This window comes from Hermetia illucens, chromosome 1 (genome assembly GCF_905115235.1).
Source record: "Hermetia illucens chromosome 1, iHerIll2.2.curated.20191125, whole genome shotgun sequence".
NCBI classification, from domain to species: Eukaryota; Metazoa; Arthropoda; class Insecta; order Diptera; family Stratiomyidae; genus Hermetia; species Hermetia illucens.
Genome location: NC_051849.1, coordinates 204996857 through 205051051, shown reverse-complemented (window position 1 = coordinate 205051051; position 54195 = coordinate 204996857). Strand labels below are relative to the sequence as shown.

At 42.1% G+C, this 54195-nt stretch overlaps 1 protein-coding gene across 1 annotated transcript; it reads left to right on the top strand.

The window, feature by feature from the left end:
• The first annotated feature begins 6179 nt into the window (after positions 1-6179).
• On the top strand, positions 6180-52549 carry LOC119647045 (neither inactivation nor afterpotential protein C). The gene is made up of 18 exons (XM_038047801.1): positions 6180-6437; positions 6509-6709; positions 13741-14044; positions 14356-14639; positions 14905-15180; positions 22703-23091; positions 28644-29195; positions 29250-29400; positions 29483-29624; positions 29685-29959; positions 30022-30311; positions 35556-35705; positions 35763-35854; positions 37084-37146; positions 44488-44675; positions 44739-45136; positions 51643-52006; positions 52179-52549. The coding sequence occupies exons 1-18, from the start codon at positions 6351-6353 to the stop codon at positions 52506-52508; spliced, it is 4536 nt and encodes a 1511-aa protein (XP_037903729.1). The 5' UTR covers positions 6180-6350; the 3' UTR covers positions 52509-52549.
• The last annotated feature ends 1646 nt before the right edge of the window (positions 52550-54195 follow it).

Genomic DNA, 54195 nt, shown 5'->3' with positions numbered 1-54195 from the left:
CAGCTGGGGACTAGAATGAAAGTGCTACTTGAGAGGTCATTAATGAAGATGAGAAGAGGGTGGGTGACAGAACAGTACCTTGGGGTACAACGGCATTTTGGACATGAAGTTCTAATTCAACACCGCCCAATACAACTCGAGTGGAACGGCCATTAAAAAAGCTTTCAATCCATTTGACGAGCTCGTCATCAAGACCAAATGCGCGAAGTTGGGCTAGGAAGGCAGGGTACCATACTCTGTTAAAAGCCTTCGAAATATCAAGGGCAACAACTTTGGCCTCGCCTTCATTATAAAGACAATGATTCCATTTTTCAGTGAGAAGTGTCATCAAGTCTCCGGTCGAGCGCATAGAACGAAATCCGTATTGCTTATCATGAATAAGATGGTTTGAGTGAAGATAGTTCATTAATTTAGAGTTGATAAGTTTTTCAAAAACTTTTGACAGAATTGAAGTTAATGCTACTGGTCGATAGTTAGAGGGATCACAAGTCTCTCCTATTTTAGGTATGGGCTCGACATGAGCAATATTTCAAGCCGATGGAAAGATACCCGGAGAGTAAGACTGACGAAATGTCTAGCCAGAGAAGAGGCGCAGCTTTTTAGGACTATCGGCGAGATACCAGCAGATTTGGACACATCGAGCTTAGCTAGTAATTTAAGAACTTTCATTGTGCAAAAATGCAAGGATCCTTGATGAGAATGGCAACTTTGTATATTGGGATAGCTCTGCGAAGAAGGTGGAAGGTTAGAGTTCGTAGAAATAAATTGCCCTTGGAGCAGAGGACCTTGCAAAATTATTTTTCACTGTCTTAACAGGGGACCAAAAACGTCTGCTACCCTTTTGAATAGTGAAAATGATCTGTCTTATACGTTGATCTAACTGTAATTTGGCTTTTTCAACAGTGGACTTGCAGATGTTAGATTTGGATATATAGGTTTGCCTGATTTCTTCCGATTGGCAATTTTTATATGCGCAGTATGCTGCTTCTTTCCCATCAACAGCTATTTTGCAATCCCTTATAAACCAAGTCGAGGTGAAAGATTTCGGGCTTTTAAAACGATGTAGAATGAAAGAACGAATACCATTTTGAATTATATTATTCATGGAGCCGCATCTTGCCAGTCCTCATGTATTTCTCGGACACTTGGGTTCTTAGCAAGAAAAATTGCGAACTCTTGGCCGCGTTCGAGAGAAGAATCCTCCGAAGAATTTTTGGCCCCCTACATGAGGATGGACGATTCCGTAGCCTACACGATGACGAAATCTATGAGCGATACCATGACCGTCCGGTTGTCGATAAAATCCGGATCAATAGGTTACGGTGGGCGGGTCACTTAATCCGTATGGATGAGGATGATCCCACCCGGAAAGTCTATAAGGGCAATATCTATGGTAGAAAAAGAAGACGAGGCAGACCCTGCCCAAGATGGAGCGATGGCGTAGGTCAGACCCGCCAGGCAGCTTTTAGGGATATCGAAACCAAACCTCGGGGCAAAACCGGGATGCCTGGAGTTCCTTATTAAGGCAGGCCTAGACCGGATACCGGTTGTTGCGCCGTTGATGATGATGATGATGGAGTCGCATAAGAAGTCCACATTCTTCATAGCGAACACCACAAACCAGTCTACAACTCTTATGTATTTATTAAACGCGACTCAAGCCGCTCTGGCGTAATGCCACACTAAACGCTTGGTGCAATATGGACGCTTTTTATGTTGAGAGGTGGTACCAAATTTTGTGGCAATAATTCAGTGGTCCAAACTTCCTAAGGGCGCTGCTACCGAGACTGTGTACTGATCAGGGTGTGACGACATGAAAGCATCCAGGAGATGGGTATTTTCACCTGGTTTATCAGGGATTCTTGTTGGACAATCCACTAGTTGTCGTAAGTTGTGAGACTCACACAGAAGCTCGACATGTCCTCCCATCAGGCTTCTGATAGCTAAAAATCTGAGCCACTATACATTATGTACGTTGAAATCGCCATAACGACGATTTCAGGCAAGGGGAATTGTTGAGTCAAATTATTAATGTTAGAAGAGAGTGCGTCAAAGGTACGTACAGCAACGGCATCAGATGAATTAGGGCTGCGATATAAGAAACAGAGGAATGTGATGTGCTTCGAGAGATTAATTCTAATCCAGACGTAGGTGAACTCCGGGATAGCGGAATTTAGATTAGGGACATTAGGGACAATGAAGAAGGGCAACTATGCTTCTGACTTTTCCAAAACTACCGATACCGATCGGATGATAAGGAATACTACATGATCATTTGACGACTAACCTTCCTTTTCGGTATCCCCTTGCTAAGATGCTTGCTCGGGATGCGTAATGGACGGATCATCGCATGATCCCGCCTTTCCACTCGATCCATTTTGAGCCTCGTTAATTGCTTGAATGATAGGTAGATTTAGGATAGCCTCGAACAGATGGGATTTGTGTTAGCAGCTTTTTATAATGACCACATCTTAGATACGGTCGCCAACAGACAAGTTCATCTTCTATTTCGGATGGAATTCTGGAATGGTGGGCATAACTGGTTCACTTTTCTTAACGTGCATCGTGAGTGCATTTTGGATCACTTGTAAAATTGTAATCATTATGTGTTCAAGCTTGCTGATAGATTCAATAGCTTTTGTTATGTGACTTTTTAGCTGGCAGCCCATTGAGTGCTCCTCCATAGATTTGCCTTCCTCGATAAATTGGCACTCGGCCTGCAGTGAAAAAGCTACTTAGAAATAAAATCTCATTGGTAACATTGATGTCAATTTTTTGATTAACATTCTCACAAACAATTCCCTTCCCCTCTCCCTCAGCCTCAAAGGGAACCATTTTCCAAGCCTGTGGAAGGAGGCTCTCGTTATCCCCCTTCACAAAAGTGGCACTACTGTTTACAATTGCTACCTTATTCCGCTCTTCATTTTCTGGTCGAAAATCTTAGAAAGGTATGTCAGCGACTAGCCTCTCCACTTTGGCTTCTTCACTGCCTCCAATTTTCTCTACTTCTTGGAAAGAATTGCATACTGTCAACACTGATTTTCCTAAAGTTTTCGATACTGTAAATTGTAAGATATTTTTGTCTAAACTCACCTCTCACAGCGTTCTCATATCACTTGTAACACTTGTAACTTGCTTCTTATCTTTCCAGGCGATCCAGCCGGGCTTCTTTTGATGGTTGCACAACCCGCTACTTTTTTCCTCCTCTGGCCTCACAAAAGGCTCTGTTTTGTATTTCTTGTTACTCGTATTCTTTTTCTAAACGGTCTTCCTCCCCTCCTTATTTGTGCCTCCTTGCTTTATGCCGATGGCCTTAAATTGTTTTTCGCTATACCGTCCTTTAAGGATTGCGCACCCCTTCAATTAAACCTAGACACTCTGGTTCGTCGGTGCTTCACTAATAGATTACGGCTAAACCCCCGCAAGTATCATCCGATTTGCTACTTACTTCCTTTTCTTCTTCTCTTAACAGGATTCCCACTTAAGACTTCAGAGTAATTTTCGATAATAAGCTCCTCTATGACGCCTTCTACGTCGAAGTCACCAATTAACCTTGTGAACCAGCAAATACTGCTCCGTAATCTAGTTATCCTCCCGTAACTCTGATTCTCTTGCCTTAGAAAGTCCGCAAAATAAATTTAAATTCGCCTCGGATTCGATACGCCTCACAAGGATAGTAACTTTGGCACCTAGTGCAAATTCTAGCTCATTTTCTTTGCTATTTGGGAGCTACAATACAAGCTACAATACACAGAAAGTCGGTAAATTATACACTAGGGAGTTTAAAGCAAGACTTAAAACCCTGCAGAGATATGGTTCTCACAGTCAGAACCACCTTTTCTTTAAGTACACCGCACAGCTCACCAACTTTAGCCTGATGGATCAGTTTCGTCATGCTAAACACTTTCATTAATTTTTAAAACTTTGGCTACAAATCCTGTTCTAGGCCTTGCCACCAGCCTCTCCTGGGTTTATTAGGAGACGTGGCCACACTGCTTCATCCTTGACCACAAATGTTTGTCCCAAGGTAGTTTGCCCAAAGGCCTTATTTTGTCTGGTGGCATATTCTGTGCACTGACTGATTGGCACTGGGACTGGTTTTCGATCATCATCATCATCATCAACGGCGCAACAACCAGTATCCCGTCTAGGCCTACCTTAATGAAGAACTCCAGCCATCCCGGTTTTGCGCCGAGGTTCACCAATTCGATATCCATAAAGGTTGTCTGGCCTCCTGACCTACGCCATCGCTCCATCGTAGGCAGGATTTGTCTCATCTTTTTTTCGTACCATAGAGATTGCCACCATAGACTTTCCGGGCTGGATTATACTCATCAGGATAAGCGTTCGCAATTTTTCTTGCTAAGAACCCAGGTTTCCGAGGAGTACATAAGGACTGGCAAGATCATTGTATTGTACGGTAAGAGATTTGACCCTATGTTGAGACATTTCGAGCGGAACAGTTTTTGTAAGCTGAAATAGGCTCTGTTGGCTGCCAACAACCGTACGCGGATTTCATCGTCATAGCTGTTTCAACTGTTTAAACTGTTTCAAAATTGTAATCTCCTATCTTTCGTTTGACCAGTGTTGTTCGATCTTTTGGCGCTGACGTTGTCACTAAGTACTTCGTCTTGCCTTCATTTATGTGCAGTCCAAGATCTCGCACCGCTTACTCAATCTGGATGAAGGTAAACTGTACACCTCAGGTTGTTCTTTCCATTATATCGTCAGGGTTGGCCAGTAGTTGGGTGGACTTGAAGGGGATGGTGCCTCTTACATTTACGTCTACATCGCGAATCACTTTTTCGATCGATTGCACCGAAACTCTGAATGTGGATTCAGGTTTCCCGTCGATGGACTCAAGCCTCCCCCGGCTCAAGTCTTGATCACCAAGTTTATTTTTTGAAGGTTTTCACTAATGGTTGCCACACCCACCAACTAACTTGAAAATAAGGGCACTCGGTACCGTGAGTTCACTGTTCTCGACGTATGGTAATTAAAACTTGGCTTAGGTTTTGATGGTTGCTTAAGTTGAGAATCATCTCTAGTTTCCCAGGTAAACAGACCTTCTAAGATTTCTCCCAAGGCAAGGTAAATAATTCACAGAGGAAGTGAACCTCAGTTGTGGAAAATCACTTTCCTTAATCCGTATCTCTGAAGTAGCATGCAATAGGCACAATTTCGCCCCCAAAGGCGTCGCTAAAAAGTACCCTGGATATTCGATCATAATAGAACTACCCTTCCTAAACTCAGGACGCTTAATGAACGAAATTTTGAAACACTAACCATTTTCATCCACTTTAGGGTGCAAACCTTACCTGCTATCTTTAGCACCTAACATGCATAATAGCCATAGATTTGTATCTATTTAATCACATTCGGTGGTACTCCATGTGGCGGAAATGAAGGTGCGATCCGAAATAACTCTAGGTTCCAATATTCGGCATTTGCTGAATCGGTTCCTCTGAGATTTTGAGGCAGTGGTTTGGCTTATCAACTTTAACAACCCCTCTGTTCTGGTTGTTCTAGAAAGTGCTTAGAGGTTCAAAAAGAAAGGCAAGATTTGGCATGAATACGCAATAAGGGTAGCGTGCAAAGACCCTCGACTTGAGGAATGAAGCGATTCGTAATTATAGTGCTTATATATGGTAGTGTGGTTATAAAGCAAACATAATAATTGTCCATGCCAAATAACCGCAGAAACAGCAAGCAATTCGTAATTGATCCATTTATCTACTAAAACAAAATTACCTTATAGTCAAACGATTACTGCTAGATTAGCCAAAAGTATCTCCCAATTAAACCCGCCATAGTGAGCAACTAGTCCTACCTGAAATTCTTCCAAGTTTACCTCCCCAAAGGGATAAAAACCTACATTTTTATCGTATTATCTTATTGGAGACATTCACTGGGTGAGCACAGAACGCAAGCGTTGGTTTCCCTAACTTTTACTCTTCCGACCTTCAATCAATTTCAAATAGTTTCGTTCGGAGCTTAAATCGGATATTTCACTTTAACTAACCCACTTTATTGCCACCTTTTTCGTCTCTCGCCCCAGAGGCATTTAAAACGAGGAACTTAGTGCACCTTGTACGGCTTCGTCCTCGTCGCGTTAATGCCACTAACGAGATTTCCTTTATTAAATTACCGACTATCGTCCGACCTGTTCAGCTTTTCCTGGCTCATTGTCGGTCAGTCGGTGTTCAAATTTTGAGGGAAATCGTCTAGTTTTCGCACTGAACACTGTGTCGGCCGTGCTGCAGATTGTCTGTCGGGCGCTTGTTTAAATCAATCTAAAATCGGGAAAGTTTAAGATTGGCTCTGAAGGTGTTTAGAAAAAGGACCTGAAAATGAATCATCTAAATTTCGAGTCGTTGCCCGACCCGTCGGCTAAATACCAGCTGGAAGATGTGATTGCAAGTGGTTCCACTGCGAAGGTTGTTTCGTCCTTTCCAACTGACAGTGTTAGCCTGTTTGTGGTTGATAATGTGATTTCTGTTGTGTGTAGGTTTATAAAGCGAAGGATTTAGAAAGCGGGAGGTATGTTGCCATCAAAGTGCAGCCGTTTGATGAGGAGCATCGGCTGCAAATTGATGAAGAGTATCGCGTTCTAAGGGATTACGCAAATTATCCAAACATCGTGGATTTCTACGGAGTTTACAGGAACAAAAAATCAGGAGGGTTTGATGAAGTTTGGTTCATTTTGGAGGTAAGTGTATTTCGTAAAAAGCTTGAAATCACTAAGAAGGATATGCTGATTTGATGTCTGCTCACAATTTTTTTCTGGTTTGTATGTGCGTAGCAGATAATTAATGATATAATTTGGAATATTGAAAATCTTTATTGATTTCTTCGAACCTAGTTCTACTAATTGAATTAAAAAAACTGTGTCTACGGCACTAAATGAAGGGGAAACGGTTGGCTTGCTGCCACACTTCTACGCGAATCAACTTTTTAGCATTGATCGTTTCTCTAAACTTAATCTTGTATCTCACCCTGCGCAGTGTGAATGGCGAACTGCAATAAAAAAAAGTTGAACCATCTTTACTTTAATCCAGGAGATGTTGGCGTGATTACATTGACTAGTATTATAAAGAACCAAAACGAAAGAACGACTTGGTATTTCGGTCATGGCAGACAGTGTTCTGGGAGCAACGTGACCAAAATGCGAAAACCGCCTTGTTTGCTTTAAGCTTGGCCGGACCAGAACTTTCTTTACTTATTACTTTGTAAATGAATTTAAACTAGCAACTAACATCTGGGGTCCCCTTTAGAACGGCTCAATTCAACAATTTGCCGTGACATCCTCCCTGTCCTTCTCAACGGTTTTGAGTATTAACCGATTATCAATGATAATGAATGGCGCCTCGCGGTAATGAAAACAGAGATGTTACGTTGGATCAATAGCATAACATGAAATCAAGATGGCCAAAACGGTGACCGAAATAATAATCCCTTGATACGTTAGATGGTGATTTGAGTACCTCTCGACTCCATGCAAATCGAAACCACCAAACTCGCTACTGTTAGCTTAAGGGTGATGAATCTTAATCACAATCTCATTGAAAGTAAAATGGGGGAAAAATGACGAAAATGACGAACTTTCTGTGGGGATGCCGTATACTCTACAAAAGAGTGAACAGCAGGTTTCTAGTTACTGGCCAGCAGCGACTCAAAAGTTGCAAGTTCTATTAGTTCTATATTTCTGTCTAGCGTTCATATTAAATTTTAATTTATTTAGGAATGAAAGAAGTCGCCGTCAGTTACTTCTAAAAAATATAAATAATTCAAGCAACAAATAAAAAGATGACCCCCAACTGTACAGTAAACATAGATGCATAATTTTTAAGGACTCGTCCTGCGTATTTTGATCAAATATGATATATCTTGGAGTGGTTTCGTCGGATTAGAATGTCTCCCTCTCTTCCCCTCTCAAGATCGCACCGAATAAAGATTATCGAGAGCATCGCTGTCTTCATTTCCAAGCGGTGGGAGCGGTCAAGAAAGAAAATCGGTATTGAAATTTCTTTTATGAATTGTGAATCTTTCTCACTTGGAAATTCACTGAATTAGAGGTTATAGTTTAACTACCTATCCCCAGATGCCCTCTCCTCGCCTTTTGGAATAACTAGTTGTTTTTCGTCCAGAATTAAACCATAACGATTCTAGCCTACAGGAGCTAAAGGTTCGGAAGATTGGAAATCGGACTCCCTATTTATGGCAACCAAATCTATTGAAAAAGATAAAAATCAACCTAGAAAGAAATGTTAGGAGTATCCGAAGACCCAAGGGTACAAGGTCTCCTCAACTAAGTGCAAAGCTCAGCTGGTGAGATACCGCACTCTGTACAGTGCAAGAACTTAGGTGAAATTTGCACCACATTGATGGAATAATCCAAACTGAAGAAACTTGAATAGGAATCCATTCTGAGTGTCGGAAAGGTATGCAGTTACATTAAAATGGCGACAATAAGGCGTACAACGTAGGTAGCCAAGAGGTTATTCCTCGCTGAAAAAAAGTATGGTTGGTGGATTATCACTGATAGAAAGGGGCGGGTGAAAGGGGTTGTCCACTAAGAGAATAGGAGAAGGATGTTGGCGAGGTTTTAAACGGATAGCATATTCAGTGTCAACTTATTGATCGAACACCAGCACACCAAATTATCAAGATTGGACTGCAAGAGAGTACAGTCCAGCGGAGACGAAACAGAGGCAAATGCTTTAAGGTCGTCTGCGTAAAGCAAAACGGGCAGGTGAGGATGGAGGCGAGGTCATTGATAAAAAATAGGAAGAGTTTGGGGCCAAGTATAGAGCCTGGGGGAATGCCAGAAGAAGGAGAGAAGGAACGAGATGAGTAACCAGCCGTTGACGTATCTTTCGAGGATTTTGGAGCAAAAGGATAGAACACAGATGGGATGGTAGTTCACGGCAAGAGAAGGGTCTCCGCTTTTGAAGATAGGAATGATAACGTCCTCTTTCCAGCAAAGGAGAAAGTAGCATTCTTCTAGACTTTTGTTCTTGACAAAAAGAGAGAGATATTGAGTGTGATTACCAGAATTGCGAGTGTGAGACCAAAAGGGTTTCAAGTTACCGCGGGCAAGGGTACCTTCGACGTCCAATAAGTACCTTTGATGCCCTTTTTTAATCATTGACTTCACAGCGGAACGCATAGGCTTAAAGTGAGCAAGGTCGGCGTCATCCTTAGAAGACCGAAACTTCTTCCGCAGCGCATATTTCAGGCGAACGTTATTAAGAATCTCCGTTGTGAACCAACTTGGGTACGAACGTAGGCAAGCAGGGGAAGAAAGGATATAAAAGGAGAGGGGATCGGACAGGATATTGTAAAAAGTGCTTAGAGCATGATCACACGTTGAGTTGCTTAATATATATACCCAGTTGAAAGACGCTAAACCTGAGTTCAGACCATCAAAGTTAGCTTTGCGAAAGTTGAAGTTGGAGATTAGAAAGGAAGATATCGAGAGTGCGGCCCAAGGAGTTTTTGGTGGTATTGAAATTTAGAGCAGAGCAAGTGTTTATAAAGGAAGAAAGTGGAAAGGTAAAATTGGAGAGGTTGTTTCGTAAACCCCTAACATTCTGATAAAACTAACGTTAGTAAACATGGATTCATTTATATTGCTCGGCGAGGCAGGCCCGTTGTCCTGAAATTTACTCCCGAATCGGGGTGCTTGTATGGCTTGATGAATATACGTTCTGGCCAGAAAGAGGACGTCCAATTCATAAGGATAAGTGGCCTTGAAATACGCAATCACCCGGTTGGTGTTGTGTTATTTTGCCAGTTTAACGCAGGCCAAAGGAGAAAGTAAACCACTTTTGCTCTTTAAGTACTCCAGTACATCGTCCGCAGAAGTTACGAACGCTAGCCCGGAGATAAAGAGCTCTTTAGGTGGAGATGCCACCTTTGACCCGGGGCCACTGAATCAGAGGGGTAGAGCCAGTTGAAGTAACCTTGATGTAGGAAGGCATTGTAGATGAAACCAACTCAGATTAAGAGGTCTGGTGCACAGACTCTGAGGCTAAACTGTTAGCCACAGTAGGAAGCCCCTTTTCAGAAGTCAAAATCTCATCGAGCGAATTCCTAAGCCGCCGGGAACACGTAGGTAGCGACGACTTAGTGAATCGTTGTATTTTTGGCACTGCATCAGTGTTGCTATTTACGTGTCGGGGGAATTCAGTGGTTGTGCTGAATTGCTAGGCTTTACATATTTAGAAACGTTCTTCTTCTTTTTCTTCCGCCTTTATGCCATTCAAAAGCGGAGTAGGCACGTCGTGATTAGTTTTGCCATTCGGTTTTATCAAAAACTTGATCTGGATGCAATCGTGAGATTTTCAAATCCCCATTCAATTTATCAGGCTACCGTTGTTTCGACCAGTCTTTTGGTTGTTTACCATCGCTTTTACGATCGCGGATCAAAACGTGTCATGCCACTAGTCCTCGTATATAGGTATAAAGGCTAGGCTAGGCTAGAAAAATGACAACCTTTGAGGGTTATGTTTAACATTAATAGAAGGAAGGGAAAGTTCAAATTGATTTCCAGTAAAAAGTGGTTAGGACGGTTATAGCAACCAAGTCCAACGACATTAAAGTTGCCAATGAGGTTTTCGAAGGAAGGAATGGTAAGGAGAAAATGCGAAGATGTTGGAGATCGAAAGAAGAAGGACGAGAGGAGTTATACACCGAAGAAAAGTAATTACAGACTAAGTTCCTAGATAATTGAAAAGCCTGCGACTTAATGAAAGTAGAAGAGGATTGATCAGTGGTTTGAAGTTTCCGCATACGACCTCAATACTGGCCAGATACTGCTTCCTGAACTTAATTTTCAATGACTTTATTGAAGCTCCTTCAACTTTCAAGTGAGCAAAATCAGCGTGGTTTCCGCAAGACTTTAGTTTTTCCTTGCTGTGAGCTTGATTGACTTTTTTATGGATCTCATTGGTGAAATAGAATGGGTTAGACTGCAGAAATCTGCGAGATGAAGAAACATAACAAGGAGGCAGGTTGTATAAAGTGCAATGACAAAAGTCGAGGTGGTGAGATTCTGGTTGACAATTGTCCAGACTGAATTCGGACTTTCAAAATTGATTTCCAGAAATTTGAACTTAATAGTATTGCACTTAGCATGGGAATTACGACGAGTGATTTGCACATAGAACCCAAGCACAGAATGATAGGCATCCAAAGCGACGTAAGAAAAAACACCTGGAGGTTAGGAAAAGCAACGCAGAGGCAGGTGGGAGAAGGAAAGATCATGACTGCGATTTAAATGAATTTTGAATAGGTTGAGCTGAAAAGATGAGGCGGGTGAAAGGAGTTATTAGAAAGAAGTTTTGCGGAAGGTTAAAGTCAACACCATATGATCTTTGCCATGTTGCCCGCAAAAGGCTTAGAATCCAAAATTTTAGCTTGTATTATGATAAGCTGGGGAGGATTGATTAAAGAGCAACAGCTTGGTCCTTAAATGTGAAGCTAAATTATGGTCGATATTCTACCCAATTCTTCTCATTTTATCGATAGTACCATAGATTGGTGAAGTAGCATATTCTGCGGAAGAAATCAAATGGGCTCCTGGGTTTAGAGCTGATATTCAGCCTTGTAAGTGCTTTGCTAGGCAACATCTGATAAGGCTGAAGTGTGACTCAAGCAAGCTCCAAATTCCTACCCCCAACAATTGGTGATGTAGAAACGTCTATGTCCTCATTCCCAAGAAACTTTACCTTCTTTCGCAGTGTTTTCTGTTGTCGTCGGCTAGAAGCCTTCCCAGATTCACGGAGTCCGGGCTGCATGGATCTGCATACCGGCGTTAGATCAGTTGCGTCCACATTACTAGCTTCCCTTTCTTCGGTTTTTCCAGTTTTTACAGGCGGAGGAACAGGTTCCGACAGGCAAGCCTGTAGTCCCTTCTCCTTTGCGGCTAAAGTTTCCTTCTATCGAGCCCCCCTCCCCCGTATTTTAGAAGAGTTAGGTGATAGTGTCACCGACCGGCCGACCGCAGTCAGATTTCCAGTTCCTCTCATTAAGGGAGTTACTGTACTATCCTTTTTGGCTGACTGCGCCGTAGACACCAAGTGTAGGTTTTCCACTGAAGTGGAGAGCCTGCCTTCCACAGATTTCTCCATGGCAGAACATGAATCAGTTGAAGCCTCCAAAATCCGGCCACGACCTGATTTCTCAGAGTCGCAGGCGGATTCGAAGTCTGTGACTTCCACTTGGAGAGTTACAATCCTTTGATTCCATCTTCATGTGTTTTTGGACACTCTTAGTGTAGTAGTGAACTACCAGGTAGTGGTAGTGTCCGAGTGGGACTAATAGTATAAATTGTGAATATCAGGTGAAGTGGAAATGAAAATAGGCGTAACACTGAAAATGAATAATGAAAAAAACCGACTCGGCCGCGTGCTTGGAACCTGCGAACTCTAGACCTAAATGGCGTGATCCACGACAGATCACTTGTTCAGTCGACGCTTCTCCTGGCTCAGATTTTAAGCAAGTCCGGATTTTGGGCAAATGAAAAAAAAAATTATTTGCAAAGTTGGTCGCCGTGACCGATGATAATAAAATTGTTGGTCATTTTAACTTGCTAAATTCAAATTAATGTCCTACGAATATTAGCTTTCCTGTATCATTTTACATTAAACTGCTAATTGATGTATCACGGCACCCATGTGTGGAAAACTTGTGGAAGACCCGATTGAAGAGGTCGACAAGACCTTACCACTGTTATCCAAGGGTTTACCTTTTCTCCGTCTCGATGGCAGATGTATGTTATTGCAATGCTTTGCACGCTTCTTCTATACCGCTAAACTGTCTCAGGTCAAATTCTGAAATTACCCCATGCATCGCAAAATATTTAATTTCACTCGCCTATAAAATGCTATTGTCACAATCTATGCCGCAATCACCGCTAAATGATAAAATTTTTACCAGTTTTTGGGTATCATCCGAGCTGGAGCAACCCGTAACGCTTCGGAAAACGAAGCAGACTTCTGAAATATTTCACATATAAAGCAGAATAATCAATAGGCTGTTATAGTTTTTCTGCGGGCTACATTCCTTGATCCTTATTTCACTTATTTGATGTTCCGCTTTCCCCAAAACCCCTTCCCGTCAATTAATCATTTGGTTGATTTTCACGGAAAGAAAGGAAGAAAAAAGGATAAATAATCTTAAAAGAAAGTTAAAAAATGACGGATCTATCTTGTAACTTACCCAAAAATATCTCTAATGCTTGTATCGATCCGTCAGCAAAAATGCATTTCATGATATGCCTCTAAGGAAAAAATATAAGATCATTGATAATTTTCCTTTTCAATTTAATGAGATAATTACCAAATATGATTTTAAGGTTGTCGGGAAAAGAATTATAGGATAAAAAAGTTAAATCACATTAATTGTTTAGAATTGAAAGTGTAGTCAGGATGGGTTAGGGTGGGTAATGAAATGAGGAAAGTGTGTTATAGGGGAAAGGAGAAAATGTTGTATGCAATTCAATAAATATTACCGGACTAGCGGCCCGAAACGAAATAATAAAGAAACCGATTGTTGGCATGACACCCAGCCGCGAATACATTGTCCTAGAATATTTTGTGCAGTTTGCCTGACTGTAATTTTCACTGCACGGCTCACCATTTTTAACTTTTAAACAGAATCTTTTTGTAGTATCAATAATCTTTTACAATTGAGGTGTACACCTTATAAATCACTAATAGTATATTTCAATTTCAGTATTGCGAAAACGGCACCGCAGTCGATTTGGTCAACCGGATGATGAAAATGGACCGCAAAATGAAGGAGGAACATATCGCGTTTATGCTCCGTGAAGCCGCGAAAGCGGTTATGGAATTGAATCGAAATCATTTTATTCATCGCGATGTCCGTGGGAGTAATATTTTGATTACGAAAAATGGCGAAATCAAACTATGTGACTTTGGTCTTACACGAGAAGTGGATTCGACTTTTGGTAAACGTGGGACATGCATTGGTTCACCGAGTTGGATGGCACCGGAACTTGTAACTGCGCAAGATGCTCGTAAGTAAATGTATCAATCCTTATCGTCATCATCAGATACATATCAACTTTTCTTATAATTGGTTGGTCATGTCTTCTTTTAACTAAAAAAATAACGCAGATTGTAGTTAGGTAATCAGTAACATAGTATTGCCTGCCCAAATGGCAGAATAAAGTCGACTCCGGAGTATCTTTTGATCATCCCATTAACTTTTCATTCATTATAGGCCCACGCTGGTGTATGATATTCATATTTAACAACAACAAAAATAATATATCAATCTATAACGAATCTAAACAAATTTCGACTAACTTTTCTTCAATTCCAACAGGTACCCACGAAGTGTATGACAGTCGCACTGACGTCTGGGCGCTCGGTATCACTGCTATAGAACTGGGTGATGGAAAGCCTCCATTCCATGACATGCATCCTACACGAGCTATGTTTCAAATTGTGCGTAATCCACCACCGACTTTAACCGTTATATCTAATTGGACCCAAAACTACAATGACTTTATATCTGAATGTCTGGAGAAGAATCCCGAAAATCGCCCGTTCCTAATGGAGATAATTGAGCATCCATTTTTATCTGAATTACCGGAAAACGATTTTGCTGTAAGTTTACTTTGTGAAACCTCTGTGATGGCATTTTATCAAAAGAAATAATAATTTTGGTTGGTAGTTAGTAACCTCCCTTTTTTTCGAAAACATCTTGGGTGGAAAAACCAAATCAGATACGACAATTCTAACTAAATAAGTCCAGCTAGACATCGGCAGTCACTAACTTTCCAACCCAAAAATTTAGTTAAACCACCTCATACACCCAAAAGATACATTTTTACTGAATTATCTAATGAAAAGACAATTTTATCTATTTCAGATGCAAACGGAGATTAAAGCCATATGTGAAATGTCTATGTCACAACAGATAGAAAGGAAGGAGGAGATAGCCGTCGAAGAAGGCTACATAAAATGCTTTGACAAGCAGCCCGAGAAAATGTTTACTGAAGATTTGGCCGCAATTGAGAATCCTTCAGATGAGAAAGTCGTTGATCTTTTGGGAAATCGTTTGAAGCGTGGAAATTTCTACACTTTTATTGGGGACATTCTTTTATCGTTGAATTCCAATGATATGGCGGAACAATACGATGATCAGGTAATTTTATAGAATGTGAACATTTGATATGAAGGAGTAGAAGAAGTTTTTAATTTTAACTGAAATTATTTCTATTTCACTATTGCCATATTTCATTGACCAGTTTTCCCTCGATAAGTTTTAGAGAAGAACTCATATATATGAAAAAAAACATTAAAATTTCTTTTCTGCAATGAAGAGGGAACAATATAACCGTCAATTCGTGCTGCTGGGAGTCTAAGGGGAAACTGCGATGAAACGACCTGCTAAAACTGCTGAACCAAATTTTGTTAAAGCCTCTATTCCGGAACCACTAAGAAAACTCCTAATATTACAAAAATCCCCTTTTCCTCCCTTCCGCATTGCACTGAACGTGGAAAAACGGCGATGGTATGGTCACGTAATTCGCGGTAACGAGAATTCACTTACCAAGATTGGCCTAAACATCAAAGTTGATGATAAACGACCAAAAGGCAAGCCGAAACAACGGTTGCTTGATACGATGGATGGGGATCTAAAAGCCTATCCAGATCGGGCATTTGATAGCATGGCGAAACCGATCAAGACTGAAACAAGAAGAAACCCCCATTTCCCTCCCTTCTCAATGGACAAGCTGGCTATTACCAACAGTGCGAGCAGAGCCGCTGCACTGTTTGGTTCAGATAAGTGGGAAAGGACCTTGACACTAAATTCTTGTGTCACATATATATCGGTGCTCGCAACGAAATCAGATCTGAAAATGGATTGAAGGAAAAGAAAGGGGCTTGCCCACGTGTGTGGATCTGAACAACACCGACAGACTCCGTTTCTCATTCTCTTTAGGTAACATTCTATATAATATGACTATCTAGTTCCATTCACGACAGAGCAGAGACTAGAGTATTTTTAGCATTGGAGGTAGACCAAAATTTAAAATTTTCCGGTTTCGTTGTCACTTCAGAGCACTCTAAGAATAGAAAGAATCCCTCAATAACAAAGCCCTAATAGCTGTTTATTGAAATGACCTCTTTCCGACCAAAGCGATCCGGTTTCGCCAATTTAAACAAGCCTTTCTGACCGCTTAAAGGATTCTGTGCCTATCCTAGATGGTGACTAATGAGGATAGAAGTTTGTGAACCAGAAACTTACAAAGATACGGATTGTCTCCTGAGTTACAACCTTTTATCATCAATGGCGCGATAACTAAAGTCGAGCATTGGCTCCAGAATACCTTGCTCCCGCAAATTTCAAGCCATTGACCGCGTCCCCCAATTGTCAAATCCTAATATCGATCTGCTCCCATTTTCTCTTGATTTTCTGTGTTAAGCTTCACCCTTAAGTAAGCGCTTCGGATTCGTCATCCACATGCCTCACACGGAGTGCAAACAGCAGTTTGCGAAGTTTGACTAGAATGGATGAAGCTAGATCGTCAAAGATTTCGCACATTTCCGTCTTATAACTGATTCTTTAGGTCGCAGAATGGGGAAGACTGTGCCAGAACTATTATTTGAAAGACTTACCCAACCTCGAGTTTCATTACCATCCGTGTATGCTACTAGTGGGGTTAATTTTGCAAATAACCTCGCTTTTGATTAGGTAGAAATTCCTTCGATGACATACACCATAGTTTTATTGAAGAGAGCGGGGGGAAGATCTTCTCCTTCCATCGAATCCGAGACTACACTGTAGCTCTATGTCAGCTTGGATCTTCACTTTGGATTCTATGTTTGATCAGAGCTACCAAATTTGCCCATCCAAAATGATGTTTCATTGATTTCCTTGCTTGCTTATATGGTACCAAAAGCCTCCAGAATGCTCATCATCATCAACGGCGCAACAACCGGTATCCGGTCTAGCCCTGCCTTAATAAGGAACTCCAGGCATCCCGGTTTTGCGCCGAGGTCCACCAATTCGATATCCCTAAAAGCTGTCTGGCGTCCTGACCTACGCCATCGCTCCATCAGGCAGGGTCTGCCTCGTCTTCTTTTTCTACCATAGATATTGCCCTTATAGACTTTCCGGGTGGGATCATCCTCATCCATACGGATTAAGTGACCCGCCCACCGTAACCTATTGAACCGGATTTTATCCACAACCGGACGGTCATGGTATCTCTCATAGATTTCGTCATTGTGTAGGTTACGGAATCGTCCATCCCCATGTAGGGGGCCAAAAATTCTTCGGACGATTCTTCTCTCGAACGCGGCCAAGAGTTCGCAATTTTTCTTGCTAAGAACCCAATGTTCCGAGGAATACATGAGGACTGGCAAGATCATAGTCTTGTGCAGTAAGAGCTTTGACCCTATGGTGAGACGTTTCGAGCGGAACAGTCCTTGTAAGCTGAAATAGGTTCTGTTGGCGGACAACAACCGTGCGCGGATTTCATCATCGTAGTTGCTATCGGTTGTGATTTTGGACCCTAGATAGGAAAAATTGTCAACGGTCTTAAAGTTGTATTCTCCTATCCTTATTCTTCTTCGTGTTTGTGTTTGACCAGTGCGACCAGAATGTTCGCTTTCCGTAAATTGGGGGAAATTCCGCCTATATAAGCCGAAACTTCTAGGCCTCAGCGAAGTGATATAATAGGACTCTGGATTATACTCGCTTCTCACTTGTGCGTTTTACACTGGGTACTCTGGGAAGCCGTCTGTGCGTCCGGATGGCTCAAGTGGTTACAGCGCTGATCTGTCGTAGCGGAAATTCGCGGTTCAAATCACATTGGGTTCAGAGGGATTTGTTATCGTGACTGCATGTCGGATACCAGTCGATTCAGCTGCGAATGAGCACCTGAGTCAAATCAGGGTAATAATCTCGGGCAAGTCCAATGCTGGCCACATTGCCTCCCACAGTGTACTGTAGTGTACGGTTACGCTCTTGAATGAAGCGTTCAAACACACTTCAAGGCCCTAATCCAACATGGATTGTTATGCCAACTCTGGGTAATGTCCTAATGGTAGCAGATGCGAAACCGGTGTCGGTCTATTGCTGACGACTACCGCAAGGTGTGCTGTTATGAGGTGGAAACCAGTCTCCGATACGATCTTGACAAGAATGTGGTCCAGATTAAAGATCATGCCAATTGCGCACTGGTACGAACGAACAGAAATTCAGTGGGTGGAATGCATGAGACATATCGGAAAATTGAGGGGATCGCTTGGGGGTTGTCTACAGGATTCGAAATATAGTCAGTGCCTTGGTAGGTCACCATTTCGCTTACTTACTCACCATGTTTTGAAAAATAGTTAAAAAAATGTTGGTCAATACCCAAGTTTTCGTAAAAATGTTATGCCCTCAGCGTTCGCGTGCTCAGATTGTCTCCATTTGAGACATTCGGTCCGAAATCCAGAAACAGCTAAGCGGAATTGGAATCGCCTACTACGGACTGAAGTGTAATATTTCGAATCAAGTAGGCTTTGAAATACCAAGATAGGGTGGGGTCCTAAAAGGCCATGCGTGGAAGTCAACCGAGGATAGGTAAGGGTTTTCAGCGAAGATGTGGTCCGTCGTGGATCTTCAAACTCTCGTTCGCCGCTAAGTCTAAGTCTCCTGGCTCCACACAAGTTGGAACTGTTATTTATGTTTTTGTTTGTCCGAGTTCTAAATTACAACGATTAAGTAATCGCTGGCGGCGTTAGGTGTCAAATTCGGGTTTCGCCTGTGACTAAAATACTCCATTTTGTTTTTTGTCATTGCGTAAGAGAAGCTGGAATATATCAACGGATCTGGCCATATTCCCGACTAGTAGGGAGGTGTCTTTTGTCGGTACGTTTCAATTGAACTGCACCTATATGGTCAATATTCGCCAATTATTGTGGTTAATTTTGATGTGCCCTTTTGGCTCTTTGGTAGCACTTAGACTTAGCTAGCAAATCATCCAGTGAAAAAAAAAATCGGAGAACTTTTCCAGTAACACTACTTCGAAAGATGATATCAAGATCTTGATTGGTGATCTGACTGCCAAGGAGGCTACTCCAAATTTTTACTCAGGGATATGATGGAGAGGTATGGTCTTGGCGACCATAATAACAACAATAATAGATGTTTCCGCAACTTGCACCGTCTACCGCGAGGTCAGTTGGCTTTCGATTCGCTGCCAGCAAATATTTCATCAAATCAGTTGTATCGCGACCAGCAGTAGATTTGCCAGTTCTGAATTTGCGTAACAAAAGGAATGCGTTTCGCTTCTTCATTTCCTTCTAGACATCAACACTAATACGGGCCGCTTTCATGCTCCGGCATTCGTTCGGCAATGGGAGAAAAATGATACAAGCTCTAATTAACCTGCCTGTGAATATTGCTTATATTTCTGTCGACAAGTCAACAAGTTGTTGGTCATGCCTCAAAGGGATGTCACCAGACTGAAAGCCCTATAAGTTGCCGCAAGCAAGGGTGGCGCGCTGGAGCTCTATTACTGTGACAAAATATGTGAAAAAATCCACCATTGTTTTGGTAAGAGAAGCAACAGCTGCCGTGAATAGTAACGATTTCGCTGCTTTATACTGCATCAAAATGATGAGCAGCTGAAGAGGTGAAAGTAGCGCTCCACCACCAATTTTCAATCATATAATATCCGCCGCTGAAGTAAATGCGAAGGGCATGATTCTCTTCAAGCCAACTTAAGGGGCTCATCCCGTGTGAAGGCCGTTTTTAAGGTTTTGTGTGAAAACCTTATTAGAATCGATTCGATGTCTGTCTGTCCGTCTGTCTGTCTGTCCGTCTGTCTGTCTGTCTGTCCGTCTGTCTGTCTGTCTGTCTGTCTGTCACACCCGATTTATTCGTAAACGGCTGGACCGATTGTCACGAAAATTGGTAAGAGTATGTGATCTGCCGTTCCCTTTACATGCAGCAACTGGCGCCATTTTGTGTTTTGTTTAAGGGGGGCTCCCCATACAGGTGAAAGGAGGCTGCAAATTTTTTTTTCACAGAATGTAGCCATGTGGGGTATCAAATGAAAGGTCTCAATTAGTACTTTTCGAAACTGGTTCAATATTTAACATTGGATGAAACATAGAGGAGTGAGGGTTCAAAATATGAACCACAAAAAGTGTAACAGGTCTCGTTCTCAGAACCCATCTAACCGAAAAATCCGAAAAAAATCATAGTAGTGCATCTCTATGAAATCTAGGCCTCAAAATATATTCGGTTCCGATATCTACACAAATAAAGTTAATAATAGTATATTTCCATATTTTAGAAAATTACCCGGCGCCCCCCTTATGTTCATCGCAGAAGTACAAAATTTAGCATAGGTGTAATGAAGAACATGGTGCACAATTTTGTCAAGAAAATCCGACTATTATTAACAAAGTTATAGGGGGTGAAACTTTACAATTTTTTGTGAATTTCGTGCACTCTACAACCTGCATGACGTCATCATCACATGTCAATTCGTCAATACCACAACGAAATGAGTTCTTATGGATGGAGGCGGAAAGAATTATTTTGTTTTAGTTTTTAGTCTTTCTTAGATAAGATGAACACAAAACCTTTATACCGGAAGCGCGAGCTTCCGGTATTTCGACTTGTTTTGCCTTTCTTTGAAAAAGTGAAGTCGTGAAAATTTCAACGAATTTGGTGGGATAGATTTTGAGCTATGGTGGCAGCTGATTTTCAAGATGCAGTTTCGAGAAAAACGCATTTGAAAATTTAAATGTGATTATCAACAGTAAAATTTTAACTCGCCATTAATCTGCTATACCTGGTCCATAGAGAGCACCCTCCGTTTCTTCAAAAAAGTCTTGTAAGGCTGATTGTTGCTCTCTGGTTTCAATTCTGGCTCTTTTAGCGAGGTCAGTCGATCGTCGTTCGACCGCCAAATTCGCGCTTCATTACGGCGGAATGAAGGTGTTTAGGAGCGAAAGTCCAGATCAATGCATTTAACGACTCATTGTTATTCTGGGTCTCTGCTCCTAAACATCTGTTCAAGAGATCATCTCGTGACAAATCTTCGTAGATTGGTTTGATGACTGTTTGAACTTCTTCAATCAAAGGTGCCTTCTCGTGGTGGAAACTATCCAGTTCTCCTTTAGCTTCCGCTTTGCGTCATTTGCACCAACTGTCCTCGCCTGCTGGACAATTTTGATGCTGAGGATTTTCATCTGTAGAACATTTATGGAAGAAAGTTGCCCAAATTTCTTGCTGCATTCCTTCTATCGAATTTGCGTGTCCACGAATAGCTAACACAAAAAATGTAGTGAGGTCATTAATAGTCTTATCAGTAAGTTTTCCAGCCCCTTTTCCACCAATGCCTTTGTAATTCTTCTTTGCATTTCTAAGCCGCGTTCCGATTCTTTTCTCGACATGTCCTACGCATTCCTTTTTTACTACTACGTATATTTTATTATTTGCAGAAATTTGCAGAAATACCGGAGAAAACTCCAGCAAAATCCAATATATCATACAATATACAAAACTTGTCGCAATTGGAACATCCATGTTCATGCTTGCTAAAAGTTTCTTTGCTGATGTTAATGCGAAGTCCTTTTTCTTCTTTGATAAGTATCGATTCCCATTAAATACTCGTTTTTTAGTGCGAGCATGACATTGCACGTTAAAACGATCTCCCTTCGTACGATCCATTTAAAAAAATCACTAAACACACAAACAGCACAATACTTACAACAAAATATAACTGAGTATAGCTTGAAAGCCTTTCAGTGCTCACTCTACACTGGATTATCCTTTTTATTCCAAACAGCAAATAAGTTTTGACAATTGATTGGTTTTCCACCTTTTTATATTTATACCTGTATGCGAATTTATAAGGCTCAGGTAAAAAACTAACAGGTAAAAAAAGATTCGACGCTTTTTCTCATCGAGTACTCTAGCCGCGGCTGCAAACTCCATACCTGTTTAACACTGTAATTTCTGAACAACTCGGAATATCGGAAAATCCCTTTGCCCACATATTCTCCACTACATATAGATACAATTCATGCAAAAAAAAATCGATTTCTCCAACCCGACACACGGGATGACCCCCTTAAGCAAATTAAGCAAGGCGAAAGGGTAGATACGAGGAAAGAGCTATTGGCGAGAAGTAGCTGACAATATCGGACCGGATCTCCGAAGGTTCAAAATGCGCAGGAAGTGACATATAAGTGCATAACGAAAAATGAGGATGATGTCCTACGATTGCAAAAAAACTTTAATCAATAATGGAGTGAATGGGCGGGACCAAGGTAGCTTATGAAAACTCACCATTCAAAAGGGACGCTGCCTCACTTCTGCCCAGGTCATAGGACAAACAAAAGAAATTGTCTCTACTTTCGTCCTAGATAATACCTCAAACTGATCACGGAATCAACTGACTTTGAAAAGTCAATCTTTTCTACATTCAATAAGATTCCTTAATTGCGAAAATGCTTTTGGACCCAGAGCCTATCTATGTTTAAATGTCACATTTTTACTCTTATCAGTTCCGGAATACCACTTCCATCCATGCCATCCATATTCAAAGGAAACTTCTTCTATTTTCCCTATCGATTCTTCGCTATACTCTTGAAATGTATCTATTATACATTTAGCGATTATCCTTAATTAATTTACTTTTCATCCCCTTTAGGTTCATGAAAAATACAAATTCAAATCACGTTCAGAAAATGCTCCGCACATTTTCGGTGCAGCCGATGTTGCCTACCAGGATATGATGCACCACAAGGAGCCACAGCACATTCTATTCTCCGGTGAATCTTATTCAGGAAAAACAACAAATATTCGTCTTTTCGCTGAACATTTATTCTTCTTGGGATCCGGAAACAAAGGCGCAACTGAACGCGTACGTAAAGCAATGAGAGTCATTTCGATGCTGGTCAGCGCGGGAACACCTCTCAATCCAAATTCAACTCGGTGCACTATGCAACACATACTCACGTTTGGAACCACTGGAAAGTTGAGCGGAGCTATATTTACGGTCAATCTGCTAGAAAAGATGCGTGTCTCGAGTACAGATATGTAAGTCAATCTAGTTTATCATAGGCTCGAACTATTTTTAATACAAGATGACGCTAAGCGAATATTTGAACCACGAGCAATGATCTAAACCATGAGGAATAACATAAACCAGTCCTTATCTAAGACAATTGGGGAATACTGGGATTTTTGAAAAGATTCTATGGAGGAATGAATAACAGTAAAGATTCAAACTATATCCTTGAGCGTCTTGACTAAATGTCCGGTAACATTTAAAAGATGTCGCTTCAGCAGTTGTTTGGCATATTTACCAGTATTTGCCTGCCGTTTGAATCTGGGCGCGTCGCAATATTAAAACGTGTGAAGAAATACTTTTGATTATATTTCCTTGGGCTTGTTTGCATTTTATTTATTTTTTCGATATGCACAGATAATCTTGACAATCTTTAGTTACCAAACTTCAACTTTATTTTAATAGAGCGCATATACTAAAAGCGCTATAAAACTATTAGGTTGTTGCAAATGAGATGGCCGTTTTGGTACTAAAATTTGTAACGACTGTAAAGCTTACAAAAATTTATTTATTTTATCAAAATAGGTGCCAGTCGATTCAACACACTTCTCCCAGCGAGATTCAAAAGCATCTATGCCAGTATCGTAGAAGTCCAACTGTCGGGTGTTGATAAATTCGTCGAAGGAAATTTTGACAGCCTCTTCGTTCCTAAATTGTTTTTCCGCCAAAAAATGATCCAAATGCTTAAAAAAGTGGTAGTCGGTTGGCGAAAGGTCCGGTGAATATGGTGGATGAGGCAGAGTCTCATACTGTAATTCGTTCAACTTTTGAACCGTTGTTCTGGATACATATGGTCGTGCATTGTCGTGAAGGAGTATCACATCATTTCTCTTGACTAATGTCGGCCGTTGAATACTCAATTTTTTGTGCATTTCCTCGATTTAGGCACAGTACTTCTGCGCATTTGTCGTTTCTCCAGGTGCCAAAAAAGAATAGTGGATGACTCCAGCTGTAGACCACCAAACAGTCACCATTACGTTCTTCGGATGGAGGCTCGGTTTTGTCATATGCTTCAGTGGCTCATCAGAATCTAGCCATTGTGCTGATCGGCGAAGATTGTCGTATAATATCCACTTTTCATCTCATGTCACTATTCTGTGCAAAAAGGATCGCTTCTGTTGCGGGAGAGTAAAGAACTGAAAATTTCCATTCGAAGCGCCATGTTTTGCTCCGTAAGGGCAAGCGGAACACATTTGTAGAGCTTTTCACCTTTCCAAGTTGTTGCAAGTGCCGGGAAACTGTCGAATAGTGTACGCCCAGTTTCTCTGCAATGTCTCTCACAGACTAACGTATGTCGGATTCGACTAGTAAACGCAGCTCGTCGTTGTCAATCGATGGTCCTGGATGTCCACGTGGCTCACTTTGAAGGTTTACGCCGCCTGACCGGAATTTTTCGAACCACCGCCGTATGGTTCGTTCGCTTACCGTATCAGCCCCAAATGCGCTGTTAATGTTGATGGTCGCCTCCGCTGCTTCATGACCGAGTTTGATCTCATACAGAAAGAGTATACGTTCTTGGCTCTTTTCCATCCTATTTTTTCCTTTTTATTCACTGTTATCATAACGATGGTCAAAACTGAAATGACTATTTGATTAGATGCAGGAGTATTTATACTTCATTATCCGACACCAACACCGCCAACTGGTGGTTTGATACAACAAAATCGCAACTAACTTCGCTTGATCGCTAAATTGGCCATTTCATGTGCAACAACCTAATATTATTTTACTTCTTAAAAAACTATTATTTACATACTTAATCCTAACTCAAGATACTTGAAACTATTTTATATAAATTAAACATTACAGTTACTTGAGTCAAAGAGAGAAATGATTGCAATGCTTTAGGTTATTACTCATAATTTGGCAAGGACATATGGCCAAAGGGGATGTGCTACTCTTTTGACTGAGTTGACGAATTATTGGATTTAGGTGATCATCCGTTTTCTCGAAGGATCAACTTTCCGTCAAGTTAAGAACGTATCCTGGAAGTGGCTTAACTTTTGCATTGATCTTCCAGTTATAAGCCCAGGAACTAATGTCCTTCTTCATAGCGGGCCAGAAATATTTTCCGGTAACTAGCCGATTCGTTGTCCTGATGCCTGGGTGCGCCAAATCGTGAACTGCATCGAACACTTCTTTGCGAAAAGTGGCCGGAATGTATGACCGAGGTCCCTTTTCTGAGTCTTCGCAGAAAATAGTGAGGTTTGAGCCGGAGATAGGCAACTCCCGAAATTTGTATTTGGGATTGAACTTGAGGCTCTGAAATATTGTGCCTTGGCGATAGCCAGAAACTCGGCTGAGGCAGCAACTATGTCAGAAGTGTACTGGCTTATGAAGCTCAGGTGTCGAAGTTGATTAGGGGACGCTTTATCGGGCTTTTGTTTTAAAGCATACGTTAGAGGCTTGTGATCCGTGAACACAGTGAACGGCCTGCCTTCTAGGGAGAAACGCAAGTATTTGAGGACGCGGCGAGCAGTTCTCGATCATAAGTGCTGCTGTTCTTTTGAGCGCAGTTCAGCTGCTTAGAGAAGAAACTTAACGGAAACCAGACTTGATTCACGTTTTGGGAAAGAGCAGAACCTACTGCGACGTAAAAGGCATCAACGAATACGGCTAGGGGTTCATCTTGTTGAGGGAATGACAAGAGTGTAGTATCAACCAGTTGCTGTCGGGATTTTTTAAACGCCTGGACAGCCTCTTCAAACCACACAATCACTCATGTGTCCTTGGTTTTGGGGCCGGACAAGTACACGTTCAAAACAGACTGGTGGTGGTCAGCCTTGGGCAGGAAACGATGATAGAAATTTAGCATGCCCAAGAGTTTCCGCAGCTCTTTCACTGTCTTAGGGCACGGGAAACTTGAAATTGCTTGCGTCTTGTCTGGGTCGAGTTGGGGGTAATGGAATGGCCGAGGAATCTCACCTGATTCTGGAGAAACTTGCATTTGTCTAAGTTTAGGACTAGTCCGGCCTCGAGGAGACGTTGGAAAATGCACTCGAGATGGGCCAAATGCTCAGATTCTGAGGAAGAAGCGACCAGAATATTATCAAGATAACGAAGCAGAAATCAAGGTTTCGCAGGACTGAGTGGATAAACCTCTGAAAGGTTTGCGCCGCGTTGCATAGCCCAAAAGTCATCCGCGCGAATTCGAAGGGTTCAAAGGGTGTGCATATTGCTGTCTTTGGTATATCTTCGGGGGCTACAGGGATTTGGTGATAGACCTTGGTTAAGTGCGGGGTCGAAAAGATGCGGCAGTTTCTGAGATGGTGCGCAAAGTCGTCGTATGGGATATCGGTCTGGAATGGTCTGGGCGTTCATAGTCCCCGCAGAGGCCCCATTTGTCGTTTGGCTTAGGGACCAAATGGAGTGGTAATGCCCAAAGGCTGCCTGAAGTTGTTGAATTAGTTTGTGGAATTCCTGTCGTGCTATATCCAACTTTTGGGGTGAAAGAGAACGCACCTTCGGGAAGATAGGGGAACCAACGGTATTGATGTGATCCAGAACATCGTGCTTCACTGGTCTCGAGAGACTACATTCCGTGGTAATCTGGCTGAACTTTTGGAGGTGTCCCCGAACATGAGCGTCGGTATTGTCTTCGAAGAGTACGGAAACGCTGTTACTTTGATGATTCTCCCTGACGAAATGGGGCTGGTTGTGAGGCTCACGTCCACTTGCCTGTACCCGTAGGTATTTATTTGTGAGGAGTTCGCTGCTGCGAGTTTTGTGGTATTAATCCGTGGTGCCGGGGAACGGGACGAACCGAAACCTCCGCGCCGGTATCCACAAAGTATAGCTGCGCCTGCTGAGAGGGTCTTGGATCGTGAGGTGACGTGGTGCTGTGTCCTGGGTGGTCATCGCCAGGACCCCTCGCGGACCTACTTTTTTACAGAGGTCGCGAAGTTATACGGTAGTGCACATCTTGTAGCTTTATCCCCGAATCTACGATGGAACCAACATATGCCTGGGTCCGCAGGTTGTCCAGACGACCGGCTACCCGATCGCCCTTTTCGGGTGGTGGACTGCGAGCGAGCTTGCAACTTCCTACCCGAATGTTTAGCGTTGCACGTCGCTCTCATTTCGGCCCTTTTCCTCCTATTGGTCTGCTCTAAGCAGCAAATACGATAGGAGCAAATTAAATAGGGTTGAAACGGTCAGGTCGCATGTTGCCAAAGTGCTGTCAGCGATATTATCGTTTATCGCAAAGTAGAACCAAGAAGGAGTGGAGAAGAAAGGGAGGAAGCAGAAAGGGAGTAATCCCAGCAGACCGGACTTATTTCCGGGGAATCCGAAATAAGGACCTGAGGCCAATGTGATTAATTTTGTAATTTTAGGGGGGGGGGGGATGTACTACTTTCACCACCAACCCCGATTTTTTTTGCCCTATAGAGAATAATTTTTTATCTAAAAGGACTTGCATTCACCGAAAGCCTTTCAAAGCGGTTGAATCGGGTTTGCTTCCTCTTTCAGAAGATCACTCACAGGAGTTTGCGATTTCGCTATTCCATGCAGAAGTCAATTATCCTTTTTGAGTTATGAGATATTTTGCGACGGTGGTGCGGAGGCGTTCGAATTCTACCTAGCTAAAGATGCTTTTTGTGAGGTTGATGCCAATCCAAATTTATGAGGACCCTTGAAGATGAGTCTCCAGTGGCTTTGGCGTTGTTTTGGTGATTTGGAAGTAATAAGAATTTGGTGTATGTCCTTGCAGGTGACAGTAGTTTCCTGCCACGTTTTGACTTATGACTGAAATTTAGGACCAACATCGTAACGAAATTGGGGGCGATTTGGGATTGCCAACTAACTCCGAGGTTTCGGTATCGTTATGGATAGGCCCTCTATTATCGTCAGACGTTCAGATGACGCAATCAACCATCCTTTTGATGGGTCTAGGATTTGGATCTCGTCAGTGCCTAGGACCCTGTGGATTTATTCTGGCAATTGCTTAATAAAAATTGACTTATTAAAGGTTTTTTGCTTCCGGGACTGCAACTTTAGTTTCCTCTGATGGTATGGAAGGATGCCTGCCGTGACTGCATTCAAAGTTTTCCTTTCGCAAGAAAATTCAATGCCAAGTTGGAAATGAATAGTTATGGAAAGTTAGGTTTCAGGAGGCACTTAAGGTGGTGAACAACAAATGTTGGTTCCATCTATTTGGAAAATCAAAATTTAAAGTATTTTACGTGGAAAACGGACAAGATTCCCTTGCGAACCGAGCGATTTGATGTCCAATGTCTCAGATATGCCTATTTCTCGTTCTAGCCTTCTCGACCTCATTCTTGCCAAGAGGGTCGAGAAGTTTCAAGCTGAATGTCCTTAGACGTCTGCACAGTTGTTACTTCCAAATTCTTCAAGTTGAGGTAAACTTGTCTTTACATGGGTCTTCATAGGAATTAGAACATGCAAAGATTCTGGAATTTCTGCCAAAAATGTAGCTTATGAAAATAGCATGAAACCTAAACTTACTTTTTTTCGTTTATACCAATCTTAATCACCGCAATATAATCATGATTTTTTCCAGGGATCAGCACAACTTCCACATCTTCTACTACTTCTACGATCATATGGAAGCTAACGGACTTTGCGAAAACTATTCCTTGGAGAAGGGGCGAAAATATCGATATCTTCGAATCCCAGGTGAAAAACAGATAACCAAGTTGAAGTACGCTCGCGACAGTCCAGCCGAGAACGCTAACCTCTATAAGGAATTTGAAGAGATCCTTCTTGATCTCGACATTTCCCGAAAGAATCTCGAAACGATCCGCAAGATTTTCGCGGCTATTCTGAATCTTGGAGATGTTCGATTCAAGAAGAATGACAAACGTGCCGCGGAGTTTGAAGAATCTGAGGTAGTTTCCAAAGTGGCGGACCTGCTACGATTAGATGAGAAGAAATTCTTGTGGTCGATGTTGAACTATTGCAAAGTGAAGGGTGGAATTGCAGAGAGGAAGCACTACACACCTGAGGAGGCGAGAGACAGTAGGGATGCATTGGCGGCAACAATGTATAATCGAGTTGTGGATTGGATCGTTATCAAGATAAACATAAATTTGGCTTTTCCGAGGGCTGTTTTGTAAGTAACTCCGGATTAGGGTCGGGACACTGTTTAGTTACTATTTCTTTCCAGTGGCGACAAACATTCCATTCACATTTACGATATGTTCGGGTTCGAATGCTTCAAGAGAAATGGAATTGAGCAGTTGATGGTTAACACGCTGAATGAGCAGATGCAATACCATTACAACCAAATAACTTTTGCAAACGCAGCTTATGAACAGGGAATTATTGACTCCTTATTTTGTGTTTAGATTTGGTTAGATGCGAAATTAATAATTAAATTTGTTTAAAAAAAATTAACAGGAATTTGATGGAGTCCCGCCGGTTACAGTCAACTACTATGACAATAAACAGGTCCTGGATCAGCTTCTAACGAAACCAGAAGGGCTTTTCTCGATAATCGATGATGCTTCCAAGACAGCCCAGGATCATGAGGCTATACTTGGTAGACTCAACAGATAACCTACTTCATTTTCTTTTTTATTAACCAGTCCTTCCTTTACAGAAAAAGTCCAGAACAAGCGCAGTCCATACATAAAAAAATGCGGCAACCATGACATCTCCATAACTCATTACACTGGAAAGATAACTTATGACGTGCGTGGATTCCCTGATACAAACCGAGACTTCGTCCCCCCAGAAATGATTGAATCTCTTCGGACTTCCTTGGACGAAATGATTTGCCTCATGTTCACCAACAATTTGACGAAGTCTGGTAACCTAACAATTGCAATGGATGAAGAAGGTAAAGGGAAATCAGGAGAAGGAAGACGTTCGTATGTAAGTTACTATCCTGATATCTTGAATTCACGTTTATATACCTGCACACATCTTGGTTTCAGAATCTAAATACGTTGTCTCAAGGACAATATTCCCAAATCAACCAGATGAGGAGTTTGGCCACCTTGTTCCGCACTTGTTGCTTGCAAATGTTAAAAACCTTGGCTAGTAAGGCAGACAATGCTGGATGTCATTTTATTCGATGTATTCGGGCTGATTTGGAATATCAACCGAGGAATTTCCATCGGGACATGGTTCTTCAACAATTGAAGGCTTTGGCTGTTACAGACACGATTACCATCAGACAGCAAGGATATTCATGTCGAATTACTTTCCAAGAATTTTTAAAGAGGTATGTCAAATGGAAATTTCATAAAATGCGGCAGCTTCCTTAATGGGATGGTTTTTGTCTACATCACGGCTTATTGCAAGCGCATAACATGGACACTAATAGCCAACAGCTTCTATTCTTTTCTCCCACACTTATCAGTTTATATATATGGTCGCTATTCACCCCTTGTGCGATATAGCACGTCAACTACACCCACGCGCGATGACTCACGTTTCGCTGAATTCGCTTCAACTCCCCCAGGACTTCCCAAGAAGCGCGCGCTATTTCTCTACTGTTCTGCGGAAGTGCTTTTGGGGCGACCCGATCGTTGGCCATCTTGTGGGGGTGAATTCCCTGCGTGGTGTAGCCCACAATGCAATTGTCATCTCCCCTTAATGTGTGACCTGTTTACTGCCGCTTGCGTCTTCTTATCACAGTGCGTATGTATGTTCGCGGAGGCTTGGAGCTTTAGAGTAATAGTGGTTGTCACACAGGGACTCATCTGAAGTGGCTCTGCCACGAAGCCTCACCGGAGGTTATCTGGTACCATGGGAACCGGGATGGTCCTCCGAGAGCATGAGGAGAATTCCTAGAGAATTGGCCCCCTAGTGGGAGTTTCATGGTGGTTCTGGTTATGCCCACATTGCGGGCAGAGCTCCTCAGAGCTTAAGCGTGGAGTTGCGCTGTACAACTCGGGTTGCGGCAGAGGTGTTAGATAGGCCTCGCATCCACTGGTATGAATGCTGAGCCTGCACTCAGTATAAATCAGGACCGCTGTGCTTGCATGATGGGGCTCTGATTGTGGTCCCAAAATCAATCCGTGTCCAAAAAGCACCGTGGGATTATGCCTTCACGGCAGGTACTCACATTAACCGCCCCCAGGACTTTCATGTCACCTTCGATGCGCTGCCCATTAACGCACGTAGTTGATGATCCGTCAAACTGAGATCCTTGGATTTGTTGGCGTTTATCTTCAGTCCAACTTACTTGCTCCTCTTTAGGTCTGGATTTAACCTATTTGACCAAAGTCTTTGATCCGGTCCGAGAGCAAATTGACTTCATCAACGTGGTCGAGGTGTTTGGGGAAAGATGCCATAATTCATTGAATTCCCCACGTCTCCCGGATCAGTGGTAAGAAAAAGAAATAATATCGGTGACAGGATTCAACTCTGGCAGACTCTATATCGGGCCTCAAATTCGTCAGACATTTCCCCTCGATGCAACACACACTTTCACAATTTTGTGAAATTAGAGTAGATAAGAGCTATAAGTTTCTCCACAATACCCCTTACGAGTAGAACACGCCAGATACGCGCCATTTTCACGCTGTTGAAAATTGAAATCCGAGAACTTCGAGCACTGTTTCAAGATGATCCATAAGATGTGGATGTGGTTAATACAGGAAAATCGAAAACGGAAATCAGTCTGTTCTCTGTTGAGATGTTATTTAATGCCTTCGAGGGTTATTTTCGTTATTATCTTTGCGACGGTAGGAAGTCTTAACGATCATCCCCTTCTTCCATTCTCTTGGAAGGTCCAAGCGTTTCCGAATGAGCGATAGCATCGTAGCCGCAGGAACTATAAGTGCAGTGATAAATAACGCTGCGGAGAGACCATCAAGCCCAGCGGCTTTATTCCATTGTCCGTGTCGTTCCAAAGCGTTTTTTTTCTGTTAGATAGTTGTTGACAAGAGAAGAGAAGCAACTGGATACACCAGTTGTCGCCAGACACCTCCTTATTTGGTTCCAATTAGGTAATTTGGATGTATTTCCCATGTTAAAGGTCACCCTCACGCAACATTTCTACTATTTCCGTAAATTGCATTATCGAATGAGCCAGTGTACAATTTGATAACGTCAGTGGCTGATCCGCTTGGACGAATTACTTTCGGTCTGAAAACCCGTTTGGACGTGACTACCGATATAAATTACTCATTCTATCATTTTTCCAGAGTATTCAGCAAAAAGTACAGAAAATATAGGGATAAATGGTTTCGTCCAGGGCAGAGGCAACTGATCAGAGGCTGCCTCACCTCTGTCCTGGGAGCAGCGTGACCGTGAGTGGCAACAGATGGAAAACGCTAACGAGTTGCCTCTTCCCTGGACGAAACCGTTTGTCGCTATATCTTTTGAATGCTTGGGTGCCATGCCCCAAACAAGGGATCCGTGGACCAATAAACGTGAAAGTAAGTTGCTCTCCATTTGGTCTGATCCAATATCAAGTAGATGTGGACTTAGGATCCCTCACTTATCCTAAACAAAAAGGACAGGTCTATAGTTCTTCAAGGACGCGGTGCGACTTTCCCTTAACAAAATAATAGAAGGATTGCTCACCCGGAAGTTTACCAATAATAGTACTAGATTTTGACGCTTCCATGATGCTCGAAATATCTCCTCGCTGCGGAGAATTCAACAATTATATTCGAACTTGACTTTATCATGAAACTAGAGGCCTTTTTAAGAATGCCCTCCAAGCGCGAATTTTTTTTGTCCTTTATTCTCCAGCAGCTGTTTGGTGACTCATCCCCGGTGACTCTGGAAGCTATCAATGCTTCTATTTCTTCCCAGCAAGGGAGTATGTACAATTCCATAGGTTCTCCTCCGGCTTTCAATAGAGCTTTCTTTCAAAAATTTGCTGCCGGCTTCTGCGGATATCCTCATAAGCTTTCTATTTTCCCCTCTGATTGTTTTTACGCATCGCCGTTTGAGCTGTGCCCAAGGCATATCTAACAGTGATTAGTCGATTCTCTATTCACCATTGTGTGAGGTAGATATCAAGGGCCGCTTCGTGGGGGTCCAATTAGCGCCATGGTGTGCTATTTTAACGTCACAAACTCCTAAGGCAATGACTGTTGTGGGAAGGGCAAGGAAAGCAGAATAGAGTTGGCAGTTCTCCTACTTTGCAGTTAGAGATCTCTTTGTAGTCTGCAGAGCTTAGTAATCGCAAAGGAACTGCCTGAGAATTTCTCCCTTCTTTTCGAAACTTTAGCGCCAAATCTGACAGTATGGTCCTCTATACACCAGGGTCTCGCGCAAACCGTCGTAACCCAGAACGCATTTGCCCGCGCCTGGCGCGAAGACTCTTGCGATTGCGGTTTGTCATAGAAAAGGAAAAAAATCGTCGGCTTGTGATAGATAGGGAACTTTCGGGTTCTCTCATTCTCCTCTACGTTCCTTTGACCGGCAGCTCAGAGAAAAGTGGCTTTAAGATTGCCGTTCAATCTGGTCGGCGAATTGCCTCAGCAGTCTCGACGATGTTATCAGTATAAAATCATAATGGCCAATTGCCTGCTGGTCAGAATAACTACATTCGGCTTGAGCTTCTAATGATGATTCCACCATCCATAGGCTTTCAGTATTGCGAGTCTCTCCGTTTGGAAGATCATACGACAAGCTATATTATTCTTATCCGAGGAAACTCCGGCATCGACTTCACAAGGCCATATTTGATCCGTCGGTGAACCTTGTCAAAACCTTACAACACGTTGTCGGTCTTCCTTTTTGTCCTTGGTGTATTGTACTTCTTGCCACAGTACCCACGTGAAGATGAAACGAACCACAGTTGTGTATAACCAGAGAACCCTCCTGTGAATTGAATTTAAGCTGAGCCTGCATCTTGCTTCTGACAGGCACACCATTCCCAACGCATGCTCCAGGATTTCGCTCGTAACAGAGGCAAACATCGCTGACACCAATATCACCATTTTGTCGGCATTCGTCACCACTTTCACCGCGTTCCAGCCAAAGAGGTGACGTCACCCTGGAGGGTATCTCTGTTCATAGCTTTGGCCAAAGTCAGATTATCCTGGTTTTTAGCATGCGTTAGAAATTGGGCCAATCCTTGTCTGCTTAGAGCTTCCTTGGTGACCTTAGTACTAACGTTGTTGAATGCTCTTTCTGTATCCTGGAAGGCAGCTGAGATATATGTGGCAACCACCCAATCATGCTAACTTCCTGGTGAACGGCGGTTCGCTTGGATTTACTTTGAGGTGCCCAGATGTGAACAAACGCATCCTCTCCATGTTCATTCTTAAAGTCCAGGACGCGCTCTAGGCTATTAAACATGGAAGAGGCTGATTGGTCGAAAGTCCTTTATGGTACGTGTCTGAACGAAATCTAGCTTCTGTAATCCTCTAAACGCCATGGCCCAATCTATCAAATCAACGTGTAGTCGCAGTGTTTCTTGCGAAAAGGTTTAAGAAATTAAAACATAACACCGGCTGGGGTTACATACCCTCCACATTTTGAATCGTAGGATGCTCTCTAGTTGGGGAGTGCATATGGACTTGAAGCTTTAGGGTTTCACCACAACATTCCATGCAGGAGCCTCCCGACTTCCTAAGAAACACGAAGATTCCTATGTTACTTTCCTTGCAGATTCGCTAGGAACTAGATACGCTTTCAGGCAGTCTTGTATGGTTGGCAGTATTTGCGTCTGTAGCAAATGTTGAAGACTTCCCCGGTCAGCTTCTTAAGACTGGGCAAATCCAATGTTCGGCTGACCTTCCATTCCTGAAGGAATGCTATAACGTCTCGGAGGAATCAAAGCGGGGGATACATCTTCTTACTTTCGTTTACCGTATAGGAGACGCTCTATAAGTAGCATGGTCCATACTTCCGGCGCCAGTCTGTCGCCTGCGGAGCTGCAATCCGCCGGTGGCACCTGTAAGTGAGTTTTAGCTACATCACTGAAGTGTGAAGTCAACGGGCAGTTGTTGCTTTGATGTTGTAAAGGTTGTTTGGCGTCCAAGTCCTTGCAAACTTTACTCCCCTTGCTCCTCTGCTCGGTCTTGAAGGCCTTCTGCTGGTTCTTAAGAATTTGTTATTATCTTCCTCTGAAATCGCTTCGTATTTAGCGAGGTTCTTTTCGGCTCACTCGTTGACAGTATCGGCCCTTTATTCCCCTCTTATTATTCTCTGGCTCAGAATATGGATGGGGTCCACTTCCTTGCTGGCTCTCGGCAACTGGCATACTTGTTTTTCCTCGTTTCTTGAAATAGCCCCGACATGGATGGTTTCATTTCCAAAACAGTGATTTCCATGCTGGTAAGCGCCAGTCCGCCTGCCTGTTTGCTCCTGGAGGTCCCTGTTGTTGGTTCTATGCTATGCCATGCCATCGCTGGTACCAACTGTCATATTTTACTATTTTGTTAAAGCAGGTTTTGATGCTAACTACTGGAGTAGATACTATCTAAATATTTGTGGAAATTGATGTGATCAATTGAAATAGATTATATTATATTAATTGATCTTCTGCTCCTTCCAGATATCAATTTTTAGCTTTTGACTTTGATGAGACTGTAGATGTTACCAAGGATAACTGCAGATTGATGTTAATTCGTCTGAAAATGGAAGGTTGGGCAATCGGCAAATCTAAAGTGTTTTTGCGTTACTACAATGATGAATATCTTGCAAGGTAATAGATATTATTCAGATAAGGGATATGTGTATAATTATACCATTTATTTTCAAGATTATATGAAATACAAGTGAAGAAAATCATCAAGGTCCAAGCAATGATGCGGTCTTATTTGTTGCGGAAACGAAAGGGAAAAGAAGCAAAAGGTATGCGTTGCTCATCTTATTTTATATAAGAAAAAAGTTAGCAGATATTGAGTCCCAACATTCACAAGTAATAGCTTAACAGGATTGACGTCTTTATTAAATTCGAGAATACTTTCAAGAGATTACGGCGGTCTGCACGGGGCACTGGCCCATAGGGTACCATGCCGCTAGGCTCCGCATACTCTACAACTCGCTTTGCCGAAGCTGCGGAGAAGGAAGGGAAACCCTCATGTACTTTCTCTGCGATTGCAAGGCTCTGGCTAGAGTCAGGCTGCGAACACTGGGTAAACCATTCTTTGGAGACCACAGAGAGATTTCTAGCTGTAGGGTGGGAGAGCTGCTTTCCTTCATGAATGCTACTGGCTGGCTTTGAAGATCCGAGCCGGCTGGACTCTGCCTCCCTGCTCCCATAACAACAGCTACGGTCTTAGGAGTTTATAGCATCAAAACGGCGCACCAAAGTCCTAATTGGGATCCTCGGAGCGGCCACTGATACCTGCCTACCTACCTACTTACCTTCAAGAGAATGGACTAATGGTTGCCTCCAAAAGGATGGACTACTGATTCTTTTGATTGAAGATTATGGGTCCTGATTTTGGACCGCACTAAATGGAGAGCAACTTAGTCCCTGTTTTTTAGTCCACCGACCCCTTGTTTAGAGCTTACCTTCCAATGTTCGAATATCAGGAACGGTTTCATCCAGACCAGAGCAAAGCAACTTATCAGATGCTGCCTCATCTCTGCCTTGGTAGCAGCTTGACGGAAGCGGTTCACATATGTTAACGTTTTCTTCTTATACATTCGCAAAACACAACATCGTTGGTGTCCAAAACACACTCTGTATCTTTAAATTCAATAGTGTAAATTCGTTTTGCGACCAATGTCGTCCTCGGATTTTCTTTTGGGAACCCGCGTGAAACGTGGAGGCTCTTGATGCTTCTTATCGTAGATCCTTTTAGTTCTTTTTATTGTTGCCTTACCTTCAGAAAAAATAATGGTTTTATCCGCTCAGTAAGCTGGTCCTTAACCTGTTTCATTCACTAATAGTGTAATAGCCATAAACCTTCCATTCTTCCTTGACTGAGATCTGAGATGGTGTGTGAGAAACAGGTAATAAAAATTGTGAATAATCGAGAGACCAGATAGTGAATGTTGGTGGTTCAATATATTAACTATTCAGTTGAGTTCATTTCTTTCATTTTGATTTTCTTCTTTTTTCCTAATTACAGCCAAATCCAGTCAACCGGCCGTTACAGTAGATGAAGATGAAGCAGCAATCAGAATTCAAAAAGGTACGACAGAAGTTCCCGAAGAGGAAGAAGAGGGTGGTGTATCAGATGTCGAGTATTTTGAAACAAGTGATGCACATGGTGCTGTTAGTGATGAAGAACCAGAGCAATCTAATCCACAGAACGATGTTAAAGAGGGGGAGACAGAAGGAGAAAGTCCACCAAAAGAGGGAGAAGCTGCTGCTGAAGAGTCAAAAGATTCTGTAGTCGAGGAGTCGAATAAACCTGAATCTAAAGATTCTGCTGTTGAAGAGCCGAAAGATTCGGCAACTGAAGAAGTGAAGGAACCAACAGTTGAAGAAGCAGCAGAACCTGTAGTTGAGGAGTCGAAAGATTCTGCAGTTGAGGAGTCGAAAGATTCTGCAATTGAGGAGTCGAAAGATTCTACGGTTGAAGAGTCGAAAGATTCTACGGTTGAAGAGTCGAAAGATTCTGCGGTTGAGGAATCTAAAGATTTACCGGTTGAGGAATCTAAAGATTCTGCAGCTGAGGAACCAAAAGATGTTACAATTGAGGAGTCGCAAGAGTCCACAGTTGAAGAGGCGAAAGAACCGGTGGTTGAAGAATCAAAAGATACTGTAGAGTAGATTCTTATTAGGCGAAGAGAGATAGGGTGTCATTATCCGAATTTATTATTCAATCTATATATTAATTTTTAAGATGCTGCTTACGTTAATTTAAATGTAATTTAAAAATGATAACGATTCATTACTCGTATTATCATCCAGAACAATATTTGTGACTGTGCCAAACTTTAATAAGGACTACTTGCCCGGGATCCTTCGGTTTTGCCTATTGTTATTTATCGATTATTGAGCCAAAATTGGGGGGCGGTAGAGCTTGTGGTTGAGAGCTCTATTAAATGAAGCCTTCTTAATATACCTTTCTGTAAGTGACTTGTTATGTATTGCATTTATATATGTAATCGATCTGAAGCATTATCTGTTTTTAGGGGGTAGGGAAGGGTAGATTATTATTGCTTGAATGCAAGAGAAGATGAGGTTTGTTATTTCGAAATACATATACCTAAATGAAGTATGCAAAGTAAGGGAGTGGTAAACGCCCGTTGGACCAGATATAACTATAGCGTAAACGTGGACCTCAAATTGATGTTGAGCCACCGTAAGTTGTTAGGAGGGTCAACTGATATCATTTTTTAAGATGGGACAGAATTAATTATATTCATCTTTAGTAGTACCTGGGTACTAATTTGGACGCTGGTTCTTTGCCCCAATGCCTGAACTGAGATGCATCGATGAATCGCAATAGGCGTTATCTTTCTCGATCATATTTGTGGTAAAGTCTAGCATGGGGCGCTTTTGTCATAGTGTCCGGGAAGGAAATAAGGTGGAGGAAGTTAATCATTTCCCAAGTTAGACCTATTATAAGTTTAGATTTGGGGCTGCATTTGTGCTTATCAATAGACGGCACAGAGAGTGAAAAAAAACCAGTGGGCGTGCTCCTTAAAGAGTCTACTGGGACCTACATTACACCACACGATACGACAATTTTGCTAACACCTACTGGGCACGACACGACACGACAGAATATTGCCTAGTGTATTTGCTAGGTAAACATATTGAAGACACTGTTATTAACTTAGGTTTGGCGAAGGAAAATGTCTCCAGCTGCCTCAGGCAACAGACACACATGTAGGCAGGCTTCAGACATCAGAGAGACAAATGTTTGCGTCAGAGACAGACACATAAATTTGTCTGATGCAGGAAAAGGTTTCGTCTGGAACAGATATTTGGTTGATGGAGACATTGGTATCTGTTGTCTGAGACAGCCGGAGACATTTGTCTACGTCAAACATAAGGTAATAATAGTGTTTTCAATATGTTTACTTTGCAAATACACTATCAGCAATATTCTGTCGTATCGTCCCCAGTGGGCGTTAGCAAAATTGTCGTATCGTGTAGTGTTATGTCGTCCAATTGGATTATTTTTACTCTCTTTCTGACTCATGACTATATTTTTACACGTCCTCTTAATAAACTTGTTTTCAACCTTAATCTCAAGCTTCTTTTCGTGGATGAATTTAACCTAGCAGTCTGTATGTAACGACTGTGCCCTTAAACTTGAAAACCTTATTGGTACTTTCCTATCTGCTTCGATTGAATCCTAATATCCTTTCCGTGGTTTTCGCCGGAAGCCGACAATTTCTTGTATTTTGTCTCTAAAAGTGTATCTGTTGATTTGATTTTGGTGTACTTCCTTTATATGACGGGCCTAATTTAGATTGGGGCCCTAATTTAGATAGGACTATGCCTTATGGTTAGCTGCGATTCGTTGTTGGATTTTGAGAATCTGATTTGGCCAAGCCCTGAACCCTGGTTGGCTATCACGTACCAATTTTTCGGAAGATGCTATCATAACTGAGAATTATATACCCTTTCTAATATTGCAGCGGGGGTTTCAGTGGCTTTGTGAACCTTGGAGACTGTTATGTGAAACTTGTGTCGCAATTTTCCTTCTGCTAAATACAAAGAGCTACTAAAGTACTAGGATTTTCAAGCCTACTTGGAGCGAACGATTGCAAGAAACTCATCCTAGGGCCTCCGGGAGCGAAGACTTTCCAAAAATTCTCGGGGAGCATGTAGATTAGGTTTATCCTATAAAGTCCTATGTTCTGAGAAGAACTCTGTATGCTGACATGATCAGGCTTTTGATAGAGCAAAATGGCGCAACCGATCATGACGAGGCGAATCTGCTTGTGAATGCGACAAAGGCTAAGAAGATTCACCAAGGGCATAATACTACATAAATGTTGCAGGGCTTTTTTGAAACTTGACATCAATCGAAAGCAAGAATCCGAGGATAATAACACTTAGCAGCACCAGCTTTGCTTAAACTTACTAGTCAATATCAGCCAGGGATCGCTTTTGTCATTATGTTTCAAACTGGGTCCTAGGGAGCAAATGTCAGTCGGGGTGACAGTTAAGAGCTCCCTCTCCGAAATTGAAAAGTCAATCTAATTTTGTTATAGTTCTTTTAATCGCCTCTACGTCTCGGAAGGAGGGAAATACCTTCCTTCTACTCTCCCCTCTCTTGATAGGACTTCTCTTGATAGGACTTCTCTTAAATAGTTCGTTTGATATTTCATTGCCTTTCGAGGAGTTGTTCGATTTTTTCCGGAACATGACATGTTACCAATTTATATTTTCTAAAGTTAACAAGATAAGTGTCGCCCATTTTCAAGTTCCTGGTTGCCGAGAGGAGAATGGAATTATAATTTCGAGGGTTCAGATTAGATATCACGGAATAATAAGGATGCCGGCATAATTGTATCCCGCGCTCGGAGATTTTGTGTAAGGCACCCGTTCCTTTTGAGATGCTGCGTACAACTTCAAATTCCATTTCAGGTCATGCCTCTTTCTTTCAGTGCTATGCCCTTAATTCTTGAGTATCATTAAACGAAGTAATGATAACCGTAAAATCTACCGAGTGACCCTAACTGCCTAACAGGGTTCATGGTGCGACTAAGCTCAATATTGGTCAACTTATAAGCCCTTTATATCGGTACTGCACTCTCTTCATTATTATTGCAGCACCCACAGTCCTGACGAGAGAGCCGGGAGGGGACGCTCAAAGTTTTCCAGGGTTTAGATTTTCAGGCTTCAGTCAATCTGCCTAAATGAGACGTTCTTCTCATTGGAAATTTATTCAGTAGAAATGAACCCAATTGTCTTTTATTTGTTCTTCTTCATCGATGGTATCGACTCGGATTCTTGCTTTCAAATTTCATTCTCAGCGGTATTTGTCGAAATCCAGAGTAATTTTTACGTATACTGGAAACAAGGGTCATGAGGAGAAAGATCCTATTCCCAGGCGCTTGATAAAACTCCGGGGTTAGGAGAGTTGTATTCCTTTCTTGTTCCCTCTCGATTAATTTGTCACCAAATTTATGTGCCCTTCATCAAGCAGGACTTTTATCCCCTTCTGAATCTTAAAAAACGGTTTGCCTTCGTTAACCTTCCGCTTCGTGACTGTCATTAAGGACTTTAATCGAAAGATTTACACCAGAAACAGTTGCATGGAAATATTGGAACTGTGTGGAGGCTCAAGTCTGACTTTTCTGTTTGAGGGCTCATTTCTTAGAAGTTCATACAATTTCGGATTAGAGATAGGATTGGAGAATTGAACAACCAATATAATTTTTAAAAATCTTTCTACTTTGGCTCCCTAGAAAACTTCGAGGAGCTGCTCAATTTTCTTCCAGAAAACACGATTGAGCGTCGATTTATATTTTCTACAGTTAGTTCAGCTTACTGGGGGGAGTCGCAACTCCGAGCACTCAGGCCATTGTTAGGCCTATTATACTATCCCCGTAAAACGCCTGTTCAATGGCTTTGCGCCTACGATGTTCGCAGGCGGGATTCCAAAAGTTGGTTCTGGCCCCACCATTGTGGATATGGAGCCAGTCTGTCAGTCCTCTGATTACCAGCGATCTTTGAGTGCCCTGGCACCCACATCAAGATGTGTCTGTAATCTGAAAAGACTTACGGCCATTTATCGACCATTCTTCTCTTTTAGTGATTACGACAGTGTATGTCTTTTCAAAGACGAATCTGCAAATCATATTATCAGTCGGCATCAGAGGTACCGGATGTTTGTCAAGGAATTTCCAGATAGACACATGATTGGCCGCTTTTTCACGCTCCAATGGTGTCGAGTCTATATGCGTCGTTGGCTGGTTTCGCAGCGTTACTTCCAAGTGAAAGTGTTTTGGTGAAAGTCCCCTGGTTTTTCCTATTGCATTCCTACAGCATCAGAGCAATCTGCAGGATTTCTGATATAGTTGCTGGATATTGTGCTTCCACATTAACTTGGAGTCGAAATGTTCTGCTAACTACTTGACTGTTTGTGCGAGTAGGATTTCCGCCCCTGCTAAGGTGGGTAGCGTATAGCTGCCCCACCTGACGTTTCTAGTGAACATAACTAGTTCAGTCTTCCTAGCGTTCAGCATTAATCCATTGTCGAGCACCAACTGTGGATTTCATGAAGAGTTGCATCCAAGTGCTTACATTCTGCGACCACAAACTTCCCGATAATTATTACGGCTAGATCGTCCGCAAATGCTTGCGCGAAGACCTTTTTGTCCTCCAGGAGCCATAGGAGGGTATCCATTACCAGGAGCCATAATAGAGGAGACAAAACCCCTCCCTGTGGATAGCTCCTAAGACATTCTGCGGCAATAGACTTCTGGCCAACCAATATGTGGATTTTTCTCTGCTCTAACATGTGAAGGATTCAACTGATTAACATCAGTTCAATTCCATGCTGTCTTGCCGCGGATGAGGCATAATTGAAGGCACCTTTGATGTCCATGAATGCTCCTAAGGCATACTCTTTTTCGGACATCGCCTTTTCAACTTTTGTTGCGAGTTCATGGAGCGCTGTCTCCGTGGATTTGGCTTTCTCGTAGGAGTGTTGCCTATGGTGTGTATTGCTTATGAACCGATCTACTAGTCTTTCTAGTCCTTTTAGTAGAAAGGATGGTAAACTGATCGGTCGGAATCTTTTTGCGTCTGTGTAGGTGGGTTTCTTTAGTTTGGGAATAAATATAACCTTCACATCACGCCAGTTAATTGGAATATTAGCGTGTGCTAGACATGCAGGATATATATTTTGTATATGTAGATCCAGGGCATCCATTTTCTCTATTACTAACGCAGGGATGATGCCATCCGGACCCGCAGACTTGTATCTATGGAACGAGTTAAATACTCGTTTTACTCGCTTCAGTGTTACTACTTTGCATGCCAGATCCCAGTATCTGGGTTGAGGGCTGTCTGCACCTGTGAGGTCCGAGATGAGACTTTGGATGCGGCCTAGGAAGAAAATGGTTTGCTGATTCTTCACCGCTTTCTGTGTACTTCCCGCTCTATAAACGTAAATAACCCAGCTTCTCGCTACGCTCTTTAACAAGGATCCGGTTGAGCTGTAAGGTTGCCTCAAGAGAGCTAGTCTCGTTGCAAAAGCGTCTCCATGATGATCGTTTAGCCGATCTTATGTTCTTCTTTAGAGCCTTCTGTGCCTTTTTAAAGCGATTCCAGTTAGCGTCTGAATCACACTTCAGAGCACGATTAAGGAGCCTTCTCCTCTGTTTAGCGAAATCCGAGTCCCAAAAGGGGTTTTACAATTTTTAGGCGTCTTGAGTGGGCAGTTTTCTTCGGAAGCTTCTCTCATGCTAGTTGCTACTGCTAATGAATCTCAATGTCGACCATATCTAAATCATCTTGTTTTATTTGCTGCTTGAAACATTTTTTCTGTCTCAGATTTCTTCCTCCAAAATAAGAGGGGGCTGACAATTTTCACATTTAAAGTGTCTCCTTGCAGAAGTAGACCTGATGAAGGACGAAACGAGAAAAGGTGATTTCCTCTGCGATTGCAATCTTTTCAGAAACCCGCAATATGAACTTTATTGAAATAGCGGAATAATTTCCATCCCTAAGCCCTGGGCATATTCAACTTATTTTAGAGAATTAATAAAACAGTCTCAATAAAGCAATATTTTGCCACAATACTTTTATATCTTCCTTCCTTCCGCACGATAATCTTAGCTATACTCGACCTTCAAAGCAATGAGATGTTGCATTTTCGCGGAAACTGAAACTCGAGCCCTTAAATTATGTGAACAACTGTCATAGAATCGCTGTATCTTTATATACCCGAAATATAAAACTAATACCTTTTCTCATTTTAAAAGATAGTTACTGTTCCAAAATAGATACTATTACCATAAATTTTGATTAATCTTTATCACATATAATTTGTAATGCAAAGGCAGTATCAGAGTAGCTCAATTTTCCTTTTGAAAGGACATATGTTAACGTATATATATATATATATTTTTAGAAACTGAATTGCAGACAATCAATAAGCCGCAATAGTTCGACTCTTGTTGAAGCTAAAATTGTCTCACCAGATTTGATCTTAATAAAGCGTAACTTCAATAAAACTTTTTAGCTATTTCATTATAACAAGTGCATATACTCGATATGATATCTTCGCACCTCCACGGTAATAGGATTAGTTCCGCTTCTTCTCCTACTGTTCTCTCCTTGTCCGGTTCTAGTATCACTATTGGATTAGATACTCCAAACACCTATTACCGCACAAGTTGACTTTAATCTCTGGGGTGACGCCTTCGTGAAGGGTTGACGTCCACTCTTGCGGGTGTTAGCATTGAAATGACTCTAAGAGGGGATTAGGTTGCAATTGGCCATTTTTGGGGGCAAGGAATAAATGAAATTTTAATTAAATTAAGCGAACTGTGTCAAACAATATTATGTCCTAGTTTTAAAAATGGAAAACTTATATTACCCTTTTCTTTGGTAGCTTTCCGTGGGTATCAGACGCGTAAAGCTTACAGTCCACTGCTCAATGAGAAGACCGGCCAAATTGACCAAAGCACTGCTGACTTCTTGAAACGATATGTGCAGAGGTGGAGAGCCAAGTCTTTATTCCAAGTTTTGCTGCATTACCGGGCTGCGAGATTTCAGGATTTCGTCAATTTATCCCAACAGGTGAGAGAGATCTTAACTGCTTTTTGCAATGAATTAATTTTGAATTTCGTCTCTCATCCTCAGGTACATTTATACAATCAACGAGTGGTTGCTGGACTTCATGCGACGGCAAGGGGAGTTAACATCGATAAAGTTGATGCCAGACAAAACAACCCCTCCTTATTCGGAGCAATGCCAATGCCACTTCGGAAGATACCATTCAAAATGGATGACATTCCGTATTATGACACTTCGTACATGTGTGATATAGTCAGCCCAGTTGCTAATTACGGTGTTACTGTTGATGAAGAACAGGAGACATGGGATGCTCCCTTGCAGCCGCCACCATCGTTGACTCAATATCTTATGACCTATAATGCTTATAAAAGAGAGCAGGCTTGCCAAACTAATTGGGACAGACGAGATGAAGTTGATGTTGTGTATGAGCAACAGTTCAGCAGGGACCCAACTAATATGAGAAGGTAAGAGAAGCCTTCATTTATAACTTTGACGAAACCATAATTATTTGAAGAAAAATATAATCGGATAGATAGAATTGAACCAGTAGAGCTGACCAAATAACACGTCGATTGTCGAGTTGGTTGAACGCCTGCCTCTCGATCTCCTGACCGGGTTTGGGATCCTAATTGCTTCATGGATGTTTGTATTTGTTTTTGTGCTTGTTATGGTCTTTTTTGGCTTTTTATCCGGTTCAATGTACAAGTGAATACGGCGATCCGCAATCGGAGTCTATTTAAAATGGGTTGAGTATAGAAATTCCAAAAAAAATGTATATAATGATTTATAAGATTAACATTTATGTGGAAATTTCGGGTGCAGAATACTCCCCTGAGTGTATTGTAAAAACATAACTTAACGATGTCGACTTAATTTCTTAATCGGTTCATTATTATCTCTGAGACGGCAGAATAGTTGTTTCAGTTTTCGGTATGAACGGGAAGTGAATCAAGCCTGGGTTTGTCATTTGGTTCCGGAGGAGGAAAGAGTTTGACCACATTTCTGGGACATCTACACAAGGTCTTGGTGATCGAACTGATGTTGAAAAAAAGAAAGATTGAAAAAAAAACCCTAATAAGAAGCTAAATTGGTTGTTTAAACACCTAGTAGTGTTTCCTGTTCACTCCTTGGTGGAGTATAGGGCATCCACACAGTTAGATTGTGCTTCAGTTTCATTATCATCAAAATCAACGCTATGTAAGTGATAAGCTCACAGCAGCGAGGCAACACAAGACGAACACGGCCCTCCATGGCGACTGGGATTCGAACCCAGTGCAGCGAGATTGGGAGACTGATGTTTTACTCACTCAACCATCGCACCATCATTTTAAGCACGTCAACGATAATTATTAAATGACAGGCCACTGTATTACAGCAGAGTGCCGATTTTGGCGGTATATTCTTGACTGTCACAAATATTCCAACCTATTTTCCAGGGTCGACAGGTTGGATTTCGGAAAGAATGTAGTACGTTAAAATAGAAAAAATGTCATCAGATTAGATTAAGGCTTTTGCCATCCTGTGTGACATCTATGCTGACGGTTTCCTGACTGTGTCGATCGCAAGCGTCTGTGAGCTTTAGGATATCCTCTTAAAAAAGTGATCCTGAAAATTCCTCGAAGAGGACTTTAAACGAGGTTGTTCCCTTGAATTGGCAGTACATAGTCAAAAATTGACGAGGGTTTCGTCGAGGGCACAGGCACTTCAACAGGCGATGCCTCTTCTCTGCCCTGGGGACAGGGCGACCAAAGTGGTTACTAGGTGATTAAGAGATTAGATTTTCGTCTGTTGCTTGTAGTCCAGCCTATAAATAATAAATAAGGAGTAGCTTGTCCCAAACTATATTTTTTGTTTGTTTTGAAAGTATATTTATATAACAATATTTCGAGAGCGACGTATCCCCTTCTTTAGTACAAAGCTACTAAAAACAATTGTCATTATTAGATTTCCTTATGCCTTTTCTCCTACCTACCTAATAACTTTTAAATTACCTGCTAATCACCGCAGCGAGTCTTATTAGTTTCGAGGGGCAGTTATCAGAATCCATGTTTAATAATCGGGTCCCGTCTTCTCTCAAAATTTCTAAACTTTTCCAAGGGTGGAAGGTTGCCCTTTGGTTTGCATGACGCAAGAGCTCAAGATTTCCCCGCTGAATTGTATGACTTTCTTCGACTATGTTCGGTGCAACCGATGATCTTATGTGCGACTTTTGTTTCCGGACTCTACTTACCGCTTCCTTGATGTGTTCGTTGAATTTAGTCGTTATTAGGCATTTAGTCTGTCCTATATATGTATATCCTATTACAATCATCATCACCATCATCAACGATGCAACAACAGGTATCCGGTCTAGGCCTTATTAAGGAACTCCAGACATACCGGTTTTGCGCCGGGACTTTCCGGGCTGGATCATCCTCATCCATACAAATTAAGTGACCCGCCCACCGCAACCTATTGAGTCGGATTTTATCCACAACCCGACAGTCGTGGTATCGCTCATAGATTTCTTCATTATGTAGGCTACGGAATCGTCCATCCTCATGTAGGGAGCCAAAAATTCTTCGGAGGAATCTTTTCTCGAACGCGGCCAACAGTTCGCAATTTTTCTTACTAAGAACCCAAGTTCTGAGGAATACAGGAGAACTCACAAGATAATTTTCTTGTATAGTAAGAGCTTTGACCCTATGATGTGACCTTGCACAGATTTCATCATTAGAGCTCTTATTAGTTGTGATTTCCGACCTTAGATAGAAAAAGTTATCAACAGGCTCAAAGCTGTAGTCTCCTATCTCTTATCTAACGGATCACTTTTTTCAGAGTCAGTTTGAAGACGATGCATGATAACGCATCTCTTTGTCTTAGACCGTTGTTGATGTTGAATGGTCCCGAGAGTGATCCTGCTGCTTTTATCTGATCTGGCGCCTTGGTCACGACCAGCCTAGTCGGTCCTAGCAATTTCGTTGGGAATTGGAGTTCTAACATGGCCATTTATAGTTAGCCTGGCTATGCTATCATATGCAGTCTGCGGTGATTCGAACAGTTTTTCCATTCATTGCCGCAAAGAGAAAATCTGATCGGTTGCTGATTTGCCTGGAGTGAAGACTCTTTGGTATGGGCCGATTAGGTTCTGGGCGTATGAGGCTATCCGGCTTAGCTGGACAGCGGAGAATATCTTATAGAAAATACCCCTCAACGTGATACCTCAATAATTGCTGCACTGAGTGGTATCCCCCATTTTATGTACGGGACAGATAATGCCACGTTGTCAGCCGTCAGGCATTGATTTGCTGCCCCACACGTTGAGCATCAATCGATGAACCGCTTGTTGTACTTGATCTCCTCCGTATTTAAACAATTCGGCTGCAATTACATCGACTTCTGGCGACTTATAGTTTTCAAGACAATGGTTAACACGAACTGTTTCTTCTATGCTTGGTGGTGGCAACATTTGTACATCGTCTCCATCGTGCCCATTCTGTCGGAAATCAGATTTTCCTCTTTGTCTCGGCAGGATGAAGGTCGAGGTATATAACCTGCTGACTTATTGGTAATACTTTCGTGCCTGGTGTGGTTGCTCCCTGCGCTTCTTGAGTTCACAGACCTGTTGGTTCTCCCAGGCTTCCTTCTCCGTTTGTGAAGTTGCTTTTCCATTCGACGGAGTTTGAGTTCATGATATGCCTCTGCGCGTGTCCGCATTCTTTCAGATTGCAACATTACCCGGTATGCAGCATTCTTCCGCTCCATGCTACTATTACATTCATCGCTGAACCAGCCGTTCTGACTTTCATGCGACTGAGGCCAAATACGTTCATGGCCGTATTAATGTTAACGCTCTCAGGTGATTGTGAAGATCATTTGTTGATCTTTCATCTCCAGGACATCTGTTAGCTGCGGTGCTACGAAGGTATTTGTTGTAGATGGCTTCAGTATTCACTCTCACTTGGTTGTCTGAGGGGATTGCAGGCGGGGTTGCTTTTTGAGCTCGGAGCACTATGCCAACGAGATAGTGATCCAGGCCTATATCATTAGCGGAGAAGTGGAAGTTGGACTTCCGTTCGTGACGTCCTTGGCAAAGTGTTTGGGTATAGTTTAAAGATATCTTTTCCGCAAAAGGTTTAAATGTATCCGGGTGTCCGCATAGTTCAGTGGTTAGAGTACTGGGCTGTCATGCAAAAGGTCACATTTCAAATCTCACTGGTGGCTGCGGGATATGTATCTTGATTTGATATGTGAATGAGTACCTGAGTCAAATCAGGGTAATAAACTGGGGTAAGCGTATATCTGACCACATTGTTCCCTATAGGGTGCTATAATCCTGTAGTGTACCCTGTCAGTCATAAATGAAGTGTTCTAACACACTTCAAGGCCCTGATAAAATTTGGATTGTCGCGCCAACGATTATTATTAAAGGTATCCCCCAACCGATTTAGAGTAGAGCTTTCTGCCCTGAAATAATGTAGCTTTCAAAGTTAAGAGGAGTTTTCTGTTACGCTGCTTGTACCGCTGGTTTTCAAAATTGGTGTTGCGGTGGAAAACTTCTCCATCAACTTTAATTGTGTTGGATGCATCTGACACTTTAGCTGTTGCCGTCGGATCTGGTTTTTGCCGCCAGTTAGGTTTATAAGTTGCGATCGTCATTACGTGATTACGTGACCCTTTCCTGTCTGCCTTGGTACAACCCAGGGGGGTTCGAATACTTACACCACTGACATTTATCTACTGGTTAACATGAATGACAGGTGTGGTACTAGATAAAACAGTTTTATGCAAGGCAGTATTATCCTGAGGGTTTGGAATGCTCGAATTGAAAACCCAAGTTGACTATTATCGAGCTGATTGAGGAAGTACTTGTGATACGCGTTTACCTATTTCCCATGCAGTTCGGAAAGGAGGCACGGTATTTTCAGGACTTAGGTTAATATAAAAAAGTACGTACCCAAAGTTCGCGCTAAGAAGAAAAGAAGCAAATAAATGGTTCGACCTTGCATATAAAGCCGAATGAAGACTTGCGTATACTACGAAAGGAAGAATATGAAAGGGACTATGATAGAAATGAAGTAAAATGTCTTTATGGGAAAACGAATGTAACAAATAAAACTTGAGAGTGAAGTCAAGTGTATGTAGTCGCTCAGTGAAGCCCCGTTTATTCAGGGGAAAGTAATGCTTATGTTCGGAATTCCCAAAAAGTAACCCAATAGGAGTTTGAGATGAGTTATCTCCATAAGAAAAGAAAGAAAAACCATAATTGACAATTATATTAAATCCGTCAATTATTCCTATTTCCTGAATGTAAGTCACCATAGTCAGTTGTGAACATTGTTTCTGTTTATCATAAGTTTCTACCGTAGCCCTAAAAATTGGCTCCATTCAGTGAAAAGTGAACAGAAAAAAATATATTATTATTATTCTGTTAAGGGAAAGTCGCACCGCGTCCTTAAAGAACTATTGTGCCCCTTTTGATCATAATATCTCAAGCAGGCCTATAACCGTCAGCAACTTTAGTATGTTCCCTACTTCCAGGCTTTCAGCTTTGCATCTGGTATTAAGTGCCCAGATGCGTCGACTTACCTTGCACAAGTGCCGGGAACTGTCGCAGGACATATAGAGGTTTCGTCATACTCCTCACAAAACCTGCAGTCAGTGTCCGTAGATATCCCTAGCTTCCCTAGGTGATAGTTCAGCCGACAATGACCAGTGAGAATTCCCACTATGATTCGGAGGTTCTTTTTGGTGAGTATGACACCGGCACCCGCTCCCTCTGCTGTGAGGGATCTGTCAGTGTACCAAGTAATCAGTTGCTAGTTTAAGCCGTATGTCGCAGCCATAGTCTCCCATTTTGCCTTGTTACTCCAATGTGTTTCAAATTTCTTATCGAAATGAAACCTCGTTGTCAAGTTATCCCTTGGTATCAGTAATTCAGGACATCGTCTATAAACAACATCATTCTTCCTTCGATTTAGGCAGCTCCCCGTCACACTCATACTACCGGCCATCCTGAGTATTGCCCTCCTTGCCTGCATCTGTATGTGCAGATGGAGAGAGGATAATCCCAGAAGGACTTCCAAGGATGCCGTGGGACATGTTCTCATTGCCCCACTGATACATACGCAAGCCAGCCTTTGGAGCTTATGTAATCCCCTGGCTTGTGTGTTGAGTTGGGTTCTTTATGCCCAGATTACCGCTCCATAGGTAATCATTGGCCTTACTATTGCAGTATATACCCAAAGTAGTATCTTCGGGCTGCAACCCCATTTTTTTCCTATTATGGGTCTACAAGTTATCAGAGCCGTCGTGACTTTCCCACAATTGTTTCCGACATGTGTCTTGCAGAGTAATTTTTGGTCTATCGTAATTCCCAAATATTTGACCTCTGTTTCTCGTTTCACCTCCATATCATGTAATGTTATGGTTCTCAGTTGATTAAGCTTACACCTCTTAGTGAATGGTACTATGGTGGTTTTGCTTGGGTTGATCCGCAGTCCCACCTTCCTTTACCAGGCTCTAGTAACCCTTAGTCCAGTTTGGATTTTATCACTTAGGGGGGCAAATATGAAGTCCCTACAGATTAAAACAATGTCGTCCGCGTAACCCTGGACTTATATTTCCGTATTTATTAACACGTCCAGGAGTTCATCCACTACCATACCAAAGTATATTAATGACGTATCTTTTTATCCGAGTGAAATTATGCGGTGTTTCCAACGATTAATTAATTAAAGTAATAAAAACTTGTTGTTTCTTTTCCGTTGGTGTGGATATTTATTCTTGCAAATACCGATATTTCGGAAACCACTTGTTCCCTTCATCAGTGCTAACAAGTTTACTCATCTGTAGACAACAAACTTGTTAGCACTGATGAAGGGAACAAGTGGTTCCCGAAATATCGGTATTTGCAAGAATAAATATCCGCACCAACGAAAAAGAAACAACAAGTTTTTATTACTTTAATGCATCTTTTTATTCTCCACAGAACCAACTACGAATATTCAAGAGGTCCTGATTCATCATATCTTCACCCTCAATGGAACGATAATCGCAGACAAAGCTATGTTCCGGCAGAAAGTCGGCGTTCAAGCTATATACCCGGTGAATTTCGGGGAGTGAATTCTTCGACACAGAGTTATGGTGCCTACGATAATCGTCGTTTTAGTTCATCTTCGCAAGTAAGCCATGACTTTGATTCTCATCGTAGAAATTCACTGTCGAAAAAACGTACAGCACCCACACCGCCCCCTATGAAGGGGATGCGCAATGAGAACTCCTGGATGAAAAACGATCGACCACAAAATCCGGTTCGGGAAATGCAAATGATGGCTCGGCGTGATAATCCTAATGTGAGTGGTTTAGATTTTATGGCAGAGTTTCTTGTAAAATATTGGAGTCCTGAAATGTGCCTAATCAACATAGATAGATTGTATTCATTTTAGTTCAGAGTATCTGATCCTTCTTGTTCGTTGGGTGCTATGTCTGAAACTTAGCCTTAAACATAATCTTTTGCATTTGCAGCATAATTTTGATGATGGAGACGAGCCACCCTTCAACTTCCAAGCGATGCTTCGTAAGACCAACTACGCCGCCAAGGATGACATGACGAACAATGCATACAACAGTAACGCGAGATCTTCCCCAAGAAGGAACTTCCAACCAAAGTCGTCTATGCCGTCGTCAAGGAGCGAGAATTTTTCGCACAAGCGACAAGGAAGCACTTCAAGCGACAAACGATCTGCTTCCACAGCTAACTTAAGTGAAGTTGGGAACATCAACGAAACGCCCAGCTATATCGAGGAAGAAATTGCTCCCGGAGTTACATTACAAGGAAATGCTTACATAATTTAGGTCTACAGTTTCGTTGGAAGGACCTGTTAAATGGTCTCTGTTTTAAATAAGAATTCGTTGACTGTTAAATTGGAGACTTTTTTGTTGCAAGTGGAAATGTAATTGATATTGTTGTTGAATTTTTTTTGGGAATATTACATAAAACGGTTTTTACCTAGATGATAATGTAATAAGTTGTTTCGAAATTCCTTGCAAGTGCACACAATCTACACTCTTTATGGCTAACTTTTTAAAAAAGCTACATTGTTATTTGAGCCAGGACAATAGGATGCAAAGCAGGTAAGTTCTCCAAAAGGTATACATGAGGTACGTAGTATTTTACACTGAAACGCATAAGAATACGTAAAAAGGGGTTAAAAGACATGGATCCTGCGGTAGGCCATGGCTACCCTGTAAATGAGGAGACACCAGTCTCTCCTTAATGAGCTTGAGGAAGCTCTTGATAATAGTAACTCTACAGAAGACTTAATCCACAGCCTGCAGGCGACGATTGCTTCGTTAAGGGCAACCATAAAGTCGAAATACGGCAGACCAAGCTCTAAGGCGACCAACAGATTCCGCAGTGCAAAAAGTGCTAGCGAGTTGGCCATGCGGCGCCGAACTATCACCTCAAATATTGCGGCGTCAAATGGTACAGCGCACACAGGCTAGATGACTGTCCCAAGACCCCGAATGAAAGTCCCAAGTGCGTGAACTGCGGGGCAAGCAACTAATGCAAGTGCCCTAAATTCGCGAAAATTATGACATGGAGGAACGCCCAAAAACGGTCCATTCCACTCCCGACTAACCCGATTCAACCAAACAAACCTGGCGTTATCTCAACGCCATCTTTCACTCGACCATCCATCTCATTCGCTCATGCGAATTCCAACCAGTCCTTTGAACTAAATAATCTTCCCATCATCATATCCCTCGTTGAGAAACAACCGCGCTCAACTGGAAAATCGTGATCTCCAGTCACAAGCTATCCCAAATCTAGCTTCCTCAAACCAACGGAGGCGCAAATGATACCATTGATAGCACGGTTTGTCAGTACACTGGGGCTATTCAGTAAATATGCGACGAGCTTGTGCCAGCCATCACCCTAAACTATCGAAACCTTATCTCCCTCCCTGGCGACGTCCTTCAAGATATACATTACAAGAAAAGTCTACCGGGGGATTAGTCTATAAGCTCAGCAACATCTCAATTTCCACCCGTACCTCTGCAAGTTAACCTTTAGCTTTTTAGATGGTCGACAATCCAAAGCCAAAGTTCAGCAGCAATTCTCTGAGAATGATGAGGAATATTTGAACCATAAGGACCAGAGGAGGTAGAGTAGTCCTCTATACCTATCGCTATTCCTATTCTCAAAATGTACCTTTACCCACCAGCTCACCATTATAGGCGCTGTGTTATGGTTGCCAGGTTTGCTTCACCCGCTGGTGAAGAACGGCACTTAGAGCTATGTCTGTGGCATCGATAAACACGGATGCATCTAGCCAAGGAAATCCCAGTAGTGTAGCATCAACGAACTCTTGTTTGACAATTTCAAACGCCTGGACACCCTCAATTGAAGATTGCTTGGCGATAAGCGACCTTGAGCGGGAAATGACGGTAGAAGTTTAACATGCCCAAAGACCTTCGCAGATCCTTCGCCGTGGTTGGCAGATGAAAGTTTTTGATTGCTTTAATTTTGTCTGGGTCT

Excerpts from the sequence above, each read along its gene's own strand:
- LOC119647045 (XM_038047801.1), top strand. The coding sequence starts at position 6,351 with ATGAATCATCTAAATTTCGAGTCGTTGCCCGACCCGTCGGCTAAATAC. Across the intron at positions 29,196-29,249 it reads GCTTTTCCGAGGGCTGTTTT|TGGCGACAAACATTCCATTC; the intron begins GTAAGTAACTCC and ends ATTTCTTTCCAG. Across the intron at positions 35,855-37,083 it reads AAAGGGAAAAGAAGCAAAAG|CCAAATCCAGTCAACCGGCC; the intron begins GTATGCGTTGCT and ends TCCTAATTACAG.